Raw genomic sequence first — 63,880 nt, 5'->3', positions numbered from 1 at the left:
GATAAATATGGGTTTGGGAAAAGGACATCGAAGTATCTTCACTCTAGCCAAAGGGGGGATTGCACATGCTTAGAGGGTGCCTACCAAGAGAGGAGGCATGCCACGTGATTGGTAACACCTAGGGTGCCGCCACCCACTCGTGAGACCTCCTGTCTTAGCAGAAGGCCTCCCACAAGCGTGTGGAGGTTCTGCCACCTAGCTTGCCCAGTTGTTACTCCACTTCAAATTTTATTTGGGCTTGGTTTCGAGCTTCAATTCAGGCCTGGTTTTGGGTTGGGCTTGACAAAGTGAGTTGACTAGGTTGTTAGACTAGCTAGGCTGACGAGTTAACTCAAGGCTATAGGGTTTATGGTCTTAGGGTTTTAGACTAGATCGACTAGGTTGATTGGGTTGAGTTGGGTTGAGTTTAGGGTTTATGATTAATATTTATGGTAGGGTTACTAGGGTTTAGATTAGGGTTTGGATCATGGTTTGGATCAGGATTAGGACTAGGGTTTTGGTTTTAACTATTGAGTCAACTCAAGTCCAATCCTAATCAGCTTGTCGGCTTAGGGTGGGGTGTTTATAAAGACATATAAACATCACAATGGACCCAAGTAGGTTTCAACTTAGGCAATTCCCTACCCACTTTTACAGTGTTGTATGACTTACTTGAGTTTTAGATTTGTCTCATTTTTTAATTATATCGTAACATGATTTGGCAAAGCTGATGGATGAGGTCAATACGTCACAAATATCGTAGTGGCCCCACCTAGCTTCTTGTCATAAGAACGACAGGATGCCTAAGCAACACTCAAGTTATGAGGTCCTATCATTATAGAAATTTGTTTTGTTCATTCGCTAAAAATTTACTTTCTAAGACTTTTATGGAATAATCATGTTGATCAGAAATTAAGGTGGGCTACAAAATAGTAAATGGTAGAGACAGAAATGTTATCATAGAAATCTTTTTGAAACATCAATCATTTTTATATGCCATCCACCCCATTCATTAGGTTATAATCTAGATGATGAACATAAATCTAAAAAATAATTTTCATCTGAAACTTTGTTTGTATACATTGTTTGAATTTAAAAGTTTCAGTCATGATATATCCTATTTAAATTGTTATCATGATAAGATTTATCATTTATGATTAAAATAGGATGTCTAAATCGATTAACGGATTAACTTTTATATAAGTACTATGCTTGGCCACGCAAAGTTCGAGCATTACACACGCTTTCAACAATCGACATTGTAAAGGATAAGGAATCAGGTCCCAAGTAGGGGTTAGAGTTTGGGTAGAATTATTTAGCTAAGGTTATATTAAAAGGAAATAGGTGTCCTTTAAGGATTTCACAAGTCTCGCCTACCACTAGAGTAATTTAATTGTCACCACTGTTGGTTCTAAAATACAAAAATATAGTAGAAAATCTAAAATAATAAACCAGAAATAATAACAGAAGAATCTGAAGAGTTGGGGTACATTACAGTCATTATCTTAAAGACAAATTTGCTCCCATAAGAAGATGATCCCTGATGCACTGGGTCCCAGCAAGTTTACCTTCAGGATGTATGTAAATATTTAAATTTATATGTGTGTGTGTGTACAATTTCGGTCTCCTGCAAGCAAAATCACAGGAAAAATTTACGCGCACTTGCAACAAGGTTGTCGGATGTAACAAGCGACTGATCAAATGCATCATTCATCCAACATCTACAAATAAGATAGTCGTGCTTGAAGATAGCTCGTGCACATGTATATGGACTTTACACGCATGATCGGATGACATCCCCCTCTTCTACACACATCCCACTCACAATTTCCCTCTCACACGCATCTCCTTCGTTATCCATCTTTCTCACAATATTTCTCTTATTGATGTTGTTACCTTCCTTTAAGGACTCTCTCGTTCTTTATTTATATCTTGTTATATCTTTTTCATTGTATCCTTAATTTTTTTTTATTCTCTCTAGTTCTCTTTCTTATTCTTATCATCTAACTTTCTCTTTTGAAATCTGTCAATCTTGTGACAGTGATATAGTAGATAAATATCCATACGTATGCATGCATATATGAACGTATATATGAATATACACACACACACGTATGTACATATACTTATATACAGAAAGACATGTATATTATATATATATATATATATATATATATATATATACACACACACACACATATATCTCAATTAAATTTTTAAATGATTTCTTACTCTAAATTATAGTCAATATAAATTTATAAATTCCTATTGTAATTAACTTACATATTATTTAAATATAAAAATCAACTTAAAAAATCTTATATAAATCCAAAATTATCTTAAAAGTCAAATAGAATAACATATAAACAGTTTACACTTGAAACTTTTTTCAGGTGTAAAGTGTTTATAACTTAAAACTTTAGATGCATTTAAACAAGGATAATAGGTCATTCATATAAATTTATGAAATAAGAAATCATTTTTTCTTAATTTACTACGATGAGATTTTCCACCATATATATTTATATCTTTGTTTATCATTTTATGTTTCAAATTCAATTATGTGTAACTTTATTTTGATATTAGAAACTCTTTTCCAAGTTATGGTCATAGGTGTCATATTCTATATAGCATTCAATGCTCTTCCGGGCTTGAACTAATATATATGTTCGAGGGCCCAACCTAGGTTTAAAATTTTAAGCCCATCCTTAACCGATTGGGTTCAAGTAATGTATTAGAGTTCATCAGCCTGAGTAGATTATTTAAGAAATAAAGAATATTTTTGTTATTATAATGTAAGATTGGTATGTTTGTTGAACAACCTATATCTTGCACAAAAGAGGGTAGCTTTACTCGAACTCCAACTCAAGTAATGCATAATCATCATGAATAGAGCCACCGTCTCTTTGTTTGACCTATCATGGGCTTAAGATATAATCTGGGCTAAGTTTTACTTCACAAACTAAGCCTAGACAAATTTAGCACAACCTAATCATGCCTCATTAACAAATTTCCATATACGAGTGTGTATTCAGAAATTATCTAAAGAAGTTGAATAGTCGACCAATGACATAATTTACTAATATCTAATTAAAAAGATATGTTAAATATTAAATAAAAATAATAAAAATTTTGAAATAATATTTTACAATAAATAAATATCTTATTAGTAGTAAAAAATAACTAATTTACAAAACACAAATAATCATTATCAAGATATAAATTGAAAAGAATTTAAATAAAAATTTATTGATTTTGACAAAATTACCAATAACGGTCACCATATCAAATATTGGTATTTAATATTTTAGTTAAAAATATTATTAATTGTATAAATTATGAAAATATTTTTGAATAACTGAAAAAACAAATGTATTAGGTAATTTGGTTAATAGATACCTATTACAATCCTACTTGGCTACAAACCGTTGCCACGTCCTTACCAACTTAATATTTAGACCCTTATATTAATTTAATACCATATAAAAAGTGACTTGTATGGCATTTCAAATCATTCAGATCACAAACCCTAACTATGGTTGACAAATAACTAGTAATAACACTGATAAGATAACTATCATTTTTTCTTTTAAATTTAAAATAATCACTATTTTTTACTTTTACCCAATTATTAATAGTCACTAATTGAATTAATAAGATTATTATTCAATATATTTTAACAATTTACTCTATAAAGATTATACTAATAATTTATGAATTATCTTAAGTGTTGGATAAGAATATTGCATTTGAAGAGATGAGTCATCATCAATTTTAAAATGGTAAATTAATGTACAATCTAACCATTTACTTGCTTTGCTAAGCCAACAAGCATGCATAAGAGAGCCATATAAATCCTGTAAACAAGTTGACTATACTGTCCTAATTTGTCATGATTCAGACCAAGTACTCTTTAAGTCAAAACGAGTTAGGCATTTTTATCATACAACCTTTAAACATTCCAATTCCCACGAAATCACTATGAGATAAGCAATTCTAAATCATATCCAATGGTATTAAAAACAATGTTTATATTATGAAAAGTCTATGCCCATACGAAAAGAAGTTTTCCATAAGACCAACATAGAATTGACTGATCCAATAAAGGATTTACACACACACACACACACACACACACACACACATCTATGCTAAAAGAAATTCACAGGAAGAACACTTTTAAACTACAAGTTTATAATAATTCAAAAGAATTTATACATGATATGATTAAAGGTTGTTATGTAAAGGTAATGGTGACAACTATTAGACATTATAGGGTCATAAAAGTTATAACGCCATTGTGGAAAAAAAAAAAAAATGACCCATAAAAGCGTTAGAATAATGCTTAATAATGTTTTTGTATGCTTAATAATGATTGCTTTATTGAATTTAAAAGTATATAAACTACAAAGCTAATTCAATTTATAACATAATAATATCAAAAAATAGGTATAAAAATACATGATTTTTTTATTTTTTATTTTAAAGAAGAAAAGAAACAAAAAATTCATTATAATTTTCGGTATCAAAAGTTTAAAGAAATATAAAAATAATAAGTTTATGTACTTAAAATTTTTATTTTCTGCTAGAATATTTGGATACAAAAAAATCGATGAATATATAAATTGTATTCCTCATTTGGACAACAATTATTATTTTGGGTGGAAAATAAAACTGCAGATTCTACAACACTTATAATTAGCCATATTTAAAATGACAATATCCCAACTTAGGATGTGAGGTAACTACTTTAAAATAAAACTAAGATTTCTACTTGTATATAAATAGGATCCCTAAATTAGTGTTCTACTTTATAAAATAAATATATAAATAATTATTTCATAATCATAACAATTTTTATAACCACACCTTAGATTCTTTATATCAAAGCATGTCTTTGAGTCATCACTTAATATATATTTTTTTTACTTTTAATTATACATGCATATGTGAATTTTTGTGGTTAGCATTAAGCTACAATCACATCATAAAAATAATAAGCAAAGATAATAGTATTTGAAGTATCTTAAAGCGTACTGGAATAAATCCACTAGAGTATGCATTTGACGCCAACACGATGAGTACATTGCAAACCCTTTTTTCCTTGTATCCAAACATGCACTAAATTAAATCATAAATTTTTCCACATAATTATTAACTTTAGAGGTGACTGTTGTAGTAAAATTATGATTTTCTAACAAGTGAAAACATCGATATTGAGAAGCATCTGATAAGCAAAATTTTTTGGTAGTAATTGAACCTACAAAACATAAGTTATTATTATTATGATTTTAAAAAACGATAGCTAACACCAATGTATGAAAAAAAAAATTTCATGTATCCACGGTCTATTGAAGTAGTTTCAAGAATCTGACATTGGCATCAAGGTCCACCAAATGCTTTCTCCAGCATCTTTGGATTAATCAACAAGGAAACATTAGGCATTTTCCATAATGGCTTATAAAATCCATGTAACAAGTTAATTATTTTAAAAATGGACTCACAAGATGGTGCCATGTAACTTATAACATGTAAGGGAGTGAAAGCTCAAATAAAAGTTGTGTCATTAGGCTTTGTGGGAGTTGTCGACTCCAAGAGTAGATTTTGAATTGATAACCTCAAATAAAATGAATCTATCTAAGTGAGAATATAAAGACCATAGAGATAAAGTTCAAGAACCAGAAAGGTCATTCACCTTTACACAAGCAAGATTACTTAAATTGGATGCAACACAATTCTCATTCAGCATGAATAAAGGCAAAAAATAACGAAGAGCTTAATCATGTAGTTAACTTGGCAAGTTGTATCATTTTTTTAAAGGAGCTATGATAGAAAGTTATAGCTCATCTAAATGGTCTTTCATCGCAACATGTGGGGCTTAGTTGGGTGACCCAGGCCCAATGGATGGCAAGACGATCACTGAAAATTTTCACTTGAATTGAAGCTTTCGTTTTGAAGAGATGGACATATTCAGCTCAACAGACAGGAAAAATGAGACATGTTGCCCTTTTGATTATTATATATGTATGTATTCTTTCCTTTACCATATATCACAGTCTGTATTGCATTTTACTCCATCCTCCTTGAAGATGACACTAACAACAATGTCATTTATGAGTTTCTATATAGTATATATAAATCAATAAATTTTTATTTGAGTGAAGAAATTCTGTTCTTATTTATTTATTTATTAAAGATTAAATTAGAAATGATTGATTGAAGGTTGGTTAGTCTTGGTAAGGCTCTTGCAAAAACAAGTCATGGTTTTGCTTTCAGATCGCGTCTACTTTTCCTTAACTTGTTAAGCCTAATCTAAGCTAGCTCTAGTTGAGTTTGGATTTTGGGACTGCAATCAGATGGGACTTAGAAATCAAGTTAGCCACAATAAAGTTAGAGAGATGTCTACCCTTGATTTTTCAATCGAGGCCCACCTGAGCCAGATGAAATGTCCGTACGGCCCCTAATGTGTTAATGCATCACATTGGAAGAGTACTCGGAAGGTTATCACAAGTTCTCATGAAAGCCTTCTGGGAGAAAACCGCTCTCCCAACATCCACCGATAAAACAAATGCATTGAATCAATGCCATGTAGTCACTACGGTTAGCCCACCGAGCCTCTTTTGCGAGCTTCTCTCCTACTATGCTTGCGTGTGGCCAAAGAGAGAGAACTGAGACTGGGCTACTCTCGCTAATAAATTAAAAAGACAAAACCACCCAGCCACTCGCTAATAAATTAAAAAGACAAAACTACCCAGCCAACCAGAAGGTAAAAACTTTCGTTAACACCCTTCTCTCCATCATTAATTGCAGGGGTAAAATTGGCCTAATGCTAATAGTGGTGTATCCAATAGACAGGAGGATATATATATTTTCCACTAAAACTGGAATAATCGTATGGTCCCCATGTATTGGATTGGATGAATGGTAGCAACGATTTTATAGAATTTTGTATGTTGAAAATTGTGCATTTAAAAAAAAAAAAATCATTTTGTTAATAGTAAATGGACGGTTAAGATCATCGGTTAATGAGCATGAGTCTGATCCACTGTCTGGACTCTGAGCAATCTGGATTGAGCCTAAATTCAGGCTGTGTACGGAAAGCGGATTGCCAGGCACATAGTTATAACTGTACCGGGGCTGCGTGGGGCCCACAGAGATGTCCGTGAAAAATCCACTCCGTCCATCTGTTTTCTAGACCATGATAGCACTGAATTTACAAAATCAGGCATATCCAAAACTCAGGTGGGCCACCCCAAACGAAACAGTGGGAACGAACCGTCCACCGTTGAAGCCTTCCTGGAGCTGACCATGATGTTATTATGCCATCGAAACCGTTCATAGGGTTGTAATCACTCAGATAAACTGTAAGTACAAATATCATCCTCATTCAAAACCAGATAAACTGTATGTTCAATCCCCATTTTTTCGTATGGTACAGCCAAAATGAGTTTTTGGATCTACCTGATTTTTAGACCTCTTTTCCATTGTGGTCTTGAAAAACAGATGGACGGAGTGGATTTATCACAGACATCCATGTGGGCCTCACAAATCCCCGGGCAGAGAAATATCTCTGTGCGCGGGGTCACAGGCAATCCGCTTCCCTGTGTAGACCAGACCAGAGGCCGAGTTTCAATTCAGAGAGGCGAACCGGTGTTGTCGGGCGTCGTGCGCACACTGCGCACTGTATATTCTTCAATAATGCATCGAGTCCGACGAGTCTCTGTCAGCAGACTCCATAAATACAGCACAAAACATTTCTCTCTTATTTTCTTTGTTTTTCTTTTTCGTTTTTTCTTAAAATTATTTTTCGATGGTGTCGGAGCGTTGAAGAAAGAAAGAAAGAAAGGCAGGTACTTTCCCTCGATTCCTTTTCTATTTCCAGGAATTAGGGTTTCTTCAATTCCTTTCCTCTTTTCTTTGGAACAAATCCGATCTACTATGTATTCGCATTTTTATCTCTTTCGATTTGGATCGAATTCGCATTTGGATCTGTTCTTCGTTGATTTTTATTTCCTTTCGCTAGGATCGAATTTCCTTTGGATTTTGTTCGAGAAATATCAGATATTTCCTCAATTGCATTATTTTTCTCATCGAGCCCTCTGTCTCTGTCTGGTTTCAGTTAAGTTCGCATCTGAATTGTTCTTCTTCAACTTTCGTTATGTGTTAGTTTCTATTATTGGAGCCTGATTTGGATGGAAAAATGGCTGATGCGTTGGTGTTTTTTTTTTTTTGGTTATTTTGATTTCTATCTGGTTTACATCTGAATGTGCTTTTCTGTGTAAGTGTAACCTGTTCTAGAAACCAAATTCTGTTGATTTGGCTAGACTCTCTTGAGTATTTTACTTATCTTCCAAGTAGATTTTTATCACTTTTTTTTTTTTTTTTCAATTGTACATCTTTTAAATTTTCTACTTTGCAGTTGCTTTATAACCCAAAGTTCGCTTGATTTGGTTGGAGGATTTTCAGTAGCAATTCGTTTCTCCAAATGAAATCCTAGCTTTGCCGCTTGTCGAGGTATGCAATAGGAATTGTCATGATTCACTTGGCAAAGAGCTTCCCAACCCATCAACCCTTATCTATGTTGTCTTGTAGCTTGCCTCTACCAGGTTCAATTACATGGATATCCTACGATTTGATCAAATCCACAGAAAACGAGTCAGAGTTAAGTTTGTGTTCTGTCTGGAAAAAAATTGTGTATGGATTGCATAATAAACTTAAACAATGTAATCACAATGAGCTTCATGGTTGTCATTAGTTCTAAAATTAGTGTTGTCTTATGGAATGAAGCCAAAGACAATGGAATTGCTGGTAGGGTTCCCAAAGTGACCCTTTCCGGCTTCCAATGTTTTGCACAGTCTGTGTAGTTACACATAGGAGTGCTAGGGAGTGCTAGAAATTAAAAAGAATTGGTTGCAGGGTCTTAAATTTTGTTTGTGTCAATGTTCATTTTTTCAGATTTTAACATCTGTGTCAATTTCTGAAACAAATTATAATTAATGGTTTGTTTTTCAATTCATTGATTTTGTGTGATCTATCCTCGTGATTCTACACCCAAATTTAATTTGAGAACATTTGGCAATAGCATGCCAGCATTATTCCTTTGTTAAATACAGGAAATTCTCTTGTGAAGAAACTAGTCTCTTCTTTTGATAACTCATTCTATTCTTTTGTCGTACATTCAACGAGCTTTTCACTCTTATCTGCCTTTTCTCATCGCAATCATGTTCCTCTTGACTTCTGTATCCACCCCATTTGCTGAGAGCTCAGGGATCTTTCTGTGGTTGTTTCTTTGGCTGGATATGGTGCAGGCATTTTTTCTCAAGCATTCAAGATTTCGTACTGGGGAGGTCGTGTTCTAGATAATTTATCTGTCTATCCTTTCCGTGTTAATGGGCATTATAAAGATCAGATGTTGGACACCAGAGATGAGTGCCCATTCAAAACGAAGTTCAACCTCCACAGCCGATGAGCTCGAGCAAGGGGAAAGGATTATTTCGGGGTCCTACTTGGGCGATGATTCAGACAACTGTGAATTCACAGAGGCAGGCTGCGAGTTTTGCATGGTTGGAGATCAGCTGTGCAGCATTCCGTATGAACTTTATGATCTACCTGACCTAAAGGAGATACTATCTTTAGAAACATGGAATTCATGTCTAACGGAGGAAGAAAGGTTTTCACTTTCTGCTTATCTTCCAGATATGGACCAGCATATGTTTTGGCTGACCATGAAGGAGCTGCTCAGTGGCAAAAACATGTTCTTCGGCAGTCCCTTGATGGAACTCTTCAAGAGGTTGAAAGGTGGGTTATATCCACTGAAGGTGACACGTTTTAGAGAAGGTCTTCAGTTTCTACAAAGAAGGGCATTTTATCATTCAGTGAGATCATACCATGAGAACTTGGCCAGGACATTCTCAGAAATGAAGAGGGCATGGAGAAAATGCCAACCAAGCATCGGTGTGGAGGAAAGGGTCCGCATTTGGAATACATGGAAAAATCACAAGGCCAATGATATGGTTGATCTTAATGCACTTCCAACTGAGGATGACACGTCAACTGACGACAGTGAAACAGTTGCTGGTCCTGTGGTGAAGAAGATGAAAATTCCTCCTGTTGTGAGCGGAATGTCATTGGTTCGTCCCAGTACCAATGCAAAGGGGGTTCTGAAGATAAAGCAAGGTGGGCTGAATTATATGCAAACTGGCATGGTGTGCAGGCCACCACCAAAGGGTGTGTTGAAAATAATTCCAAGAGGCCCTCTCACCCAACCGCAACTGCGAAGAGAAATACCGACACGTCAGGAACTGACCACCTTAAGGGACATCTCAGGTTTGCCACAACCCACGTGTAGATCTCCTTTGCCACAATCCATGGTTCAATGGGATTCAGAGAACTACCATGTAGAGGCACCATTTCTGCATCAGACTGTTGGAGGCAGAAAAGCTTACAGAAGTTCAGAACTACCTGAGTCTATTGTAGGTCGACGTAAGGTGGAATATCTGAACAACACCACAGAACCGAGCAAAAATTTCCAAAGCTCAATCAGAATGCTGAAACGAGTGAAGGATCCAATGTTTGATACCAGCACCAAAGTAGAAGAACATAACACGTTTCCTAAAAATCCACAAAGCATAAGGAGACATACCCGTGAAAACATTCAGATTGGGAAGCATCTGACCAGCGAAAATCTTTGGCAGAACTTGGGCCCACAAAATGTAAACTATTACCATCATGATTCAGGGGAACGACAGATGACACCAATGTATGAAAAGCAAATCCCCATGCACTCAAGAACTACTGAAGTAAGTTCAGGGATCTCTGACATTGGCACTGGGGGCCACCAAATGCTTCCTGCAGCATCATTGGATCTATCAACAGGGAGGCATAGAGATAGTAACGATGAGTGCTTACAAAAGCCATATGAAAAATCAGCTGCTTCGAAGGTGGGCCTACGAGATGGTGCCATGCTACCTATAACATACAAGCGACGGAAAGCTCAGACAAAACCTGAACCAGTCAGCGGCTTGGTGAAGCCGCTGACTGCAGGAGTCGATTTTGAATCGAGAACCCTGAATGAAAAGAACCACCATCTTGGCGAGAATGCGATGACTGTAAAGATAAAGTTCAAGAACCGGAAAGACCGTACACCTCTACACAATCAAGGTGTCTTAAATTGGTTGCCACACAGCTCACCTTCGGGATGAACAGACGTGGATAATCATTGATTGAACATTTCGGCTGAGTGGTGTGACTCAGCAGGCTGCATCAAATTTTAAAAAGGAAAAGCTGCATCTCTGTGATGAGAAGTTATAGCTCTTCTAGATGGTCTTTTATCACCATTAAGGGCTCAGTTGGGTGGCCTACCCCTTCATGGTTGGCAGGGTTTGCCTCTTATTGCTAAGGGCCAGTGGAAGAATTCTACTGGAATTCAAGCTTTCTTTTCAAAGAGATCTATGTATTCAGCTTGACAGACAGCACAGTCAACCGCATCATGATTACAAGAGAACAGAGACAGGGTGTGCTTTTGGCTGTCATAGATGTATCTACTCTTTTCTTTACCATGACAATCCCATTCCTCTGTTGTGATGACACCAGGAACGATCTCATCTGTAGGCAGGCACCAATCTTGATCAATGTTTCCATGTATATGTAAGTCAATGTATCTTGATTTGAATGAAAAAAAAAAAAAAATCCTTTATTAAATATGAGAAGGTGACTGATTGCAGGTTGGTCAGGTCTTAGTAAGGCTCTTCAATGAAGAATTCATGGCTTCACTTTCACACTCGGTCCAAATTTCCTTGTTGATTGATGCCACTCTTGGCCAGGCTGCCTCTGGTTGGGTTTGGATTTTGGGCCATGCCCAACCCAAATTTGGTCCACAGTTGGATGGTCTGGTTTGCTTATTGCAGGTATGCCACATAATGGTGGACATGTGCCAAAGCATGATCTGCTAAAGTATTATTTAACTCATGACCACATTACCTTCACAAGGATGGAGACAGCAAAAAGGTGGTGTGCCTCGGATTTTTGTTGATTGAAACCGTTTATCTATTGGTCTCATCATTTATGGAACACATGTGCCATGTTGGTGTGTGTTAATTAGAAAGACAGGTACACTCTTCTTACAGATTCATGCAAATCTGGACCGTAGTTAGTAGAACTCCATTTCTAACTTTGTATTTAGAAAAAAAAGGGAAAAAAAAAAAAAAAACCTCGTTTAATTGATTGTAAAGTTTTGTATATTTTGAAAGACGGGGGAAAAAATCATTTTTTTGCTAAACCAAATTAAAAACTTCTTTTTTCCCAAAAAATACTTCTAGGGTGATTTAGAAGACAGATTGGTGTTTCCCATCCAGTCATAGATTGAGTAGAAGTTGACAATTTTTAGTGGAAACAGCATTGTTTATATAAGGATCACTAGAAAAATGAAGGATTTGAGAGAGACGAAGAATGATATTAACCCACCTTTTAATTACCTATGTATATTATTACTCATGCATATTGAAATCAATTCATTTTCATTGAAGTTTTATATTTTATTGTTATTTATATATAATATACACACGCATACATGATACATGTGAATATATTGCCTTTTTTTTAAAAAAAAATTTATTGAAACTGTATTTAAATCCGAAAATTTTCATTATCCATCTCTTTTTTTTTGGCATTTCTGTTTCTTTGACTGAATTTTGACTGCCCTTTAAGGATGAAACCGAATGAAATGTGAACATTTCCCTTGCCCTTTTTTTTTGCCATTTGGAATTTTGCTAATTATGGTCTGGACTGTCCATTTTTTGCCCCAATTGGGGCCCTAGTGATCATGGTGAGTGAATGATCCTAGGTGTCCAATTTGCGACCTTCAAATGGATGGTTAAAAAGAAAATGGTCAGAGATAGTCTCATCAATGTGATTCTGACTATACTTAATCTATAATGGATCCCACAGTACTATTTGGTCTGTGCATGTATTACATCACATATACGGTAGGTGAGTTAGGGCACCATAATGAGCTGTATCTTGCTTTCAGCACTTGAACGAGAGTTCTTCCCTTTTATAATAGCATATGGATTTTTTTTTTGTGAGTAATTCAAGTACCAATCGGAATTCCTACTCTTATACACGTGCCAGTGCATCATGTGTGACCGATCAATAGCTTGATTCTACTCGGTATGTGCTGTGTTGGGAGAAGCAGATTGTTCTTGTCAGAAGGTGGTGTATGTTGAATGTAGGCATGGCATCCTTGACCGTCTGGTTTTTTGTTCCATACGGAGTCTCTCGATAATATTTATAAACACAGCCGTATTAAATGCGGAAAATTTTCATTAGGATAATTACTGTTTTTTTTTTTTTTTTAAATTATTATTCTGATGAAGTGTACATCTGAATCTGTTTTTAGATCTCCATCTGTGAAATTGTGACTGTTCTTGGAACCAATTTCACTTTATTTGGTTAGAATCTCTTTAGTATTTCCTTATCTTTCAAGTAGATTTTTAGCACTTATTTGATCTAATTTGCATCCGAATATCTTTTCAATTTTAGTTTCTTTTAATTCTTTTACATTAAAACCTAGTAATTGCTTTATAAACCAAATTTCATTTGACCTGGTTGGAAAATTTGCCAAGGTTTCCTTATATTTAGGAAATCTTCTTGGATTTTCACTAACAATTCCTTTCCCCAAATCAGCTGCTTTCTAAGATATTCTTCTTAAGCTTACCTCTTTCTTTGTTACTGTCTGAATTTTATTGGATTTGATAATCGCAGGATATTGTAGGATAGCGTTTAGAAATGTTGGAGCAGTTGCTGATATTTAGGAGGGGAGGATTGATTCTCTGGACATGCAAAGAGCTCTGAAACGCACTTAGGGTTCTCCAATCAATGCATTGATCAGATCTTGCCTCCTGGAAGAGTGGTCTGGAGATTCATCTTACAATTATGATTCCCCCAATGCCACCTCCCTCAGGTGAACCTTCTGCAATGATCTCAGCCTCACCTTTTTCACCGTCTATCACATGATACTCCATCTACACCATGTGGATGATCTCCTCCTCATGGTGAAGCAAGAGTTCTCACGGATCTGACTCTTTAAGTGTGTGGTTTATGACAACTTCAATGAGGTGTTTTGCCAGCTCCATAGTGAAGCAGAAGGTAGAGCTGAAGAGATGAGAAATTTGAAGCAGGCAGCAAGGCCTGTAAAGCAGATTGTGGTCAAGAAGGCTGGGTCACAGGTGGATATAAGCAGAAGAGTAGCTTGTTGGGAAGGACGGTACAGCGGGGTGATTCTGCAAATGGACACCTCTTCCAATCATCATGAGATAAGACGAAAAATCTTTTGCGGTTGGTTTTGGCATGACTGAGGTGAACGGGAGCTCTGGCGTTGGTCTGTTCGAAGTAAATAAACTTCAGAAGTTGCAGTAAAAAAGTAGGAGGAAAATGGATATTGTCTACATGGCTGCTTCAAACCTGTAGCAGGAAAAAAGATGATGAAGCCAAATAGAGTTTGAGATGATTCACCTTCTGAGACGAAACTGGATTTTATGGATCCTGTAGATGAGAAAAGGGATGAGAAAGTAGCAGTTGCTGAAGCAGCAGATCAAGGTATGAGCATGATGGATAGAGAAGAAATCATAAGCAGTAAGAAATGAGGCTGATGGAGGTGAGGATGGAGAAAACCAAGTCCAATGGGATGAAGGGATGGTCTATGTCAATGCTCCGGAGTTAAATATATTCCATCCATGGCCACTTTTTGCTGCCAATTTTTAATATTTTTACCTTAAAAAATTTACTTTTACCCTATTTTTGAGTCGTTTCATCTAGTACATTCATCCATCAGATATGGATTTTCTTTTCTCCATCACATTTTCTTAGCACTGTCATTTATTTATTATTTTATGCAAACTAAAATATACCACGCAACAGCCAGAGGCCTAAGAGAGTCAATGGTTCTGCTGTCTGACATAGTTGCATGCTCCAAAATGAGGGAGTAAAACCACTCCAAATAGTGGATGAAGCCAATTGGCATTGTTTGATTCCCACAAGATATTCCATTCTTCCCACATTGCGAAAGACCTATGCAAAATCCTGCAATTGGCGATTATGTTAGCAATCTCCCAGTGATTAGTAGAATTTTTAATTTCTTCGATTGACTTCTTCAATAATATTGGTGATTCCCACATTGCTGGCTAATTGAAGCCCATGCTGAAGTCCACTGACTTCTGATTGTAGCGATCATCTTATCTGATTCCCATGTGTCTGGAGGATTTTAAGAACTGATTCCCACGTGGTCGGAGGATTTTAAGGATCCATCTGTTCATTCATTTACTCAAAACTCTGCCAGTCCCAACTATTTCTTTGATGATTTTGACGATGTTCTTCCATGTAGCTGTATCCAAGGAATTATGTCCGAATCAACATCGAAACTCTTATTTCCCAGGTACTTGTGCCACATTATTCATAGATTGTTTTCCACAGTCAGAATGCACCACCCAAGCTTTGCGATGAAGGCTTTGTCCATCCTTTTCATAAAACAGCTCCTAAATCACCTACAGCTTTAATCTAGCTATCATGGCGATGATGTAATAATCAACACTTATGATGGAATTGAATGTGCATATGTTAAGAGATGGCATTTTGCCAATTTCTGTATAGTTCATCTCTATTTTGAGGGCATGGTTTGTCTTCTGGGATGGATGATCTTATGTTATTTAGCTGTGGAAATTGAAGGATGCCTGTTAGATTTTTGGTGTGCTGAATGAACCCATGCTTGTGAACATTGGTTCTTCAAGTGACGGAATGTGGGTATTTGGAATAACCATTAATCAATAATGTAGTTATTTACAAAGTTTATTTATTATTATTATTTTTTTTTTTTGTGGGTTAGAAATACCGTATTATTTGTGGGTATTAACAAAAACACCATTATAAAATAAGAGATGAATTACAAAAACAGTCCTTGTGCATTGAAAGGGTAGGATGGTACTGGTCCGCCACCCCCTTGCCACTGGACCATCCAAGTGCATTGGCCCCCCAGTGGCACAATAGTTGTAATCTTGACCATCTAATATTTGTGAAATCATTGATATCAACCATTCGTCATGTTCGCCCACCTTTGATGGACTAGTTAAAAAATACTTTGATTTGGACCATCCATCATGTGCAACCCACCCTTGACAGTCTTTCTCGAAAATTACTTTGATTAGATGATCCTAACCACTTGATCAATGGTTTGGAGAAGGCATGTTCCATGCTGGCATTGAAGGTGGAATCATTGATTTATACCGCCTATCATGTATGGCTTTCGATGATCTCTCTCTCTCTCTCTCTCTCTCTCTCTCTCTAAAAAATCACTTTTATTGGATCATCCCAACCATCACGTCAATGGTTTGGAGAATGGCAGGTCCATAGTACATACTAGAAGTCTACCTTCGCCATCATCGCAGTTGCTAAGTTTTGTGTTGTGAAGGAAAATGGGAAAAATATTTGGATGGAAAATGAAATTCGAATGGGTGGAGAGTTTTTTCTCTCTTCCCATCGGCCAGGTTACCACAAGAGTGGGCAACCCTGACGGTTGGCACACTTACTGTCATTCTGCATGCCCTGAATTCTGTGAGGACAATCCCATTCTCAAGTTGTCTCCGTTCCAATAAAATTCTTCCCACGAAAAGGTTACTTCCTAAACAGGTTTAAATGGTTTTAGTAGGCATTACAAGGTAAGACAACTGGGTTCGAACCCTAGGTGACTTACAATACACCTGTGAGTTGTCTCCATTCCAATAAAATTCTTCCCACTCGAAGGCTCCTTCCTAAACAGGTTAAAATGGTTTTAGTAGGGTATTACAAGTTAAGACAACCGGGGTTCAAGCCTAGGTGACTCCCAATACACCTGTGAGTTGTCTCCATTCCAATAAAATTCTTCCCACTCAAAAGGCTCTTTCCTAAACAGGTTAAAATGGTTCAGGTTTTGAACCCTAGGTGACTCACAATAGTCCTCTATCACAGAACCCCGAGCATAAGTAGAGTAGTAGTTGTAGCGAGGCTTCGCTGATTGAGAACAAAGCTCAAGATCCCCTTCGTCAGCGCTAAGACTGTCTACCAAGCCGGAGACATTACAGCTAATTATTTTCCTGCACCCAATACAGAAAACAGGACAGGAGTTGCTTGGTCAATTTGTGCCCCCCTATTGGGAAATCCTAACACTTTAATTAGTGGTGTATAGAATAGATAGGGAATTTTGTGAATAATTCAGTAGGAAGATTACATGCATGGCTAGTCATGGCCATTTTCAAGAACGGAGAAATAATTTGTGATTTTGGAATTTCTAGTCGATAGTAGAGCTTCGAAAATTGAGAGTTTTATGCCATATTGGAAGTAGATATGGGACATCTGCACAAGTACCAATTTATAATTTTTGGATATTATTCGCATAGGAACCAAAAAGATGTTGGATTAATTTTCTCCCCAATTCCAATCTTCTAGCTCCCTACCATTTGGATAGTATTTCTTAATTTCTGTGGTTACTCCTGCCTAGCCATTTGCTTGGATTTCTCACTGCCTACATGTATTATTGTTAATCAATTCTCTATTGCTTTTCCTGTCAAATGGATTTGAGCATTGCATTTGTTGCGTTGCTGCAGACACAACACCTTGGGTGGGGGTAGGGGAGTGGAGAAAGGAGAATGACAAAGATCATGTTGTATTTCATTAAGGCACAGATGAGAATAATGGTACAATGGCGGGGCAGCATGGTCAGGACCCGGCTGAAATATACATACATTGGAATGATGGCCGAAACTGCCAAAATCACCGAATGAAGGCATGCCAAGCTACACCCCTTTTGCCCTACTTGGTCATGGAAATCTCCTTCCTGCCCTCTGCACAGAACTTACCGAACCAGGTGTGGCAAACCATCCTCATACTCTTGGTTTCCCTGAGTCTTGCTGCATCATCTCAAAAAATCAATGGCAACCCTTTCCAGAAGATTTTTTTTTTTTTTGGCATTCACCCAGTTCAGACATGCTTCACTTAGTGCAGAAGAAAAACATCAGGGCAACTTCAACTATGAGGCTTGGGATTAGGAAGTAGATACGACGAGTTCCCATGGTCAATTGGAGTTCGAAGAAGTGGATTCCATCGGTCGAAGATGATTCGCCCTCCTCGGCCAACTCTTCCCCGAAAACGATAGGGTGGGTTGGTCGAACCATTTTCCACAGGAGGATCTGATGGCGGCACAATGCCAGCAGCAGTCAACCTTCCTGAATCTAGAGGTCTTGCAAACAATAAAACAGGTTCGAGTGGATCCTGCATTAATGGAACATTTCACAATCCACAGTTAGCAGTGCATTCATCTTCAATATAATCAAAGCCGACAATAACATACACACAGTCTTAAATAAACATGACACACAGTCTTAAATAAACATGACAAAATTGCTTTTAAAAAAAGGATCTTAAATAAACATGACAAATTGCTTTGGAATGAAACTTGAAATTGTTGATAAACCAATACAGTGAAAGAATTTTCAGAGGAGGTGTATCACCTTGATTAATCATTCGAAAGAAAAGATAAGAAGAAAAGAAAATCTGTTCTACTCTGCTTGTTCAAGACAGCAGTCGAATCAGCAGGGTAACTCGGTATTTCTGAAAGCCTGACAGACTAGACCAACGTATGAAGATCTTGATCTAGTGGTACCAGAAAACTTTAATAGTTCAAATTGGAATTTATTCTTTTAGCTTGAAACAGCTCCAATTGACAAAGTTCTGTCAACTTGGTCCCAACTCCAGAGCACTGTATTTTCATGGTTGGCATGGATTGAAGCCTGCCTTAAATTTTTATTTTTATTTTAATTGTTATTACTAGTTTTTTGAGAAGATGATCATAACATTAAGCTTACCAAAAAGAGAAACAAGCAAAATGCGGAACATGCTAGGTGACCCTCTCGTCACCCTGCAATGCTCACTGCAGGCTGCAGCCAAGAAAGAGCATCGAATACATACCAACACCATCTGATTCATTCAATTAACAATGAGATGAATACGGGTGCTCAGACAGAAAGGGCCATCTGCCCACCCAGCAATGACATCAAACACTGAATGATCCAGCGCCCATTTAAGCAATCAAGTCAAAGAAATAGGTGCAAATCTCATATGTTGCTTTGTAAAACAGGTGAAAAAGCCTCCTTGACATAGTTGGCGAGACACCATAAAAATTGGGAAGAAAAATGGATAACCAATTCAGGAAAAAGATATATACCCTCCTATGGAGCCATTCGTGCAGCAGAGGTCGACGTTTCAACTCTTGCTTCATGTGTCCCATTGGGACCATCATCAGCTTGGAGTCCGTGGAAGGAGGATTTTGTGCCGTGGCCGGTTGAGTACGTGGCCATATGTTTGGCATGTCGTCAGAGTCGATAAAGTCATCATCACTTGAACCAAATCTACCTGAGAACAGAGGCAAGCCACACAGCGCCATCCCATCTTCAACGAGCTGGATATTGTCCTGGAACCATTAAAGTTACTAATCGGTAAAATGGAAAACTTAGATCATTGCTTGCATGTGGTATTGTTATAAAAATAAAAAACAGCAGAAAGTTTCTCAATAAAATAAAGAAGAACGAATGTAAAAGATTAAAGGCGCCTAGAAGTATCGAGGCAGGGGTTTACAATAGGTCAGCCTATAAATAATGAGATGCCTTAGAGAGTTAATGTTGCATGTTTCCCACAGCACGTCTCAAAATTGCCAGATCATAAAACACGAACGAGGCTCCAAGAAGAAGGTTTGTGCTGCCCTATCCTATCCTGAAAAGTACAAGTATAGAGAGGAGAAAGAATCTACATTTTTTTTAATAATCTGGAGTACATGGTGGATGATGAGGAGAAAAGGGGTCACTGGAAGGTAAGTAGAGATTCATGAAAAGAACGTAGAGGAGGCCAAGAATGGCTTGCTATAACAGTGGTAAGTTCCAAGCAGCGGTGTGTATTTATCGGGCTAGCATTAAGCCCTCACCTTTTACACAATTTATTGATGAATAGACTTACAGTGTCCAGGATGAGGTTCCTCTGTGCTATGTTGTTCACAGATGATGCAGTGTTGGTTGAGGTAAATTTGTCCCATTGGGTCTTTGTGCATCTGGAGGATGCTAAATTGGATGTTTAAGGAATCTAGAACCAAGACGGAGTAGTTGGAATGCAACTCTATTAGAAAGTAGGCACAGTTGTAACTTGTAGAAGCAAAGTTTTAGTTAAAATTGATGGCAGGAGATTCCTCTAAGTCAGTTTGTATTGATATTTTGGCTCTATTGTTTAAAACAATGGTGAGATTGATGATGATATTTCAACTGGCTGGATTAAGCACAGATGTGCCTCTGGAGAGTTCCTTGATCGCTGATCACTGCATGCCTATGGATCTTTAGTCACAGTAATTTACTTTTGCCAGGCCGTATGATCCAGAAACTCGAACACATAGCAGAATTGTTAGCCATCAAAATTAGGGAGGAGATTTTGCTAGCAGGATGGGCAGGTGAATCATGTAGGGAAACCCTTCTAATGTGACTGTGACTACTTGGGTGTCTGTCTGGAAAATGTGAACCCCCTTGGATTTAGGTTTTACTGTCAACAGCATTAGGTTGTATGCCTGCTCCATTGATATTTCTTTTCGTCAAATTCCTAGAGAGGCTATTAGTATTGCGGACTCCCTTGCTAAGGGTTTTATAGATCTCCTTTTTGTATAGGGGGCTTGATGCAGGACATGAAAATTAAATATGATATGCAAGATCTCAGGCTTTAGATCATACTAATTCAAAAACAATCACATAAAAATTCCACATCCCACACAAAAGTTCAAACATTCAAGCAAGGGGAATCTATGCGGGTCCAGGCCTACATGTGCTAGGGCCGGATCAATCAAAATTATAGACCAAACAAAAATCAAAGGAGGGTAAATTCATCCACACATGCACAGAAATAATTCCCCTAATTCAAGGGATTCAGAAATTTCAATTCGAGGAACCCTAAGGTTGAAGAAAGGGCATAAAATTGGAGATTTGAATAATTTAGGGTTAGGTTTAGGGATTTTGAGTGAAAGAGGAGTGACAGAGAGGAGAGAGACGAACCAGAGAAGTACTGCATGTGTGGACAGCAGTAATGGCCCAAATGCACGTGCGTGTAATCCCGGTCGCACGTGTGTAAAGCCCACTATTCAGAAAAGGGCCACCTTGGCCCTGGTCGTCCAGAGATGGACTCTAAAACCCTCAAATCTCAGCTCGATCCGATGCACGGTTTATGCGTGGTACTCCGCCAAAGGACCAGATTACAGAAATCTGCTGTAGATGAGGAAACGCCTGCAAATATTGATGGATTTGTAGATGGAATGCTTGTAGGAAAAAAGAAATATGGATGGTAGAAGATGGGGGCGAATCGGGATAGGTGTGGCTTCGCACCACAGTAGTCAGCCCTTTAAGGAAGGGAGAGTCGCACCCAATTGAATCTCCACAACTCGGAAATTTAGAGCAGAAAAATGGAGCAATTTTATTAATCTTCGTTCTATAAAAAAGACTACAAGGGGTGCCTATTTATAATAAAACCTTATACTCCAAAACTCGAGCCATGTGCGCAACCTATTACTTGGCAACGAAGTAATTAAAAATAACAACTAATTAAAGCAATCTAAACCGTACATGGTACTCCTAATAACAATAATAAGCAAAACCCAAAGTACTAAATTAATTGGGATAGTGGGCCACGATCACGAGAACCCATGGTGGGATTCACATGACTATCGGGTCCACTCCAACAAACCAAAACGCATCCCTCTAACTAGGAGGCCCTCCCTGTACATCGTCATCGATCCAAATTGATGGTGGGGCCCTCCTCCTCCTTACATACGTGCATGTGCGCGAGATGTCCCCATCAATTCTCCTCGGTTGCGAAGATTTCGCCACTGGCGAAACAAAACTCCTGAATCGCTCCAAGATGTAAGGATCAAGTCTCTAAAACTCCTCCTCAGCGAGCCACGTACTGTTTGAAGCTGGGCGTGACTTTCACTTGACTAAAAACTTCTAAAACCCGCCATCCAACGTGGATATTATCTGATGGTCCAGAATATCATCTCTCCTCTCTGGGTGTGGGAATGGTAGGTATGGGAGGTAGAGGCTGGGAAGATGGGTCGGGAGGGGGCCATGGATTAAGGGAATTGTTTAGGGAATTAGGATGGTTAGGTGACAGGTTGGACAATGTATCAGTGGTCCCCTGAAATGCAACTAGATCATCCACATTGAATGTGGAACTAATTTCTATGAAAGATGAAAGATCTACCACATACGCATTGAGATCGTTTCGTTTTATAATTTTGAATGGTCCATCGCTACGCACGTGTAATTTATGAACGGCTCCCTGAGGGTACCGCTCTAGCTTGATGTGGACCATCACAGACCATCACAAATTCTCTTACATTGAATTCCTTGAAACATTTATGTTGGTCTGCAAAAAGTGAATAATGTTCATTACTAGTCATAATCTTCTGCCTGATTTCTTAATGCCATGAATGACTGTGATGTGCAAAAGACTCCGCAGACTCTGACGGCCTATAAGACAGTGACATAGGGACAAGATCAATAGGTTTCCTATGTTTATAACCAGTAACAACTTCAAAAGGACTTAGACCTATGGACCTATCGATAGAACTATTAAACGCAAACTCGGCTATAAGTAGTACGGTGTCCCACGTCCTAGTGTGTTGTATATCCCTCATAGGGGGAAACTCATCCGATAGATCATTAGGAAAGATATCACGAAACTCATCCACTACCGGAATGGCTTCAGTGGGTAAGTCTACACTAGCCTCTGGTGCACTCTCTCTAGCCATAAGGTCGTACATGTCGTACCACTCAAAAAGGTGGTCCATGTCTGCCAACCAATCTTGAAAAACTTTAGGGTCCAAGTGGCCATCAAACGTGGGGACATCTACTCTAACTCCTTTGAGAAGTTGCACATCGAGGTCATAATGGTCTTGATGTACCTCACGGGGTGGGTGCATGGGTGAGTGCCTATAACCGATTCCTTAGCCACCTCCATTCCTTGGTCTATCTTCCTGACCACCTGCCTGAGATTGGGCATCTTCCCCAATGGTGGGGTTTGCCCTAGCGAAGGTCTCTAGTTGGGTAACGCGTACATCAAGCTGCTCAAAGCATTGGTCCATATATTATTCCAAGCGCCTACCCAAAGACTCAAACTGCTGGGTCAGCTTGTTCATTGACTCTTTCAATTGCTCCATATTTAGTATATAGGGTGCAAGCCAAAACCACGACCCGTACGTGTGGTCAATGCATACAACTACTAACTCAATCTAAGGACCTTCTACTACGACCATATGCGCCTAGATAGGACTAAATGCTCCTATAGGACTCTATATGGAGAAAACGACACAATACTACTCAATTTCCAGCAACCTATCTATCCAAAAAAATCTGTCAACAGAAAATCCAACAAAGAGATATGCAAATTTTCTGATAGCAGAAAATTCAGCAGCCTATATCAGAAATTATGGACCTCTAAACAACTCTATATGATGTTACTTAATGCATAATGGGCACAAATAAATTAAACCCTAAACATGCAATGCATTCCCCTACAAGAACCCTAAGCTCTGATACCAAATTTGATGCAGGACAATTAACCACTTGCTCTAAAAGCTCGAATTGTTAGAGTATGGCGAATTAATCCCTTTATCTCATAGCCCAGGCCTCACATCTCATGGGTTAGGACCTCGGCCGAACCCCCCTCGTGGGCCCCAAATCAAATGGGTACTGCCTCACATGGGCCGCCCACCCCGAGTGTGTCCCCGCATCCCACAGGCTACCCCACTTGAGCCCTATACGAAATGCGCATTAACCACCCCTGATGAGGAGTCTCGAACATGAGACCTCCCCCGTGGGCCCCGCCCACCCTGAGTGTGCCCCTGCATCCCACAGGCGACCCCACTCGAGCCCGGTGTGAAAATGCCCTTGCACTAGGGCTTCTATCCATTGCCTTGATTGCCTTTTTTTATCTTTTCGCACGTGGGGATCTTTTCAATAAATCGCTAGGAGATTCCTCAAATGTGTTTTTTTCACTACCTTGGCTCTATTATTGAAAATGATGGAGAGACCAATAAGGCTATTTGCAGCAGAGTGTGGAAATGTGCCTTCCGAGTGCTGCATGATTGTTGCATGCCTATGTAACCTCAAAGAAATTTCTACAAGACAGCTATTCAACCATGGGCAGTTAGAGACAACACGAGCAAAGGATGAGTTTTGCAAAAATGGGAATGTTGAAATGGATGTTTGTGAAGATTAGCAAGGATAGAATTAAGAATGAGGTCATCTGAAGCAACCTACAAGTAGTCCCAATTAGTGTTCGAAATATTGGTATCGCGTTAAGTATCACACCCTTGGGATACGGATACGTATCGGTTATCGCATAGGATATATCGGTTGTATCACGTAATGTATCGTTATTGTTGGAAACATGGGGAAATTGCTCGAATTTTTCAATGAAACTTCAGTGATTGTTAAAAAAGACATCAACACACATTTATAGATTAAAACATTACAAAAAATAAGTGCACATGATAGGTTTTTTTTGTATGGGGTCCTAATCTATGCGTTGTCTAACTAAATTGATGCAAGTATATTCAAAGTCTATTTATATAATTTATAAATGTAAAAATATGTGTGGAAACACAAGCAATACATTCAAAAGCAAAAGAAGAATCACTAGATCAAGTTATATACATGTTTGATTTTATGTTTGGACACAAGAGTGCAACCGATTTGCAAGAAAGTGGGAAAGTTTGATTTTTTTTTTCAACTTTCCGCAACTTGGCCCATCTCCTCAAAATCTCGAAATTGAAGCTCCTAATCCATGATTTTTGATGCAAAACATGAAAAACCATGGATTTGTAACAATTTGACACTGATTTAACATGATTTATAGAAAAAAAGGATCGAAAATCGAAAATGCTCATCGGATCGAATATGTGAGATATATCGCACTACTTGTGAAGTTCATATCTCACATGTGGGATACAAGATATACGTGGGATATATTGGCCAATATCGTTGATATTTAAAACAATGGTCCCAATATGTGATAAAATGGAGGCTGATCAAGATGGCTCGATCATATGCAACCAAGAGCGGAGAGTCAGAGACAACTGCACTAAAGAGGGGAACTTTGATTGCGGTTGAAAAGCCTGCAAAGAGGATGAGAGGAAGGCCTAAAATAAATTGGACCAATGTGGTAAGAAGGGGTATGAAGATTTGTTCATTACTGAGGACAACGCCTTGGATAGGAAAAATTGGTGAAATAGGACTTAGAAAACGATCTCAAATAGTTGAGACAAGGCTATGAAGATGATGGTGATGATAATATCCTACACCCTAAAAGACACTGTTGGAGACAACACTGACACTAACTAATACACATTGATAATTATTTTAGAAACTCAAGTGTTTTGTTTAATATTGTAATATTAGATCAGCCTTCTTAGTTTTTAAACATTCAAAATATATTAGGGGAGATGGATAGTGACAAAGCACCAGCGTCGGATGGATTCCGATCGCATTTTATCTAAAATTTTGAGAGCTTGTAAAAAATGATGTGATTGGCTATGTTAATGAATTCTATGAAAAAGGCTTTATTGAACTGGAGTTAGGGGCGATGTTTATCACATTAATTCCCAAAAAAAAGAGGAGAGGAAAGCTTAAAGGACTATAGGTCCATTAGCCTTTTGGGGGCCCATACAAGATTCTGTCAAAGTTGTTGACGTCTAGATTTAAAGCGGTGATTGGGGATGTCATATCCAAATCTCAAGGAGCGTACGTGGCAGGGCAACAAATAGTGGACAGTGCACTAGTGGCGAATGAATGTATTGATGCAAGTAACAAAAGAAGTTTGAAAGGAGTGGCGTGCAAATTAGATATTGAAAAAACCTATGACCATGTGGATTGAGATTTCCTCGACTACATGTTAGGACAATTGGGGTGTGGTGTCAAATGGTGAGCTTGGATATGTGCATGTGTTCAGATTTTCGACATTGGTAAATGGACTCTTCTTCTAGAGGTTTGAGACAAGGGGATCATTTATCCCCCTATTTGCTTGTGGTGGTAATGGAGGTGTTGAGTAGAATGATAGATAAAGGTGCAACAGTGGGTCTTTTAAGAGGTTTCAACATTGATAATTCAGATTTCCAAATCACTCATCTTCAGTACGCGGATGATACTCTATTGGTGTGTGAGGCAGATGATGTGCTGGTGGACACCCTTCAAATAATAATAATTTGTTTTGAAGCGGTATCTAGCCTAAAAGTAAATATCAGTGAGAGTGAGTTGTTGGGGATGGTATCTCAAGGGAAGAGGTAAGCTCTTTTGCTAACGTTTTCGGTTGTAGGGAATGTTCCTTCCCATCCACATACCTGGGTCTCCCCTTATGCTTAGGAAAATTGGCGAAACATTTATGGGACAGTTGTGGAGAGATTTCAAAGTTATCTCAATGGTGGAGTTGGTACTTGTCATTGGGAGGGAGGTTAAATTTAATAAAGTTGGCAATGTCGAATCTTCCAATTTATTGTATGTCTTTATTCAAATGCTCAAAATTGGTTGCAAGCAAGTTGGAAAAAAAAAAATTGACTTTCTGTAGCAGGGAGTGGAGGACAAGCATAGGTTTCATCTTATGAAGTGGGTAAATGTGTGCAAGCCATAGGATCAAGGGGACGCAGGGTTACCAAGTTTGGAGGTTATGAGTTTAGCTTTGTTAGGGAATTGGGTATGGAGATTCGGGTTGAAGATGGTAGTTTATGTAAAGAGGTGGTGGGTAGGAAATATGCGGTTTAGAGGGGGGATGGTGGATCCGGGCATCGTCTTTGCATAGGTCCTCTTTTCTTTGGAAATCAGTGGCATCATTAAAAAGTAGGATTTGGAAAGGGACATGTTATTGTTAGGAAATGGGCTAAAGATAAGGTTTTGGAGGATATATGGGAGTGGAACAAGAGTGAGGTTTTTCCTAGGTTAGTGAGGCTACCAGTAGAGTCAAATGTATGGTTGGCAAGTTGTTTTAGTTTGCAAGGTGAGGAACTCATTTGATCCCAGCAAAGTAGAAGGAATTTTGATGATGGTGAGTTAGAGGACTTCATCAATTTGCTAAAGTTGCTCTCTAAGGTTCATCCGGTGCCAAGTGAGCCTGATTCGTTGATTTGGAGGAAAGAGAAATCCGGGAAATTCTCAGTTGGGTCTTTCTTCAAGATTCTTAGTGGCAACAGGATTAGTGAAGGAATCAGTTAGTCTACTTATGTTTGGCAATCGTGCTTTGCTAAAGGTTGTTGCTTTGACAAGGTTAGTGGGTTGCAACAAATTGCTAATGGTGGACAATCTTCAAAACAAAAAGACAATTCTTCCAAATGTTTGTTTAATGTACTTCAAAGATGCATCATTAATAGATTATTTATTTATTAATGTACCTCATGAAGAAGGGTATGCAGCTCACCAACATCTATCTGTGCTGCATGAACAGTGAAGAATCAGTTGATCACCTCCTTGTTCACTGCCTGCTCGTCTCTCAGATTCATCAGGACTTTATCTCTCCATAATTGTTCTTATTCCAGTTATTTATGCATCTATGGGTCTTGCTTAATTGCACGGTTTATTCAATTAAAAGGAGTCCACTGATGATATTGGCAATTGTGGCCATCTGGTGGGCTGTCTGGAAGAAGAGAAATGATAGATGCTTCAACAATGCTCACGCTTCTATTCAGTCTGTGGGATCGAAAGCTAAAAAGCTTCTAATTGAATGGGCTTCGAATGTGCCTACCCTAGCTGCCTTTGATTTTCATTTTTTAGGCTTATAGTTTCCTCTTTTGCGCTTTCGCTTTTCTGCTATCTCAGCAGCCCCGTTTGTATCTTTTTTTTCCACTTTCAATATATTCTCGTTACTTTAAAAAAATTAAAAAAATAATAATAATAAATAGATTATTTATTTATTCATTATTCTTTTGCAAGAGCTCGATGGGAAGGTTTTTTCAAGTTGTTTGACATAGCATGGGTATCGCCGTGTTCCAGTGCTCAGCTTTTCTTCATGTGGCATGGTGGTGATTTTGGAAAAAAAAGGCAGAAAAAAGTGTGGCTATTGTGCTTGCTTGCAAGGATTTGGTTCTTATGGCTAGAAATGAACAATTGATGCTTCAGAAATCGGGCAGGGCAGGTGTCAAAGTGTTTAATAGGGCTAAATTAAATTTAATTGAATGCGTGATTGTGTTTAAGGCGGTTGATAAGTTCCCTGATAGTTGGCTTGAGTTGTAATTATGCTTTTAGTTTGCTTATACTTGTAAATTTTGACTTCAACCATTTGTAAATAAAATTGTGTGTGCCACCTGGAATTGACATTCATCCATCTCCAAATAACGTCTACAACAAATGACAGCCAAGGCATAAGCTAAGATGAACTTCAAAGCTTTATGCATATTTTAAAGCAAGATGCATATCGTGTGTGCCTATGAATGAGCTCCTTGGTGTATGATTCTCAAAGTGCAAAGATTAGTCTCAATATCCTGATTTGTAAATGGATTTTCTGATTTCAAACACTAAAAACATGGTTCTTTAGGCTTTTATTTAATGATAGACCAAATTACGCCGTGCATCTTTCGGGTGGTTTCCATTCCCGGAGGCAGACAAAGATCCATGGAAACAAGATAAACAATATAAAGGGCTCATGGTGCTAAAAAATTTTAGGGGACTTGGAAAAGAAGATTTTGAACTAATACTTGGTGTGTAATCGGATCCTTCTTCCTATGTGGGTCTCCTGCTATGCATAGGTAAATAAGCAAAATACTTATGGAACAAGGTGATAGAAAGGTTTAAAAGAAAGTTGTCAAGGTGGAAGAGTCATCATCTCTGGTTTGCAGATCGAATCACTCTTAAGTGGCTTTACCTAACCTTCATGTTTGTTTTATGTCTCTATTCAAGTGTCCGAAGTTAGTTTTGGATAAATTGAAAAAGTTGAGGCACAATTTCTTATGGCAAGGAGTGGAGGAAAAATAGAAATTCCACCAGCTTAAGTAAGAGAAGGTATGAAAGCTATTATCAGAATGCGGCACAGGCATAAGAGTTTTAGAATCTATGAATGTAGTACTTTTACAAAACTGGGAATGGCGATTTGGATCCGAAGACAACAAGCTATGGGGAGAAGTTATTGAACACAAGTATGGGGGGATGGGAGGTTATAAGATCCTCACATTATCATGCATCTGGAATATGGAGGATCATTAACTCAGTAAGCATGGGATGGTCTTCTCCCTCGAAAATGGGAATCGCATTCATTTTTGGGAGGATCCATAGTGTGATGATAGACCCTTGGAATTGGAATTTCCATCTTTGGCAAGGTTGGCTCCCTTGAAGAACATATCAGTGTCCACATGTTACTCCTATGTCAGCGATAGTGGTGTGGTGTCAACCATGCAAAAGAGCTTTATCAAATGCGGAAGCGGTAGACTTTGCCCAATTATTGGACCGGCTTCATAATATTCACCCCCTCTTTAGCATCGGAAGATTTTATGGTTTGGAATGCTTCTCCTTCCATAGATTTTACGGTTTGAAAGTCTTTCTTCCAGATGATGAGTGGTTTTGAAGGGACAAGGAGACCGGAATTTTTTCATGCGCTTTGGTTCTATGGGGCACGTACCATGGTTGCATCCTTTTTTTGGTTGGTTGGGTGGAAGCACATCGTAACTGTAGACAATCTCTATTCCAGGTCTCAAAGATTTTAATTTTTTGTTTCTTGGCTTGTAGCCTTGGCTCTGCTACCTCAGCAATCCCCTTTTGTACTCTTCCTTTTTTCTAATATATTCAAGTTGCCTTTAAAAAAAAAAAAAACTGTAGACAATCTCTAAAAAATGTCTATGATTCTCTCAAATATCTGTCTCATGTGCACAGACGAAGCAAAATCAATAGATCATCTATTCATCCATTGTCTGATGCAGGACGGATGGTCTAACCTAGAATCGTGTGCTGAAACTAGATAACGGATTAATTAAAGCAATCAAACACAAAATATAACTACTCTATCACAAAGTTAAAGAATCCAAGTAACAAAACATATTCCAATTCAAAGCCATAAACAATCCTGCAATGCAAATCTAACAAAGTATGAATCGATTAGGATCTATGGAAGGTCGAACTTCCATCTAGTATAGGGATTAATCTTAATTCAAAGGGTTGGTAGGTTAGGATTAATTTAGGAACTAAAAAAAAAAAAAAAAGGGGAATTGGATTAGAGTTTTGGGATTAGGTAAGCTAGGATTTGGGAATTAAGGTTTTGGTAATTAGGGTTTGGGGAATCTAGGTTCTAGGTTAGGGTTTTCGGGTTGGAGGCTTCGGGTTACGGGATTTAAGGGGAAATGATGAAGGATTAAAGAGGGAGAGAAGGGGGGAATGGGCTGGTCGTACGGACAACCATATAGTCATGTCCATGTAGTCGTACGGTCAAGGGTGGGGATCTGTATGGTTGTATGGTTAGGGTAGGTTTAGGTTTAGGTGGGTTTTGGATATAATGGGAAGGGTTTTAAGGAAAACAAAAGGAAAATAGAGTAGAGAGAAATAGAGAGATTGAAGGAAGCAGAGAGAGAGAGAGAAGAAAAGTGAAGATAATACCTTGAAAGAAGATAATAAGAGAGAGCGAGAGTGAGATAAGATGGAATTACTCCATGGCTTCACACCACTCCAATCACGGGAGGTTTTCTTTGCTCAAGCAAAAAGAGAATTTTTTTTATTCAATGCATCATAACACTAGGGCATTCACACACCCAAGCCTTTATAGTCTATTTGGGGCATTTTTTTACAAAAAACAAAACCTTTATTGCTAAGAAATGTCCAAAATACCCCATTAGTTCAATTAAAACATAAAATAAATCAAAATACCTTAAATAAACAAACAAAACAACTAAACTAAGCCATCCAATGACTCCATCATGTTCAATGGTCCACGATCAAGATGGTCCATGGTCATGATCCAATAGTCAAGATGACCCACGATCACGATCCAACGATCTGATGTGTCCAATAAGCTCTTATATGCAGTCCACATGCATCTTTCCAATGTAGGGCCTTCGAACATGCATGTGGGGTCTTCCAACACAACTACGTACTCAATCCGGGCTCCATGTAATAATCATCCAATCATAAAGATGCTAGAACTGGGCCAAAGATCTCCTCCTCCTCTGGTATACTCTGATTGGTGCTTAGATGTCCTCATCATTGCCCCTTTGTACGACGGCCAAAGAGTCTGGATCACCTTCTCAACATCCTTTGGTGTTATATGGGTGATGCACCAGTTGGTTGCCGATGTGTTTTGGGCCTAGCATGGCACTCACCTTCCTAAGGAAAAGTGAGTGATATGGCGGGTTGTCTTATTAGCAGTTTTTTGGAACATGTGGCGGAAGCGAAATAATCATTGCTTCCTCAACAAGCAAGGACCATGGGAAGAAACGGCGTGGCATTCTAAGACAGGTGTCATAGATCAGGAATCATGGATTAAAAATGTAAATGGTGAATTGGAATCTATGTGGGGATTGTAACTTGGGTTGTAATAAGGGTAGTAATGGGGGCTTGCTTTCTTTACTGTCTTCGATGTACCGAGTAAGTCTGTTGAGGTTGTATTCTTTACTGTTTTAACTGTTGTTATTCAGCTTGTTAATAAAATTAAATTTATTACTATTCAAAAAAAAACAAAAACAAAAAAACAAAAAAACAAAAAAAAAAACAAAAAAAACAAAAAAAACAAGAAGAAGAAGAAGAAGATGTTTATGAATTTTAAAAAAATCTTGGATATGTTTAAATTGTATATTTTCATTATAAAATCACAAAAGTCTCTTTTCGTTAAACTTTCCAATAGCTATGAAAATGAATGAATGCCACTTCAACATAGTCAATTACCTAGGCCACCAGTCATATGTATTCGTCTCTTGGATAAAACAAACGTAAATGAGACTTCAGGCTGCTTGCAGCAAGTCTACTAGTTTCCCATCACAAAGATATACCCAGTGTTCGAAATATCGGTATCGCATCCTTAGGATACATATACGTATCGGTTATCGCACGGGATATACCGTTTGTATCGGGTAATTTACTGTAGTTTTTAGGAAACATGGGGAAACAATGGGAAAATGGTTGAATTTTTCAATGAAACTTCAGGGATTGTCAAAAAAAACACCTTAATACGCACTTTTAAATCATAACATTTCAAAAAACAAGTGCACATAATAGGTTTCCTTTGTATAGGGTCCTAAGTTATGCGTTGTCTGACTGAACTAATGGCAACTATATTCAAATTGAATGCAGAATATTTAGAGCGTATGAGATGATCATTGAATCAAACACTCCTAAATACTTCGAAATTAGTCATAATTGACAGGTGGTTGAAGGGGAATTTTGGAAAAAAAATAATATTTTAATATTTTTTTATTAAAAAATGATTTTTATTCTTCAAAAATTGACAAGGACTTAACAATCAGTAGATTAGCCCTCATACATGCTTGATTTCATGTTTGGAGTGCAACATTGCAAGGGAGAAATTAGGAAAATTTTGATGGTTCCCCAAATCGGACCACCTACACTCAAAATTTGAAATTAGAGTGTGTGTAATGATCATTTTATCAAATACTTCGAAATTAGTCTCAATTGATAGCTGATTGAATGAAATTTTTGAAAAAACCATGGAAAACATGAAGAACCAATGGATATCGAAATCAAACTCCAACTCCATGATTTTTCATGCAAAACATGAAGAACCAATGGATTTATAACAATTTAACACTGATTTAACATAATTTCAACAAAAAAAGGGATCGAAAATTGAAAATGCTCACTGGATCGAACATGTAGGATATATCGGCACTACCTGTGTGTTTCGTATCTTAGAGGTGGGATACAAGAGATATCGTCGGATATATCGGCCGATATCAATGATATTTAAAACATTGGATATACCAATGAAATTAAAGCAGCAGATCACAGTATTAGATCCATACCTTAAACTTGACCTGAATCCGTTGAAGGTTAACTTCACTCTCCATGACTTCTCGCCTCTTCTCTTCCCTCTAAAAAAATTGTGTGATCAGATACAGGAACACATTTCCTAGCGATAAGAACATAAGATATATATTTTATTCATGAGAACTTTAAATGCATCATAAGGAACAAATACCTTAACTAAAATCTCTACTATTGTTTTAGCTTGGTCCAAGTTGCGCCTGACCTGAAGTAAAATCAATGCAATTTCGACCAATAAAATCACTTTCAACAGAGAAGTGCTGCAATATGATGTATAATAGTAAAAGGAAAAAAAAAAAAAAAAAGAAAACATATTAGAAAGACTAACCAGTTTCTAAGAGAAAAATACAAGAACAGTATTTCCATTTTCAAACTAGTCTTTTTCCCCCCATAGGTAGTACTAAGGTCAAATGAAGTGAACAGAAAACTTGGCAATCAAAGTATATAGGCCCTACCATCTAAAAAAGCCATTTAATCCTTAGTTTAACACAGTGGGAATGGATGCAGGAGGAGACACGGGAGTCATTGGGGAAACATGAGATATAAAAAATGTCAAAAACCAAGAGCGCTTATGAGTACCTGTATAAGTTAGTAATAAAAACATTTGAAATTATATTGATATTTAATAATGTATAAAAATAAACATATTTAGTGATTGTGTTTATAGAAACACAGATTTTCCGACAGATGCTAATGGAACAAATTGGTAGAGTTGAGGCATTGAATAGTCTTACTAGTGGCGGGCAGACAGACTAAGAGAGGACTCCAAAGTGAGTGCAGGGCAAGATTCAGAAGTGAAGGGCCACCTTTGACTAAATATTTCTGCTACTAATATCTAAATCCTCATAGTTGCTAGCACATCTTCTATTTCATTAGATTCTGGGCGAGAATTAAGTCAAAGATGGGGAAACGAACCAGAAGGTTTACAGTTACAGTAAGAAATAACTGATCCTTAAACATGCAATTATCTGTCCCATAGCTTTTCCAATTTAATTAGAGGAAAGAGTTCCCTCCTCTTGTTGTTGTCAAACTACCAAAAAAAGAAAAAAGGAAAGAAAAGAAAGAAAGAAGTAAACACTATTTTTGTCATCTTCACCAACCATGCACCACTGTTTGTATCTCCATCTTCTTGAGATAGCATCATCAGCAGATCTTGCTTTAGTTTTAAATACTCAACTTTGAAGAGTATATTGCTCTCAAGTAATGGGTAGTCAATGGCAGCTCTGAGAGCAGCATTTTCTTAGTTTCCCTAAAGAAATAAGTTCTCCTGCACGTCTCGGCATTCGGCCTTATTTGTATAGCTGTCACATAAAATTTTTATTTTTATTTTTAAAAGAAGATAAAGAAAAAAAGATAAGATAAGATAAATAGACATGAATGGTTTTATACACCATTAGATATTATATAGTTGTTACTCGCTATTTATTAAAAAATAAAAATAAATAATAGTTCTTTCTTTATTTCTGCTTATAATTTTGTCTAATGCCTGCGTCTTGTTTGCATATAACGAAAAAATAGTAGTAGAACATTTTTTCATAGACAGTAATTTCTGCAACAAGAAAAGCGAAGTTACAAAAATGACCGATAATATGTAAGTGCATAAATAGGCACACAAAGTATGAAAGTGCATGGGGGTGAGCATATGTGACAAACCACAAGTCGAAAGCAATTCCATATAAGACACACTAAACAAGCAGAGGTTAGCAAGATGATCCTAGCTTTTCTCTTAGCTGCGTGAAAACAGATACAAAGTCAAGCACCAGTAAATTGTGAGCTTTAACAGGTCAGAAGGCCCTACCAAGCTCAGGCACTGGACAACCAATTTAAGCAATTTCTACTTTTCCCAACTTGCAACAGTTTTCATCAAAGATTTTGAATTATTGAGAGGCAAAAGGCAAGCATTACATCTCTACAAGGAGAGAGGAGTTGACCTGGCGAAGCTTTTCAAAGGATTGAACATTGTTCTCCCGCCTTTGCATCTACAAACGAAGAACAGCCAAAGTTCGTCAAAGAAACAATGCTCATATTAGATTCAAGTAGTTTCTACTTTCAACATGTAACAAACCTCCAATACCTACCCTTCTTGTGTGGAGCCGGTGGGCTTTCTCCCTTGGTCTGAATACATTGTACGGATTGGTATCATTAACAGGTGGAGGTGGCTGAATAAACACAAACACGATGGAGTGCTTACATTGAAAGCTAGGCAAGGACAGGATATCACATGTTGTGAAAACAAACCATTAAATATGAATGATCAACTTGACGAAGGTCATAAATGGACACCCTACAATCAGCTACTGTTTATTTATTTTATTTTGATGACTCGCAGCTAGATTTCAGAATTAGGCAGTTCTGGAGTGGAAGATTTTGAGAAGGTGGATCCCTTATCTGTATCCATATTCAAGTAACAAGTCATTCTTGCATGTATGGAAGCATTCTCAACAAAATGTTTCCTATATCTCAAAACAGCCATCCCTTCTGATGCCCAGATACGGATACAAATCAGCTCCCTATTTACAGAAAACTGGTACGCAGATACAAAAATCCCATAAATACTTGATACCATGAGAAAATTGCTGAGAGTTACATCAACAAAGAACATAATATGATATGAAAACATATCTTACAGGTATTCATGCAGCATGTAATAACAGTATTGGCGACAAATGGTACGATACTAGTACAGTAAGCATATAAAATATATCCAGGTAAGCTGGCTCCTACTTGAGCATTATTCTTTTGGAATGGCCATGACATCCCAGCAATCTATCAAACAAGTTCCATAAGACCTTGCCCACTTGCGATAAAGAAATAAGTTATCCATATGCCATCCTTCCCTCTGCTTCCTTACATGAGCAATTGCTTGGAAACAGTGGTTACAGCCATCATGCCTGGGGTTTCCCACACTTCTCTTTTGTATTGGGAATTCCATTTCCCTTCCTTATTTCTCATCGTTGCCGGGGGGTGGGGGGTGTGGTTCTATATTAGGATTCTTTTGTGTTTTATTGTAATGTTCAACAAAAATCACCACCCAAGACAAGCTAGCATTCCCAACAATTGGCTCATCTGTAGGAGTCAACTCGCCTTCAGAAGATAGAGAAGTGACGGACAATGACACATTCAGATTCAAAGAAGAGAAGAAGCGATAGCTGAACAAAGAAGTCAATAGACACAACGTGGGCCCAAAATAAGCCTGACACCATGCCCAACAGTAGCAGTGCCATATATTTGAAGGAAGACAATAAGGGTCGATACCAATGTATACAGATGCCAGCAACCCCTAATGAATAGGGAGTCGATACTGACAAGGGTTTCATCATACAGGAAGTTGTAGAGAATCTAGGATATTGTTAATTGGCCACGTCTTCTCCACCACTTCTAAAAAAATTTTTAATGTAGTTTTATTAAATTTAAAAACATTTCAAAAGAATCTTAAGATAAGGAAAAGATCCAATACTGCCAGAAGCAAGAAGTTTTGTGCCTCCATACATGTGGTACATGGCTTTGAGCTCTGACCATCCCACATGCTCTGCCATTGAATGGCACTTAACCAAAACTTGCCTTGATTAGACTATGGTACCATCCAACGAATGAACCTTTTCTAACTAAAGTGAGACTTTGAGACATTGCTGAATCTTGTTGTCTACTTTGAGGCTTGAGCGCAATAAATTAAAGGGTTCGGATCACCTGAATAGTGTTCCATTTTGTGTCTATAGCTCATTAGCCATTGGAGCTGAATGAATGGATCAGACCTTTTCCATATGCCACATGCACAGCAAAGACAATGTCACAGAGGCATGATAACTGCAGTGCCTCTAGAGGTACTCCCTCCCCTTAATACGAAGGTTAGATTTGCTCCGGACCTGGCATGGCTTTACAAAATGATTCAATTTTCAGAACACCGGGTTTAGCCAAAGCAATCATTACTTCAGACACACATCCAACCAGTCAACAGTCCATTTAATGTAAGAAAGAACCGTGTTAAGTTCAAAAAAGGTCCTTGGTTACAAATTACAATCCATAATACAGCAGAATAGAACCATCATTATGAATGAGGGATGCAATTCACTGCGCCTGCAGGTTATACCCATGAAATGTCTCCAAAAAACATGTCAAATGCACCATAAATGTTCAAGCAAATATACAAATCTCACCTGCAAGCGACGTAGAATAGGCTTTTGTAATCTTTCTCTCTGAAAAAAAAAAAAAACAAAGTAAAGCAAAAACACTTCCATAAGATTTTCTACTACATTAGAAGCATCAATTGTGAGCAGAATCAGTACAGGAAATCCATCTAAAGCTGACACCACACCATGTTTCCCGTAGTGAAAATTAAACTGTCAACTATTTCAACAAGATTTAGCTAAAGCATTGACTTGTATAAAAACAGTACAACTGGAATCTAAGGAACAATTAGCAACCTACTAATGGCAGATGCATCACATACCTTTGCTTTCCAGTAATTATAGATAGAGTGGAAAACTGCATATCTTACGGATTGGGCTTGCAGGGCCTGCAGCAGAACTGTAAATAATTAGAAAAAATGCAACAAGAAAACTCAAAAATAAAACTATTAAACAAATTCATTATGAAGAATATTTATGTCATGATATTTTTTTAAAAAAAAATCAAGACTAAATATGAACAACAAACCAGACAAATGAAAGTATACTCCCTTACCCACTTAAAAAATAAATAATAATAAAATAAAAAAATAATTATTTTTGAGCTAATAACAGAGATATTAGATAAACCTACCACTTTATTTCGTGTCACTATTTAAGTGCGTGGCATCGGTATTGGATAAACTGTAGAAGTTGAGAAGGAACTTTCTATGGCAGGAAACCGGGGTGAAGCATAAGTTCCATTTATTGAACTGGAAGAAGTATGTAAACCATATAGGGAAGGGTGAACTGGCATAAAAAATTTGGCACAAATGAACCAAGTGCTATTAAGGAAATGGCTTTGGAGGTTCGGGCCGGGAGAAGGAAGGTGGTGGAGAAGTATGGCCTACGGGAAAGGGGTTGGTGGTAAAAGAATCATCGCTTTGTAGGACTTCTACATTGTGGAAGGGGGTCTCTTCCCTGATGAACAAGTATAAACCGAGATCCAGTTCTCATGGAGAGATGGGAAAATAATTTGGCTCTTGAGATCGCGGAATGCCCCTTCCTAGAGGCATTTCCATCTCTAGCAAGACCCGTGACAGATTTCTACATGATCATTGACCGATGCATCATATATATTGGTGATTCTGTGGTGCGAACACCCCAGTGCCGAAGAAACTTATTGGCAATTGAAATGGAAGAGCTAGTTCGGCTGTTGGAATAGCTCAATCGTATACGGGTCGTTTTGGTAGAGAAGGATTCCATATATGGTGTGGACTTTGGAAAATGAGGGTGTGATGCAGGCTGATCTGGGCCCACAATCCATGTGTTGGCCCAAGCCAATTTAGCCGAGCCCAATAGCTGACCCATCAACAAGGAGGCCCAAGCCTCCTATTTAGGTCTATTTAGGTAGCTATCTTATTTAGGTAATTAGTTAGCTATGAATAATCTATTAGTCAAATATTTTTAAATGCATTCTTATCCCTTTTATTTTTTTTCCATATTTGCAGTAAGCCATTGGTTGTCAATGACATTATGAGTTTTCCTTATGCATATGTTTCAAAAGCTCATATAAAGGCCTAGGATGATTAGTATCAAGGCCCCTTTGAATTGAATAAAAATTCCAGATTGTTTCCTTCTACTTTGTGTGATTCTTGTAGTTAGCTTGGAGGTGCCTACGCTTGGGCAGATCCTCCCATCAGCCGGCTGCACCAGTTTGGTATCAGAGCGGGTCCTAATGGCTGGGTTGAAGTCCTGGATCAACAACGATCTCGATAGTATTCTTTCCAAATTCTTTAATCATAAAATTCTGTCTCTTTTCATTTATTTTCTTCATTACATCTATCCCTCCTACCCCCAATCACCTGTTTTCTTTCTTTTACAAAACCCAAAGTGCAATTGACAAGGAGAGACTGCCAAAATTTTGACAGTCATCTACCTCCATAATCCAGCCCATTAAACCCAAAATCAGCCTCATTCCAACCCATTAAAACCCCCAAAAATCAGACACTATCCAATACATTGAGCACCAACTAGTGAAACCATGCCACTGGAGAGGGGTGTGGGACAAAAATGCAGGTGGTGAAGAAACTTGGATGGAATGGTGATGGTCTCAGTGTATATTTATTCTCAATTTATAATTTTACATTATGATCTCTCAGAGTTGATGCTTAAGTCTCAAAATCTTTTTGTTCCCTCTAAGCCTTCCACTGGTATTTTGATGAGATTCCTAACCATAAGAAAATAGAAAGTTGCTTCATAGTACACAAAATGTCTTTGAGCTTAAACACACATGGAACCTATGTTTACAAGAGGAAACATGGTGTCTGGTTGACAGCTAGTCGTAAAAGTTTAGGTAGTCTACCGTTTAAAAGAAACCCTGCAGCATTATTCTGATTCTAACTCATGTAGACATTATTATTTTTAATAGCCACCATGGACATTGATAAAGTATCACACAATATTTTGATTACAACACGCACATACATTATTATTTTTTATAAACACCACAAGAACTTACAACATATCCCACATTAAAAATCTCTAGGCGATAACATCTGCATGGCTTATTGCATAACAAAGTGTCCCAATCAAATAAAAACATGAAGCATGAGTTTCTTACATTGTTTAATGAAGTCTTGTTAGAATGCCAGGGAAAAACAGTAATTCACTGTCTAAATTCATAATAGCACCATTGTTTTGAATGAGCCCATATATATAGACGGTCGGAGAGTGGTAGTGTGGCATATATCAAGTCCAATGACCAATAAGTGTAACATTAATAACCAGGTGAGAGATCAGTATCCATTATTTAGTACATCATATGTTACTTGATCTAGACCAAGAAGGTTTTAAAAAAAATAAAAAAAATTAAGGGCAAATCATCACACTACATCAATAATTAAGAAACAAAAATTATACTTCTTATACCAACAAAGATATGTGATGCAGTCTTGATCTTCTTGGAGTTTCACAGCAAGAGGGAATGAAGGGCATAGGTAGAGAGATCTCTCAATCACATGGAAGCTCAGGACCAGGATTGAGAGGTAGATACCACAGGGGTCACATGAGAAGATCTTCCTTCCGATTGCACAAGATAGAACAAAAGGGGCCAAAGTTGGAGAGGGACTCAAGGGGAGGAGTTCGGATCTAAGAAGTGGAAGGAGGTCATCGCAAGCGAAGAAGAGCCAGCCATGAAGAGGCTGAGGGAGGAAGCCGGGTAGACGGAGGTGAGAAGGAAGAGGGTTAGGAGTGAAGAGGAGAGAAGCTCGGTCGCTAGTTGCTACATGAGCTACCAACTCTATATGTTGGAAATTTTCCCGAGGAGTGGCACGAACGGGCATTTGGGAATTGTGGAAAGGTGGCGGAAGTGGTGATTCCAATGGAATGAGAGTCAAATTACATCAAAGGATTCGCATTCGTAAGGATGGAATCACAGGAGGAAATTCAATGGGAGGTGGTAGTTTTCAATGGCAAAGAGTACCAAGGAAGGAAATTATCAATACAGAAGCCAAACATGGCCCAACGGTCCCAAACAGGGAAGCTCGAGAGAAGGAATTGAAGAAGGGGAAATAGGAGGAGAAGACAAGATTGGGAGAAACAGGGAAAGGAAAGAAAATAGAAGGAGAGTTGACTCTCGCACTCAGGAAGGCAAGGTAGTGAAAATCAGGTCGTTGGAAATGAAATCATACAGGGAAGCCATAGTGGGAAAGAGGTCGGAGAAGGAGAGAGATGAGGTGGGCATTGTAGGAGATGTTGACAAGGGAGAAGTATGGTCGAAAGGGGAGGGAAGGGTAGAAAAGGGTGAAAAGAAATGGATTTGGAAGGGGAGTACGAATGAGGGGCCAATGGTTTGTGTTAACTGAGAGATCCTCAACAATGCATGGAAGGCGCTAGAGTGGCATTTTGATGCAGGACAATTAACCACTTGCTCTAAAAGCTAGAACTAATAGAGCATGGCGAATTAATCCATTTATCTCATAGCCCAGGCCCCACATCGCATGGGTTATGACCTATATCGAACCCCCCTCGTGGGCCTCACATCACATGGGTACCACCTTACATGGGCCGCTCCCCCCAAGTGTGGCCTCGCATCCCACAGGCTACCCCACTCGGGCCCGGTGTGAAAATGCCCCTGCATTAATCACCCCCGGTGAGGAGTCTCGAACACGAGACTTCCCAATCTGATACCACTTTGATGCAAGACAATTAACCACTTGCTCTAAAAGCTCAAACTGATAGAGCATGGCGAATTAATCTCTTTATCTCATAGCCCAGGCCCCACATCGCATGGGTTAGGACCTCAGCCGAACCCCCATTGTGGGCCTCACATCACATTGGTACCGCCTCACACGGGCCGCCCACCCCGAGTGTCCCTGCATCTCACTGGCTACCCCACTTGAACTCGGTGTGAAAATGCACATGCATTAATCACCCTCAGTGAGGAGTCTCGAACACGATACTTCCCGCTCTGATACCACTTTGATGCAAAACAATTAACCACTTGCTCTAAAAGCTAGAACTGATAGAGCATGGCGAATTAATCTCCTTATCTCATACGTCAAGCCCCACATCGCATGGGTTAGGATCTCGGCCGAACCCCCATTGTGGGCCCCACATCACATGGGTACCGCCTCACACGGCCCGCCCACCCCGAGTGTGTCCCCGTATCCCATAGGCTACCCCACTCAAGCCTGGTATGAAAATGCCCTTGCATTACGTTTGGTGGTGATGACGAAGAGCAAAGTCTTAGCAACCATTATTGGGGATTGGTTGGAGAGAAGTGGGGTAGGGAAGGGTGAAAGGATAACCTTGCCCCTCGGAAAGAAGGAATTCTTAATTTCTCTATCCAGAAGTGGAAACTGAGAGAATCATCCTCATAGGAAGCCTCTTCAGGGAGAAATGGGTGGTGGATATGTGTACGGATGGGAGAAGTGGTCAATCCACATTTGAGAGGAAGTTTGGGTTCTCCTATGGGGTCTTCCGCTGAAGTTGTGGGTACATGAAGCTTTCATGGAGGTCGGAGAGTGCTTGGGGCTGGTTACAACAATCGACCTAGGATGATGAGTTGCACGGAGTTCATGGTTGCTAAAGTTCAAATTTGAAAAAAAAAAAAAAAGAAAAAAAAAAGAAAAGAACAGGAAGAAGAAGAAGAAGAAGAAGAGTGATCATGCTATTGAAGAAGGTAATAATTAGATCGTAAGGGCCGAAATACAGGTGAAGGTCGGCAGTGAGTCAAGGCTGAATGCTTTGTGGCGAATAACTGCAATGTTGGAAGAAGCAGACTGGCATCAGAGAATGAAGTGGAAGTAGAGAACGGAGGGGTGAAGAGCGATGGAGTACAGGGAAGGTGGTCTGCTTGACTACCGAAAGGGAGCCAGGACACATGTTGGAAGATGGCTAGACAGGGGGAAGACGAAGAGGCACTAGGTGTACGATGGGTAGGAGAAGGGAGAAAGGATGCAAAACACGTGCCTTACATTAAATGGAGCATTGATATCTGATGAAAGGATTACGACGCTAACAGAAGCAAGTGCCAACCATACAATTCTCTAGGCAGAAGATAGGGACTCTCTAATTGACATGTCCTGTCTCAGTAGAACATGCGTCAAAGACGAGGGGAGAGAGACAACACGTGGTGCGTCCTTGGCCCCGTTGTCAGACATGTCTTCCCCATATTTGTGGTGCTCTATGCAGGAGGGTTCAGCATAAGGCGAGAGGCGGTGAAGCTTTAAGAAGGGGATGGGTGGTAGGGGTACGCTACCAATAGGTGGCAGTGCCATGTCAAGCGATGAAAAGCAAGGGGAGGCATGGTAGCCCGAACTAATGACGGCGATAGATGATGGGGATACAAGTGGCAGAAGCTGAGGAGAGGATGGGACCCATTTGAAATTAGAGCCATTTGAAAGCACATTGACTTAGCTTTCAAATGAGCTCAAGATCACATGGTTCTTGCACAAAATGAATGACTTATGATCAATAGAAGGTTTGTAGAGTTGTGACTTGTGACAACATTTAGAGATGTTTTAGTGTTTTTTTAATATTTTTTTAAATAGATGGTTAGGATTAGACTTAATGAATGGTGAGGATTAGACTAGGGTGTCTTTTGATTATTTTATGAATTAATGATGAATGAAACTTCTCAAAAAAAAAAAAAAAACATGATCAATGAAATTTCTCAAAATCCTCTAAAAAAATGATGAATGAAATTTAAATTTACTCTTTAGTTTAAACCTATTATGGATTTTTATAGGGGTACGATACTTTACTCTTTGTATAAGCCTTTGATGGGCTTTGATAGGGATACAATGCTTTGCTCTTTGTATAAACCTATGATGGGCTTTTTATAGGGGCATGATTCTCTCCTTGGCTAGAAGTGTGGCTCTTCTAGATCGCATGGTGAGACCCTACGCAACCACAATTTTGAGAAATATCAAAAAATTTAAGTCCATTTTTCTTTCCATCCCACTTAAACCTACAAATTGTCTTCATCTAAGTTTACAGCTTTTTGCAACTGTCCTGCACCAAAATTTACTCAATTTCCACAGCTTAAATAGAAGTCTAACAGCCATGATTTTGAGAAATATAAAAAAAAAAAAATCTAAATTGTTTTTCCTTACATCGCACTTAAACCTACAAATGGTCTTCATCTAAATTTACAGACCTACAAATTGTCTTCATCTAAGTTTACAGCTTTTCCTACCGTCCTGCATCAAAATTTACTCAACTAGTCAATTTCCACATAAATTAGAACTTAGAAGCTTACCTCAAATGCAGCATCTAGCCTAAGAAGAACAGGAATAGGTGAACCAAGAGTAGGTGTTATGACTCCTGCTCTTTCCCGAGTCTTATGATCCAGAACCTCCAGCTTAAATAGAAGAGTCTCAAGTCTGCATTCACAACCATATATGCATTAACAAGACAATGAGAGGAGCGGAATTTGGAAAAGCAACATGTGAATATTAAATGATATCCCAAAAGCATCATTTAAGATATCATTCTGGGATCAATAAGGACCTGTTTGATCGCAAGACACGCATGCACGCACCCACACACGCACAGACAGTAGCAAGTAAGTTAGACTCTCACCAAATAAAAAGAAAAAAGATGATTTCATATACTTTTTGGTGAACAAATTAGACTCTCACCAAAGGAAAAAAAAAGGATGATTTCATATACTTTTTGGTGAACAAATTGCTACTAGAATTAAAATATTGCAATTTTTCAGAGATGATGTATGACTAATGGGATTCCCCAACTTCGAAAGTAAAGAATTGATCAATGTAGAAGCTAGGGACGGAATGCTGATTTTACTTTTCAGGCGTAATAATCTTCCTCTCATTGTTAAACTCTTGAAGCCAATCCTCATCCTCATTGTCCAGGTCATACTCAACAAACTCCCCAATCTCAGCCCTGGCTGTAGATAGCATGGCAATACTTTAGTAACATTAAAATAAATAAATAAAAATTAAAAAAAATTTAAAAAAAAAACCCTACGTATATATCATATACAAAAAGCCCTTCAAAAGAAAATTCCCTTTAAGGAACCAAAAGGAAATGTTTTTAAGTTCTGTACCTCCCCTTCCACGTAAATATGATGTAGGTTGTGTGAAGGTGCATGAATAATCTCTCTCGTATGTGTCCGCAACAACAAATTGTGGAATAGGTATTTCAGAGGCGTTTTTCTTAGTAGGAGCATGATGCACGTGTACCTATAACACAAATATTGTTTGATTAGTAGGCGTATGTATGTGGGTAAAATATGTCCACCACAAAAGACTTCCCATAGCACAAATAGTCATTCAAATTCATGCATGACATGCATATGAGTATCAAAGTAAAGACTAGTTTTTGCGAAAGGCCTGATAACTACCAAGTCATTGAAGCAATGACAATATAACTTTTCTACTTTTGTGAAATAGCATATTTTCTCTTCTTTCATCGAAAATATCTACAGAAGGTTCAAAATGATGCCATTTTGGAAACAAGTATCATCATAATTAATTGATAGAAATAATACTCAAGGCTTCAAATTATGGAGAAACGCCAGACATAAACACTTGAAATTTAGATGCTGCCAGAACATGACTCCCTGTATGCCAAGGCAACTTTCCTTTTGCAAGAAGTACAGAGATGGGGGGAGGGAGATATATATATATATATATATATATATATATATATATAGATATAGATATAGAGAGAGAGAGAGAGAGAGAGAGAGAGAGACTTCAAACATAAAAAAGAAAAGAACACTGGACTTAGCCTCACCAGCAAAATAGCTTAAAAATAACCTATAGGAAAAGGATGAGAAGGCATAACAGTGGACTTAGCCTGGAGCCAACCCTTCTCAACTCTCTACAGCTTGCTCCCTATTACACCCATCAAAGACTTTAAACCCCAACCCCAACTTACGACTCTGCCCTCCCTTCGGAATAGAAACTTTCTTTCTATTTAATTGCAGAATGTCACTCCCAAATAAACCAACAACCCATCAACAGGCGAGGAAACATAAAGACTTCTTTTTCCATCCAGGTCCCATGCAACACTTGAAAGAAATTTTGAATCAGCCTTGGCATCACCTACTTGACACCAAACAGGCAAAAGAAGCCCCGCCAAACAAAGAAAAACAATCAGACTAATCCCCTGCCTACTGGAATCCCATAATAACATCAAGTAGAAAGACTTCATAGGAAACCCCTCCAACACCCCCTTCCAATGTCATTCATCCATTTCACCCAAAGTTGATGAACACCTATTATACTCCATGAAGCAAATGAATTCCTTAGTTTCTCCATCGTTGAAATTTCTTATGAAATGGCACATTTGAGCCCTGTGATCCCCAATTCTGTTAAAAGCCTCGACTACCTTAATTTCTTTTTGGCGAGCCATTATAAAATGCATGCCATAGAGCCTCATTGCCATACCATACACCTTCCTGGAGTTGTGCACACTGTCTCCAATTTTCTACATTATCTCCTCTAAAAACTCCTAATATATGGGACACTAGTCTCCATAGTTAGGAGTCTCTATATTGGGGCAATGTCTTTTTTGTAATACGACTCCGCTTGTAGAGCCCTGTATTTGCATAAGATCTCTTGCTTCCACAAGCTATTATCGTCATTCCCAAATCTCCAATGCCATTTCACAAGTGCGGTGATACAAAGATCCATTAAGGCAATGGATGCTAAGATTCAATTAGGCTGCTTAAACGGGTGTCACCATCCTTAGCAACAGAGTTCCTGGTGAGTTATAATCTCATGGAACATAATTAAACTCGATCTTCATGGAAGCCACACTGTTTACCACATCGGTTACTAGAGAAGCTCATTCCCAGGAAGCTAAGCATTTTCAAGACAACCACAACAGAATATTCTTATGTGTCAACAATTTCATCCCTGTCCTTCCTTTCTTTCTACATCAGCTTCAGACAGCAGCAAAAATAGTACTGATCTCCAATCAATTCTCTTAATCCCCACCAGAATAGCCACTCTCCAATGATCCCCAACCCATCTCTCTAGGTCATTCAGTGACGCCTTGCTGAAATACTTTCTACCAACTAAGCAAGACTTCAAGGAATACCATCCACTGCCTAGGTAGCTTATCATTGACCATTATCTTAAGCCTGTTGTCAACCACCTGCTTCCAAGCTTTGGGGGTGGAGGCTGGCAAAAGGAAACTTGCCCACCGGATGACATATCCAACCCCCGAATGGTTCCATTGTTGACCTCAAGAACCACTGGGGTCGAGAGAGGCTTGGACAAAGATAGGACAACGATAGCAGTTGGCACCACAAGTTCACAATTCCCTCCCAACCAGGGCTTGCCAAGATTAACAAGAGTCACTGTCAATCTCCATCAATCCACCAAGCGACCATGGAGGATTTTGACAGCTTTCCCACAACCATTATCAAGGAGGCCTTCTTATCATTAAAAATTCGAGTTATTTCTTTCTTCCCATATCTCCCAACATGATGCCAAAGGGCGCATTTTCCAACGAATCCTTCCCCTTGCCTTGAAAAGACTGCTGTTCCAACTTCTCATGACATCACTGAGATTGTCTTGCAAGATCCAAACCATACCATGCCTACAACACATCTGGCAAGCAGTTGAGTTGCCATTGGATGCTTGGGCCATCTTTGCACCCAAGCAACCAACCAAGTTAACAGTAAATAATGCTGTTTTTAAGGAATCATGTGAGCCAGAAAGATTTGAAACAGAGTATTTGAACTCAACAATGTCGGAAATCAAAATGCATATCTCAGACTCTCAAACTTATGGCAATTGGCAAGCAAGTGGTTCTGTAGCCCATGTAGAGAACATTGGGATCAAACAACAAACAGCAAAGACATGGTTCTCCAGGAAGAATTTCAGATGAAATGTATAAGTGAATGGCATTCTGAAGCCAACATTAGCATGGCATGCTGCTGGGAGCATAACAAGTGATAAGTTCAGATACACAGAGCCCCAAAAATGAAAGAAAACCTATGAATTGAGAAGGAGGACAGGTAATCATATGGAGTAAATGCATTACCTCATTGTCAGCCTCAGCGGCAAAGCGCAGTATCTGAGAATTACGCGTGGAAGTCGTAGGGGCCTCATCGTCTTCAAAGTCCTTTATGGATTTAACGATTGGAAGCTTCTTATGAATGTCGAGAGGACGAGGCCTGAATGACAGCCTACTCATGTCCGCTCATCTCCCGTAAGAAGATAAAACAAATCTTTCTCAGCAATCATGCCATTGCAATGGCAATTCCATCGGAAAACCAGCTCTCCTCAGCATTTAATCAAACACCTCCTAATCACAAAACATAAGCAAGCATGCAGCACAATGCTGTCCAGAACGGTATAATCCTTGTAAAATTCACCAGCAATCAACCAACAGTAAAAGCATGAGCATCATCTGAAAGCATCTCTCTCGCCCTTTTCCATTCAATGCCTGCTGAATTGAAAGCCGGACTAATCCAAAAGGAGCAAAACACGACGTGAGTTTTAAAGAAACGGGAAAGCTGGAGAAGGCAAGACCTTAGAAATCCAAAAAATCGACCGTTTGGGTACTTTAGGATTTGAAATGGTCGAGAGAGCGAGTTATTGGATGCCCTAGCTTGAGTCAGTTGTACTAGTTAGTTTTGTTTTGTGTTTTTCTGAAAAGGGGATGGCGGGAGGTTTGAAAATGAGAGAGGAATCGATCGGGGGAGTTTGAAGTTCGAAAGAAGAAGGCGTTGGAGGAGAACGAGTCGGAGCGAGTCGAATCGGGCGAGTTAGGGCATGGATCGCAGTGATTTAGAGCGGGACGTGTGAGGTGAGATTGGGGCTTTGAGAGAGTGAGAGAGAGAGAGAGAGAGAGAGAGAGAGAGAGAGAGACTAAGGGTTTTCCTGAGGGTTTTGATTTTTTTCAAGTTTCGAAAGGAAAAAAGGAAGAAGAAAAAAAGGGAGGGAAGAGAGCTGCTGCTGTTGCTGCGTATTCTCTCTCCTTCTCTCTCCCTCCCTCCCTCCAGGCCTCGCTCTCTCTCGCATGCGGTAGCGGACTCGATGTTACGGCCGAGTCGTACGACCGTAGCTCGTAGGTGTACGGATACGTATTCAACTACTAGATAATTACATCGCATCTACGATAGAATACAGTAATCCTACCTGATTACGTTGCCAATTTACGTGTGGGGCCCACCAAGACAGTGATCTCATTGGCCCAGTATCACCCTGACTATTCGAACATGGGCCTGCAAAATGGATGGTAAGGATGTTTTCCCCCTTTCGTCCTAGTTCTGGGTCATCTTCCATCTACTCCTGCGCACGTGTGTATCATCACACTTGCGTTTGCGTGACCGTCCATCCTAGTTATGATGGTATAAATTTCAGTGGGGGGTTAAAAGTTACTGGCTAACTTGAACATACAGCCAAAAGTATCTGAGCCATTGAAAAGGTTGGCCCGCCCTAAAGTCAGCTTGACCCATTCATAGGTGAAAACAATGGGTTGACACGATGCACACGGGTGGCCCATCTGATTAGTGAATCGATAATGATGGTAAAGGCCAAGATAAGATGATCGGTTGTTTTGCGGCTCGGATCATATGCCATCTGTGAGTTGCAAGGTGAGGTGTGCATACGTTTTTTGGGTTATTTGTATGGCAGTTGAGGTCTCCTTTTGTTAGTCCATCCGTTTTGTAATATCATTTCGGGATATGAGACAAAATCTTAAGCAGATTTGGATCACTCTAAGGTCATTCTCATTCCCTAACAACACACAAAATAATAATAAATATTATTGATGCTAAAATCTGAATCACCCTCCGTTGAGCCCTGAGTGCTCGAAGCAAACCCAGAGTCTTGCACAAGAGGAAAGCAAAGGACACCCTAGCTACAGCAGGGGACCCTTCGATGTCAAAGTCAGGCTAGGAAATAGGTTCTAAGTAGTGTATAGTAGAATGATGGTGTGAGATATTGCGTACATGTTCTCATAGAAATTACTCTTATTTATACCCGAGGGTCATATTGAACGTGCCCGATAATCTCGGCACGGTCATCGCCATTACACGAGAGCTACACATGCGCAGTCGTCAGCCGTTACTCGGAGATCGTGCGCTAAGCATTACTCTTGTCGTGCATTACTAGGTTTAGCTCATTAATACTGTTGATGACTGGGCTCCCATCTGAGCCGACCTCATGGCTCAGGTCTTACTTGGAGATCCGATCCCATGAATGAACTAATCATCGGCTCAGAGGTGAGATGGTTGGGCACATAATGGTTCATTCTGCATTCCAAGTCAACATGGGGACTCTTGCTAAAGGACCAAGAGGCGGGTCAGCTCGGACATGCTATTGTTGTTCTAAGGCCCTACACGTCGGATAGGGGTACGCACGGTTCGGTTTGGTCCGGTTTTGGGGTGAAACCGGAACCGAACCGTTCCCTACGGTTCTAGGATTTTTGGAACCGGAATCAGACTGTTAGCACCCTAGAATTGAACCGGAACTGGACTGTAAAAACTAATTCAGTTTCGGATCGGTTCCACGGTTCAGGCTTTTTAAACTTCAGCCCAATTGCACTTTTTAAACAATACTATTAAGGTCTTGAAACCATATAATCGGGGGTGAATGGATGGGAATAACTTCGTATCAATTCTTGGACGGTTTGAATGTTTTACACACTAGAGATATGGACACATATATGGCAGTTGAACAGTAACTTATCATCCAACTAATTACATGAGAGACCTCTTCTTTTAATAACCTACACGATGCAATCAAACACTAGACACGTGGCTTGCATTTAACAGAATTCAAACCATCCAAATAATGGGACCCACTATAGATGGGACAGAGCTCAAATTTTATATTCATTCAACAATTCTAACCTCTGATCAATGGACATTTTTCTGTTGATTTTGATCGTCAAAGATTTCTCACTATAACGGTCTATTAGATGTCCACAAATCAGCCAGTTAAGATTATATGCTAAATGATGATCCTTCGATACTGGGCCTACTACTTGGACAGTTCAATTTAAGGTACATGTGTGCCATGTGTAATGATACTGATCATACATGGGATGTAGCCACACCATCAGATTGACTCAGCAATGCTGTTTGCTGAGCTTGGAATTCAATTCAATGTACATCTACTTTGTTGAATTTGAATATGTTGTTTTGACCGTTCATTAGATGTCCACCGATCAGTTAGTTATGACCTACGTTCATTAGATGTCACGGTTCGAATCTACGGTTCGTGTAACAGTTCGGATCTACGGTTCGTGAGGCTCGGATCTACGTTTCATGTAACGGTTCGGTTCGGTTTTGCAGGGCCCTAAACCGGAACCGATCCGTAATCAACGGTTCTGAGAATTTTGGAACTGGAACTGGACCATTAGCAACCTAGAACTGGACCAAACCGGACCGATCCAATGATTCCGGTCCGGTTACACGGTTCCTACGGTTCGATGTGCACCCCTAACGTCGGATGTGTGATGAGTTCTCTCGAGTCTCAGGTCGGTGCTGCGACTCAGCAAGAGTCCTTGAAATCGCCTCAGGTCGGATGATATTAGTTTGAGGCTTTGCTCATTGGTGCCTCCAAGTTGACCTTGATGCGGCTCGGTTCAGATTTATCCATAACAATAACAATAATAATAATCTTATAACAACTCTAATGACCCTATGAATGTACTCTAATGGCCCTATGAATGTTTTAATGCTGGTAGTCATTCAATTCCCACCTTTTCTTCCTGTGTAGCTCACTTGAGTTTTGTGTCTATCTTATTTTTTTTAATCTCATGTCTTGAGATAATCCTCATTCATAAGCGAACATGCATGCACGCAGAAATCTCTCGTGCCAATGATAATAATAATAGTAAAGTGATTCTTTTGCATGTGGGCAGCATGTTCTTAAGTCAGTTTTTATTTTGGGAGTAGACTGGAATAGACAAAAAATCATCAGCATCATATTTACGACCATCCCGTGTAATAAGATTAGAAGAGCCAACAGGTCAGGGTTTAAGTCTAGGATCATCGAAGAGGAATCTGCCGAGGTGGGTAAGACCAGCCTTGATGGTCTCACAAGGATCTATATTCTTTAAATCCACTGTCCAATGTTTTTGATAGCTCGTTTTAGGGCATGAACTCAAAAATAAAGAAGATCCAAATCTTAGGTGGACTACACCACAGGAAATAGTTGTGATTGAATCATGTCATTAAAAACTTATGGAATCCACTAGAATGTTTATTTTCTATTCAACCTGTCGATAGGTCACAAAGACCTAGATGACGAGACTATACAACTATCATCTTGATCCAAAGCTTTTGTGGCCACAAGAAGTTTTCAATGATCAATTACTACTATTTTTAGTACGGGGTCTTTCTAAGTTTTGGATCTGCTTCATTTTTTCTTTATCTTGTCTTAAAATAAGTTTCCCATATAGATGGAAAGCATGAATGTAGTCACATACATCATAGTGGGCTTCAAAGTCAAAAGTCTACCATACCTTAGTAGATCAGGATCTTCATAAACTGCGGCCATCCAAGAGCAGATTAGGTGCGGGCTTGGGCTCACCCAAAATGGTGCACCCTGACAATAGGGCACATCTTGATGCATGTGCAGTATATTCACTTTATTCATCTACTCTTTCAAATCACATTAGGAAATGAGATAAAAAATTAAGAAAATTCAAATAACGTGGACGATGCTACCAGAAACATTGGTAACTAATCATTAAAAGCTTCTGATGGGTCACAAAAATTTTAAATCAAGCAAATATTTATTTTCTCCATTTATTCAAGTCTTTGTAAACTGATCAAAAAATTCCATGGCATATAAACATTACCGTGGCCTCCAGAAATTTTCAATGGTGGGTGTTCAACCACCACCATTTCTCATAGCATGGTCCATCTGAGATCTGTGTTGCTTTATTTTTGGGCTCATGCCCTAAAGTGAGATGGCAAAAAAAGACGGACAGCATAGATATAATATAAATACATGAAGGTGGCCCACTGTCGGGGTTGCACTGTGTTGGACGCTGAGTTACAGCTATGCATGCCGAGTAAAGTCCATGGGACTTAACTGTGATGTAAGTATCTTATTCACATGGTGCAACCATTTTCTAGCTCACTTTAAGGTATTAGCATAAAATTGAAGTACATTCGAAGCTTAGTTGGGCTATACCACTAGGAAGATAATGGCATCCATTGTGGAAAATACAAATATCAGCTTGATCTAAAAACTACTATGCCCCTCGATAAATTTTCAACGGTGTTCAATGCACAAATTTCATATGGTGTGGTCTACTTGAGCTTTGGACATACTGCAAATTTGGGTTCATTGCCTTAGATGGTGTGGATAAAACTCATATCATGGTAGCCCACACAGTTATATTGGGAGTTAACTAGGCAGTACTGCAAGTAGGATCATCCAACCATTGGATTCTCCATGCCCAGGGCCGCGGATTTATCCACCCACCAGCACATGAAGTTCCCATGGTCAAAAGCTGTGTGGGGCCTCCAGATATGCTAGTGACAAATCTACTCCGCCCATCAGTTTCCCAAAGCCACAACGGGAGAGGATTCTAAAAATCAGTCATATGCTAAATTCATGTAGTGGTCTCCAACCTCAAGCAGACTTCAAGCTTGAATTGTGATGGACTCGCCCATCCTCCGTTCGGCATGCAATCCGCTTCCGAGAAAGAGAATAGCAGATATGAGGAGGGTAGCTTCTCTCTCAAACCCTTCCCTCCTCTCTTCAAACAATAACACTCCATCTTCTTCATTGACTGCCACCTCATCATCTCTCCAATCCCATCTACAAGCCTGCAAGACCGTCCATCATCTCCACCCGATTCTCTCCCGATTCATCATCTCCGGCCTCGTCCGCCAACCCAACTCCCTCTTCAAACTCATCAACTTCCTCCTCCTCTCTCCCCACCCTCCTTTCCTCCTTCACGCCCGCCTCCTCCTCCGTTTCCATTTCGACGCCATCCCTGCTTCCTCCACATTCCTCTACAACACCCTCATCAGATCATACACCCGCACCCGCTTCCCCGAAGAAGCTCTCACTTCCTTTCTTCAAATGCTCCGGAATGGTCTCAAACCCGACAATTACACTTTCCCCTTTCTCATTAAGGCTTCCACTCTGATGAATTCTATGGGAGAAGGGAAACAGGCCCATGCCCAGATCGTTAGGACCGGCTTCCAATCGGATGTCTTTGTCTTGAATACGCTTCTTAACATGTATTCCGTCTTCCGCGATATGGAAGCCGCGAGGGCGTTGTTCGACGCAGGCCCGTGTTTAGATGTTGTCTCTTGGAATACTATGATTGATGGGTATGTGAAATCTGGGGCTGTGGAGATCGCGCGCCAGTTGTTCAATGAGATGCCTGTTAGAAATGAGGTTTCTTGGAGTGCTATGATTGCTGGGTATGCTAGCAATGGTGATTTGGATGTTGCACAGTCCTTGTTTAATAGAATGCCAGTGGGTAGAAACATTGTGACTTGTAATTCGATGATTTCGGGGTTTGCAAGGTGTGGGTTTTTGCCACTAGCACGGAAGCTGTTCGATGAGATGCCGGAGAGGAATGTTATTTCTTGGAATTCAATGATTGTGGGGTATACTCAGAGTGGCGACCTTGAGTCTGCACGTCGGCTGTTCGACGAGATGCCTGATAAAGATGTGGTTTCTTGGAGTTGCATGATTTCAGCTTACGTGCAGAGCAACCGCTACAGAGACGCTTTGGAGGTGTTTAGGGAGATGCAAATTGACAATCGGGTGCAACCCAATGAGGTCACTATGGTGAGCATGCTTTCAGTCTGTGCTCGACTGGCAGCGTTAGATCAAGGGAAATGGATACACGCTTACATAGATAGGAAAGGGATGAGACTAACTGATAACCTTGGGGCAGCTTTGATTGATATGTATGCAAAGTGTGGAAGCATAGAGACTGCGATCAAACTTTTCTGGAAGTTGGACCGGAGAAATGTTTCCACTTGGAATGCACTGATCACGGGGCTAGCTATTAATGGGTTTGCTCATGAATCACTTGAAGCCTTTGCAGAGATGCAGAGATTGGGGATGAAACCCAATGACATCACTTTTATGGGAGTGTTAACAGCGTGTTGCCATGGAGGATTGGTGGATGAGGGACGCCATCAATTTGGTAGAATGTTAAAGGATTACGAAATTCGACCTGAAATGAAGCACTATGGATGTATTGTTGATCTATTGGGTCGAGCTGGCTTGCTTGAAGAAGCAGAAGAGATGGTCAAAAGCATGCCCATGAAACCAGACGTAATGATATTGGGTGCTTTGCTCGGTGCCTGCAGGATTCATGGAGACGTTGGTGTTGCAGACAGAGTGCGTAGGGACTTTCTCGAATTAAGGTCTCGTCAAGCCGGCTGCCATGTACTTCTGTCTAATATCTATGCTGCTGCTGATAGATGGGCAGATGCCTCAGAGATGAGAAATATTATAAGGACAAATGACATAAGAAAGGAGCCTGGATCTAGTTCAATCGAATTGGATGGATCCGTTTACGAATTTCTTGTCGGAGACCATTCTCATTAATTAACTGGAGGAGCTGAGAAAATGAAATCTAATGAGAATAGGGGCTTTTGCTTTTGTGAGGTTAGGAAATATCAGAGAAGCAGAGGAAACTATTGAAGATCTGCATGGATGCTGGGTGGATGGGAAAGTTATCGGAGTCTAGAAGGCTGGGTTTGCATGGAGTGGAAGGCAATTGAGGTTAGGCTGGTGCCTTTTTGCAGTTCCCTACTTAATTTGGGAATTTGGGATGAACAAAATGTGAGAGGATCTTTCCAGAGGTCAAAAAACCAGTTGATGTGGTTGTAATTGAAAATGTTAAGCCTTCTTATTAGACGGTTCCTACTTAAAAGGAGTTTCATGGACTGTCCACAGCAAACTTGATGATTGATGGGGTTGCAGTTATCAGTAGCGGATCACCTAAGGGCAAGAGATGCTACATTGGAAGTGTCCTCTGAGTGGTTGTTGGAACTTGGAAGCTTAATGCCGATGATTCGTTGTGTAGTTACCCTGGCCAATCTGGAGTGCAGGATGTTACAGGAGATGGCAAGGGAGCCACTTGGAAGATCTTCTCTGGTATGGTGTGTTGGGACAATTGATGGGTTAAGAAAAACATGGGGTGGATTACTTGCAGGAATTAGAGCCTTATCACCATGTCAAACGAACGTTGCCAATATCAATATACTTGTGCTCCTAAATGGAGTCAATTTTTGTCTTTGGGTGATGACCACAACAGGTTTTAATGAGTCAATATTATTGCTGTTTTAAGGGAAGATAACATTTATCGTGACTATACCTGGGTTTTTTTATGTTGTTTGGGGGACCTTGCATTCTCAACGCAGTGAAAAGCTGGGCACTGATATCAGATTACTCAAGTAGCCTAAGGTTTATGTTGTGTAGTTCATTTTACTGACTGACCGATATTAAGATTTCAGAGATGGATTTGTTGTGCACTGGTAATAAAAGAGTATGCTCTGTTTCTTCAAATATGGTTGCTGGATCTGTTGGGTATTGTTTTATTGTATCCCGAGTGATTGAAGGCTACATCATCTCTCAATGAAAATGGAAAAGAAAAGGAGAGAGAATTGGAGAACAATCGGAAAACTTGTAATTTCTACACAAACCAAAAGAATAGCTGACCAGAAAATGAACTGTAGGCGAAGATGTCAAAACAAAATGCTGAAAAATAGCCTAAAAGCACACTCTTGCCAGAAAACAAAGAAGTGAAAATAGCATCACAGACGAGTGCCCCCTCCAAGCGAAAAGAAGCTGCATTATGGAGCTGCTATGAATGTTGCAGTTGGGTATCATCCACTGAGCATCTGTTGCTATGGATGTTGTAGTTGGGTATCATCTGTCGATCATCCGATGCTATGGATGTTGTAGTCGGGTATCATGCGTCGATCATCTGTTGCTATGGATATTGTATGTGGGCTTCATTTTCAAACGAAGAGAGTATCCTACATAAACAACACTAGAGAACAAGTACTGCTAAACTAGATGGTCAACAAACAAACTGTTTGGAGGGATTATGTGAGGCCACTGGGGAAAGATCCAAAGCTTCCTAAATAAAACCCAATGGATTTATTCTTCATTCATTGCAGCTACACACTATCACATGCAAACTGTTTAACTCACGCCGAGCTAGCTATCTTTGCGTGCGTAGATACTGCACCTGGCTATCTTAGACGTATGTTCCAGAATTTGGTGCTGCACTGCTATGGCATATGAAGTTATGTGAGAAGCAATGTGATCAGGGACTCATGAAAATGAGGATGAACAGTTGAAGCACGAGAGGATGCATCCAAGTTAGTTGTTTGTGTATGCAGGCTGTGCTACAAATGTGGATTGAAATTTTGTAATGTTATCATAGTCTATAGATAACTTCCATAATTTCATTGCACGTCCTGCATGAAAAATGCAAAGGCAACCAATTTTCCAACATGTTATATTTTATTTTACCAAAAACCCAAAAACATGCTAGGAAATTCAAGGCACGGTCCATCCTTCGAACATGTCACTGGTAACTTCTGCACGTGGCCCATTTTGACCTTCAGTACGTTTTCCTTCTCAAATTATTCATGACATGCAATTCATTTGAGAACGACATGGGATCTATTTGTTTGCCACAAATTAGTTAATAATTTAAAGAAAAAGGAAAAAGAAAAGCAAATGAGATCGTCTGTAAGAAAGAATTTCTAAGCTTCCCCGAATTATTCCCAAAACTTTTCCTAATTGCATTTAATTTTCTCAATGAATTATTCAGCATCGCTTGATGTGAATATTTAATGTAAGGTAAGGGAGGCTTGAAGTCCTGATCAATCCCTCATGGGGATGCGCTTCTACCAGCTCACTGCAAATTGTATGCTATGCTCTATCTACAAATGGGCACACAGTAGTCTGGAGCATGCTTTAATATTGCAGATCGATGCACTTCAGTTGAAGGACCCAAAGTGGCAAAGCCTTGGGTAAAAAATAGCACTTGGCACGGTTATTGCACTAAAATAATTTTTGTGGTTATTTTAGGAACCATATGAATGATAGAGAAACTCTCCGATTTATATGGCCCAAATTGTTAGGCATGATGGTCATGTGGCAAACCTTGATAGAACTACCTTAGAGGAAATATATACAGTCCTCGATGAGAAGTTATGCCCACTATCTCTTTAATAGTTCAGCGGCAGACCATGTCCCAAATATTTCCTGATTTGGATTATCCTAGTTCACCTTCCTTCTGTTGAATGTCTGTCAATAAGCATGGCATCCTCTTTTTGACCACCTATCTATTTGAACGCTACCAATTGAAAGGTTATGATTACCCTATTGAGAAGATTTTTGGGTGATGACATGTCGTCCACATACAGTGGAGAGATGATTCTGCCATGGGTCCCATCGTATAATACACTGTATATTCTTGGCTCGAGGTCCATATAATTCTCTAACTTGAAAATGGGAAACAATTGCAACATGACTTGGAAGTCTAAAAGATAGTAACACCAAATATTCAGTGTATAGCTCATCACCACCATCTATCACGATCAGATAATGGTTTAGTTTGGAAGCCACCACCTGCAACATCTAAGCTGTCGTATGGTGGGACCCATCATTATCATGACCTAGCCCATAAATCAAGCTAGTCAACTAAAATGATAGGCTTTCCATGCATAAGAACCATCAGAGAGTCTTTTATAAAGACTTCAACTGGTGAAGTCTTTCTTTTCTTTTTTATTCTTTAAATCCTAAACCCCATAAAATATTTGTTGGTTTGGCCTGCTTGATGAGTATTTGAACTGATTCTTTTAGTTTGTTCATCTATGCGAACCCGCGGAAATGAAACATGGAAAGAAACTAGACTAGGATTTTGTTGTAGGTCGAATGAACCTGATATGTAATAGCAAAGGATTGCTCTGACACAATCACAATAAATATTGGCTTTAGGAGACAATGTGGCTTATATGCTAATAAAAAAGGAGACATAGTGAGAAGGAAACTCAAGTACATGGAGCCAATCAGTGTTCGAAGTATCAATATCGCTACAAGTTTTGTTGGTCAGGGATACGGAAACAATATTGATATCACTGATAATTTCGTTGAATTGATAACCGAAAATGTGGGGAAATGGGAAAAACAGTGGAATTTTCAGTGAAACTTCAAGAGATGTTAAAATGTACATCTGAGCACATTTAGAAATTTTTTTTAAAAAAAATGCAAAAAGAATGCATACATAACAAGTTTCCATTTAATGGGTCTTAAAAACATGTGTTGTTGTTAGAAATCAGTCCAACTATCCCCTCCGGCCTATTTAACCATCCAACCTTCCATCCAAATATCCATTGATATTGCAAAATGTCAACAACACATGATATTTCACCAAGAAATCATCAACAATTGAAAAGAAAATGAAAGATTGTGGTCTCCATATCTCATATGTTGTGATATCGATAATAACGAGATATTATCAATGACAAATTGAACGTTACATACAACCATGTGCCCATGAAATAAAAATTTTGATGATATCAATACGTTGGTGATATTATTGAAATATCGTCGATACACTTATGATACGAGCATTACCTAGAATTTACATAGTAAAAAATATTGTAGATACATTAGCGATATTGATGCATTGGCAATACAGGTGACACCTAGAATTTACATAGTTGAAAATATTGATGATTACATTAGTAATATTGATACGTTGGCGATACATTGCTAATACTCGTAATTTCTTATACTACCAGTGTTATCGGTATCGCTGAGCTGGAAATAAAGAAAATATTGGAGATGTTTGGATAATATCGGAGATAATATTGCCAAGGACTCCCTAAAATGAGAAACTCAAATCTGAGGTATTTGTCTTGAATCCAAATGTTCAGTCACTGATGTTGTAATTCCTTCCAAGTCAACTGCTTGATCGGCAACATGAGCACTGTCAAATTCTTCAACAGCCATTTTTTGCATCTGGATTTCACCCTTGGATGAACCACTCCTACCAAAACGAGTCCCCAACACCGATGAAGACTTACGATCTTTGTCACCAAACCAAACTTTCACGGTTTCTCCCACGTCGCCAAATATCTCTTGCTTGAAGTTGCTACCCATCTTCATTAAAATAATAATAATAATAATGAACAAAATAAAAATCAGAAAAATAGGCACCAGCCATCTCAAACTCTACCAAATGGAGCTTTAAAAGAAGCAGGCAACGCAAACGATTACCTGGGTAACGATTGCATACAAAGGAAGGGTACTGTAGCTGCAAAGAACTTGAATAAGCACGCTGCACATGTAACCGACGGCAGCACGTTACAAGGGTCAGAAATGTAGGAATACTTAAAAGAGTAAATGGTATCTATTTTTTTTGTTGGCATTTCATGCTATTTTATCCGGCTATTACTATTCAAAAGGCAAGAGAAAAGTCCACAGAACATTACCCAATAATAAGCCTGGGAACAATGTAACCCACTTTTTCCATTATGCACGAATTAAATCCGTAGGTGCTCTGGAAATATCAAGACAAATCAGTGGACATGCACGCACCTAGCAGGTTTGCGAAATATATGCTCTGACTAACTTACAAAGATCCAGAAGAAGAATGCGATTTCGAATGCATTCTGGAATAAGATGAAATGGATTAAGTAAAGGACAATGCGAGGCTTATTAAACCAAAAGTGTTCATCGGAAAGTTTCACTGTAGCATCATCAGGAGTCGCTGCAGCATCCTTGTGCTTCTCTGCGGCCTCTTGAGCCATACGAGTTATTATGTGCTCTAGTTTCGCACCCACAAGAACTAGAAGCTGCAAATTCATCCAGTTCGTTAAAATCAGAGTTCAAACCTTGATCAAGTGCTAAAAAAAACTACCACCTCGACGAGAGAGAGAGAGAGAGAGAGAGAGAGAGAGAGAGAGAGAGAGAGAGCTAAATTTCAAAAAGAGTTGGGAGTGAAGTGACGTGCTTCTGAGTTGAGTTTCGAGTGATTAGCGTGTGCTAAGAAAACGCACTTGTTATGAAGTCCTATATACTTACAATCAAAGGAAGAAACGATAGCCAGAAATATGTGTGCCATCCTGAATAAACAAACCCAAATAGGAAGATGAGGATGGGTGCATGCATACTATATTTCCAAAGGAGCAATGTCGTATAAGCATGACAAAAATGACACTCGAGGTAGTATCTGAAGTAAAATGCATGACGAATTATTTAAATAGCATGTTTACTATCTCAAATCATGCATACCATCCACATCCACATTCAGCAACAGAAAGATAACAACGAAAAGCCACAGGTACCAGCTGCACATGAATGTTGACAATGAGTGAAGGCAAGTTTGTCCTGAAAATACAGATGCACAGGTACAACAGGAAAGGATGAACAAAGAGGGGCAAAGGGTACCTTATACCAACAACTCTCTTAAAATCATTTTCCAGTACCCGCATCATGTACTTGTGAAAATCAAAACCTGGGTTTGATCTGCAGTGTTGCTGGAACAAGAAACAATATATGCAGTAAATGTCTTAGTGAACATGGTTTCTGCAACTATAACAGGAGAGAAAAGCAATAATGGTACAACCTACCAACTCCTAAATCTAGAGCTTACCATGATAAATCCCAACCGAAGTGCAGCATAATCTGACTTGCTAACGGAGGCATAAAATTGTTTGAAGAATGACATCTAAAACCAGAAAAGAAAAGAAAAAGGCATCCAATCACATAAAGTGCCAGATATAATGTACAGAAAGCTTAATTGCTTAACCAATGTAAAACGAAAGAGTGAGCATGCTAAATACTGACTACTGATTATATCTGTTAGGGTATACAGTCATTCTTGTATGTGCATTGCAATGTATTTGAGTGTGAGAGTGCACATATTCAGTTGTCCTGTGCTGCACCATATCCATGGAGAGAGATGAAGAAAATATTCTTTTCTCCTCTCTTTTCTTCCTCTCCATGTCGTCCACATGTAATCTCTAGAGTTTAACACTATTAAACACTACATTCAATCAGATATGGATGAAGAGGGAATTTCCTCCTCAACCTTTCTAACCCATTTTCTAAAGTTGAATCAGATCCCTTCAGCTGTTGATACTCTTTTTTGTTATTTTTTTTTTTAGTTTGTCCATAAAAGATTTCACTATTATTGTCCATAAGAAATCCAACCATGCATTCACTACAACAAATAACAAACAAAGCAATAGAAAAGAGGGAATTGCATGAATGGAATCTATGCCAAGAATGGTAAACCATTTAGGCTATTTTCCTTCTTAGACTGCTGATGCAGAAATATAGGTAGAGAAAAGGATCTCCACATGGTGTATATTGACCGAGAAAGGATATGATAGGATCCCTAGAGAGAATTTGGTGGCTGTTGGGAGAGAGGAGTCGCATGAGTATATATTGCATGATTAAGGATATAAACAACAAAGTGGTAACAAATCCGAGGACCATTAGTGGAGAGACAAGTGACTTTCCAATTACTGTAGGCTTATGCTAGGAATTGGCATCAAGCACGTATGTTTTGCATTGGTTATGGATGAGTTAACGGGGCATTTAGAGGAGAAGTTCCCTTGTGTATTTGTGTATATAGCTTGCAGATGACACAGTTTTTATTGATGAGACAAGCTTGAGAGGAAACACAAAGCTAGAATTATGGAGGATGCTTTGATCTAAAGGTTTTTAAATCAATTGGACTAAAATAGTGTTTTTGGAATGCAATTTTAGTAACAGTAGGAGTAGAAATGAGGAATTAATTAAGATTGTTGGCCAAGAGACCCCAAAACGACCATTTCAAATATCTTGGGTTGATAGTTCATGAAAGCAGAGAGGTTGAGAAGGATGTTGCACACAGATTTAGAGTCGGAAGGATGAAGTGGACGTTGAATTTTTCGAAATGTAGCAGAATAAAATGAGTTTTGAAAAGTCTAGATTGATAATCCCATGTTTTTAGAAATGCAAAAACCCACGAAACAATTCCATACATGTAATTGTATACCAGATGGTGGAGAGACCTTCACGTCAGCTCTTAGGTAGGGGGTCAAGGCCAACCAAAGCCAGAGCATGTGTGAGAGGTGGCTCTCTCTCTCTCTCTCTCTCTCTCTCTCTCTCTCTCTCTCTCTCGGGATGCCCAAGGGGGCTTGGGGGTTTAGGCTCTCATATTTCAAAGGGGTAATCTCTCCCTCTGGGATAAAATCTATTTATAAGGAGAAAGCTAGAGTTTCAGGGGCGACCACTTATGGTGATTCACCACCCTACAAACTTTGGTGCACCCTATTATGACAAAAGTCTGTTTACCTGCCATTTCAATGAACCCTAACCATCCAAATCTCTTCACTTTTCATGGTCACCATCCTTAGCCAATACCCACGTCAGCCAAAGGAATTGATCAACAGATCTTAACTACTAGATGTCCATCAAGCATGAATTACAACAAATCAACAGTTAAAACTAAAAGTTAATGGTTGGACTCAAGATTAACCAATTGAAAACCTTAGAGGTGTTGGTTAGCCTTTACAACACTTGGTGAACAATCCAAACTATAAGATCAGCCCACTAATGATGTTCGGGGAAGACCAAGTGGATCCCCTGTTGAATTGCATGGACTTTGAAGACCCTCATGTATGCGCCCAGCCACACCCACTTTTTATGGACTTTGGAGTTTTATGTGATTGCTGCATACCAATCAAACCGAAGGGAAGTATTATTTTATCAGATAGTTATAAGACCAGCCATGCTTATGGGACAAAATGTTCGATAATTAAGGACCATGTTCAAAGGATGAGTGAATACGAAATGAGGATGCTAAGCTCGATAGGTGGCCAAATGAGGAAGGCTAAAATTTGAAATGAATGCATTTAAGGGAAATTTGGAGTAACACCAACTGGTAATAAGAAGAGGTAAAGTACACTAGATGCTTTATCCAAGTGCAATGAAGACCAAGAATTGCACCAGTTAGAAGGAGCTACTTGGTTCAAGTTGAAGGCTCTAAAAGGGCAAAAGTGAGGCCTAAAAGAATATGGTGGAGGTGGTACGAAAAGATTTGATGACCTATGGTTTAATTGAGGATATGGTCCTTGATAAAGCGGAATGACATAACAAGATTCGTGTAGTTGACCCCAATTTCTTGGGATAAGGATCATACGATGATGAATCTATGTCAATTCCTAGGTCAATTCAAACGTGATTCTCAAGGCACAATTTAAGCTATATTGCACCTAAGTGGAAA

At 39.1% G+C, this 63,880-nt stretch overlaps 4 protein-coding genes across 11 annotated transcripts in view; 2 read left to right on the top strand and 2 right to left on the bottom strand.

Annotated features, from left to right (window-relative positions):
* Positions 1-7,576: 7,576 nt before the first annotated feature.
* LOC131257664 (uncharacterized) lies at positions 7,577-14,916 on the top strand. 6 transcript variants are annotated; one of them, XM_058258443.1, is made up of 5 exons: positions 7,577-7,829; positions 9,288-11,625; positions 11,703-11,985; positions 13,741-13,939; positions 14,094-14,916. In XM_058258443.1, the coding sequence occupies exon 2, from the start codon at positions 9,369-9,371 to the stop codon at positions 11,178-11,180; it is 1,812 nt and encodes a 603-aa protein (XP_058114426.1). In that variant the 5' UTR covers positions 7,577-7,829; positions 9,288-9,368; the 3' UTR covers positions 11,181-11,625; positions 11,703-11,985; positions 13,741-13,939; positions 14,094-14,916. The 6 variants fall into 6 exon arrangements, with proteins under 6 accessions (XP_058114426.1, XP_058114427.1, XP_058114425.1 ...); XM_058258444.1 differs by having other exon boundaries at positions 11,689-11,985; XM_058258442.1 differs by having other exon boundaries at positions 7,577-7,825; positions 9,288-11,985.
* Positions 14,917-17,649: 2,733 nt separating this feature from the next.
* Positions 17,650-48,653, bottom strand: LOC131257663 (uncharacterized). 3 transcript variants are annotated; one of them, XM_058258438.1, is made up of 12 exons: positions 47,678-48,653; positions 44,724-44,859; positions 44,462-44,564; positions 43,914-44,037; positions 37,492-37,557; positions 37,199-37,237; positions 35,123-35,203; positions 34,950-35,023; positions 33,199-33,304; positions 33,023-33,091; positions 19,226-19,471; positions 17,650-18,273 (listed from the first exon to the last, which is right to left on the bottom strand). In XM_058258438.1, exons 1-12 carry the CDS (start codon positions 47,828-47,830, stop codon positions 18,028-18,030), a joined length of 1,443 nt encoding a protein of 480 aa, XP_058114421.1. In that variant the 5' UTR covers positions 47,831-48,653; the 3' UTR covers positions 17,650-18,027. The 3 variants fall into 3 exon arrangements, with proteins under 3 accessions (XP_058114421.1, XP_058114422.1, XP_058114423.1); XM_058258439.1 differs by having other exon boundaries at positions 33,199-33,249; positions 34,976-35,023; positions 47,678-48,650; XM_058258440.1 differs by having other exon boundaries at positions 44,462-44,560; positions 47,678-47,816.
* Positions 48,654-53,322: 4,669 nt separating this feature from the next.
* On the top strand, positions 53,323-55,358 carry LOC131257596 (pentatricopeptide repeat-containing protein At1g08070, chloroplastic-like). The gene is made up of 2 exons (XM_058258379.1): positions 53,323-55,161; positions 55,248-55,358. The coding sequence occupies exons 1-2, from the start codon at positions 53,323-53,325 to the stop codon at positions 55,356-55,358; spliced, it is 1,950 nt and encodes a 649-aa protein (XP_058114362.1).
* A 3,799-nt stretch (positions 55,359-59,157) lies between these two features.
* LOC131257662 (MLO-like protein 13) overlaps positions 59,158-63,880 on the bottom strand; it is an 18,390-nt gene continuing 13,667 nt past the window's right edge. The window contains exons 7-14 of the mRNA XM_058258436.1: positions 61,259-61,333; positions 61,054-61,142; positions 60,898-60,953; positions 60,688-60,728; positions 60,240-60,458; positions 60,096-60,163; positions 59,881-59,941; positions 59,158-59,763 (exon numbers count right to left, since the gene is read on the bottom strand). Coding sequence (XP_058114419.1) covers positions 59,500-59,763; positions 59,881-59,941; positions 60,096-60,163; positions 60,240-60,458; positions 60,688-60,728; positions 60,898-60,953; positions 61,054-61,142; positions 61,259-61,333 — 873 coding nt within the window. The 3' untranslated portion in view covers positions 59,158-59,499. The remainder of the gene's footprint in view (positions 59,764-59,880; positions 59,942-60,095; positions 60,164-60,239; positions 60,459-60,687; positions 60,729-60,897; positions 60,954-61,053; positions 61,143-61,258; positions 61,334-63,880) is intronic.

This window comes from Magnolia sinica, chromosome 10 (genome assembly GCF_029962835.1).
Source record: "Magnolia sinica isolate HGM2019 chromosome 10, MsV1, whole genome shotgun sequence".
NCBI classification, from domain to species: Eukaryota; Viridiplantae; Streptophyta; class Magnoliopsida; order Magnoliales; family Magnoliaceae; genus Magnolia; species Magnolia sinica.
This window is presented reverse-complemented; position numbering and strand designations above follow the sequence as displayed.

Bases quoted from the DNA above. Each gene is read 5' to 3' on its own strand.
- LOC131257596 (XM_058258379.1), top strand. From the start codon at position 53,323: ATGAGGAGGGTAGCTTCTCTCTCAAACCCTTCCCTCCTCTCTTCAAAC. The intron at 55,162-55,247 runs GTCGGAGACCAT...TTGTGAGGTTAG, and splicing joins GATCCGTTTACGAATTTCTT to GAAATATCAGAGAAGCAGAG.
- LOC131257664 (XM_058258442.1), top strand. From the start codon at position 9,369: ATGGGCATTATAAAGATCAGATGTTGGACACCAGAGATGAGTGCCCAT.
- LOC131257663 (XM_058258438.1), bottom strand. From the start codon at position 47,830: ATGAGTAGGCTGTCATTCAGGCCTCGTCCTCTCGACATTCATAAGAAG. The intron at 37,558-43,913 runs GTAAGCTTCTAA...GTTCTGCTGCAG, and splicing joins GGCTAGATGCTGCATTTGAG to GCCCTGCAAGCCCAATCCGT. The intron at 37,238-37,491 runs GTATGTGATGCA...TTTTTTTTTCAG, and splicing joins ATAATTACTGGAAAGCAAAG to AGAGAAAGATTACAAAAGCC.